General features: G+C 44.9%; 1 protein-coding gene across 2 annotated transcripts; it reads right to left on the minus strand.

Annotated features, from left to right (window-relative positions):
- Positions 1-25663: 25663 nt before the first annotated feature.
- On the minus strand, positions 25664-51260 carry rae1 (ribonucleic acid export 1). Of its 2 annotated transcripts, none has more exons than XM_055652050.1 (13): positions 51114-51260; positions 48946-49037; positions 46812-46916; positions 45535-45627; positions 38837-38923; positions 37606-37692; positions 36239-36310; positions 35130-35237; positions 33300-33406; positions 33136-33214; positions 31598-31792; positions 30730-30815; positions 25664-25859 (listed from the first exon to the last, which is right to left on the minus strand). In XM_055652050.1, the coding sequence occupies exons 1-13, from the start codon at positions 51130-51132 to the stop codon at positions 25853-25855; spliced, it is 1137 nt and encodes a 378-aa protein (XP_055508025.1). In that variant the 5' UTR covers positions 51133-51260; the 3' UTR covers positions 25664-25852. The 2 variants fall into 2 exon arrangements, with proteins under 2 accessions (XP_055508025.1, XP_055508026.1); XM_055652051.1 differs by lacking the exon at positions 51114-51260 and adding an exon at positions 50513-50666.
- Positions 51261-55190: the final 3930 nt, after the last annotated feature.

Here is a 55190-nt window from a genome sequence, read left to right on the forward strand (position 1 = left end):
TCTAGTTTGGGGAGGTTGGTAAGAGTATAACAAAGAAATAACAAAAACAGCCTTTAAGGGAGGAAGAAACTTAAGGAAAAACTTTAATCTCTCAGGCAGAAGACTAGGTACCTAGTGGCGTTGATATTGAGGACTGGTTGCACAACTGGACTACATCTCCCAGCTGCCTTTGCATTATTTAATTGTATCTGAAGTGCTGAGATATTTTGCTGTTAATGCAATCAGAACCGCAATGTGTGATAACATTTCACAAACTCAGATCTCGTAAACTATTTAAGCATTTAAGCATGAATTGGGACTCTGGGAGCAGAAAGCCACTCCTCACAGCAGACAGCCCTGGTGTCAGCTGCCTGCACTGGATCAAGAACATTTAGGAGAAATGTGAGTTCAGGGAGTTCTAGCTGCTGGAAGGTCATCAACTTGGTGAAAGACGCTCTTTGGTCTGCCCAAAACTTGTTGGCCTCCCAGCAGAGCAAGAAGTCCTGGATGGGAGGGAAACTGTTTAAAGTCCTTCTGTTGCTGGACATTGAAGGGCACCCTTCAAACAAAGGGAGGGATATCATCACAGGGTGCCACTTGAGTAGCAAGGTGTTTTGTTTAAAGATTGGTGCAAGCACTACCGAGAATGACACAAATGAATGTGTGGACTCTGAGAATGTTTAGTTTAGTTTAAAGATATAGAGCCTGCAGCCCACCAAGTCCTCGCCCCCATCATCGACCCCGCACCATCCCACACACTAGGGACAACTTACAATTTTTACCGAAGCCAATTAACCTACAAACCTGTACGTCTTTGGAGTGTGGGAGGAATCCGGTGCACCCAGAGAAATCCCACGTGGTCACAGGGAGAGCGTACAAACTCTGTACAGACAGCTCCCGTAGTCAGGATCGAACTCGGGTCTCCGGTGCTGTAGGGCAGCAATTCTATCGCTGTGCTACCGTGCCCCAATGTCTAAAGGGTTTTTGCAGTTTTTATTTTGTATAAATTCTGAATAAAGTTTATTTTTCCCCAGGACACAGAACAGGCTCATATATATGTGCTCTTCACACGCAGCGGGGTGGATGTGGAGGGTTCAAGGGAATCTGGATAAACTGAGTGGATGAGTACAGAGGTGGAATACAATATAGGTAATGTGTTCATCCACATTGGTGCAGACAAAGAAAAGAGGAGTACTGTGAATTGGTGAGAGATTGTGTAGTGTTGATGTCCAATGGAGCCGTGGGTGTGCTTGTAAACACATTGTTGAAGTCCAGCATACAGATGACACAAGTGATCAAGAGGGCAAGTGAAATGCTGGCCTTTATGTAGAGACAGTTTGAAGAAAGGAAGTCTTACTGCAATGGTATGCGGCCTTGCTGAGACGTACCTGGAGTACAGTGTCCACTTTTAGTCTCCTGGCCTGAGAAACAATTCCTTGCAGCAGAGGAAGGGCAGCCAACATGCACCAGACTGAGGAGAGTGAGTAGATTGTGATTGGGATCCATAAATCGAATCTCTAATCCAAAAGAATTCTTAAAAGGCCCCAAATCCTGTGTGTAGGGAGGATGTTTCCTCGGTCCCAGGGGGCACAGATTTGGAACGGGGCGAGGAGTGAAAGGGGCTTAGGGTCTTTGCTGATGGTATCTCTTCACATTGTGAATACTCTACCCCACGATCTCCCGAAAACAATTCGAATTACAGACGGACATGGGTGCAGTGTAGGGAAATGTGTAGGAGGTTGAAGGTCATCCGTGACCTTGTTGTATGTAGGAGCATGTTCGAGGAGCGGGATGACTGACAATAGACCATAGGTGCAGGAGTAGGCCATTCGGCCCTTCGAGCCAGCACCGCCATTCAATATGATCATGATTGATCATCCACGATCAGTACCCCGTTCCTGCCTTCTTGCCATATCCCCTGACTCCGCTACCCTTAAGAGCTCTATTTAACTCTATCTTGAAAGCATCCAGAGAACTGACCTCCACTGCCTTCTGAGGCAGAGAATTCCACAGATTCACAACCCTCTGTGTGAATGTTTTTTTCCTTATCTCCGTTCTAAATGACCCACCCCTTATTCTTAAACTGTGGCCCCAGATTCTGGACTCCCCCAACATCGGGAGCATGTTTCCTGCCTCTAACGTGCCTTAATAATCTTATGTTTCAATAAAATCACCTCTCATCCTTCTAAATTCCAGAGTATATAAGCCCAGCCGCTCCATTCTATCAACATATGACAATCCCGTCATCCCAGGAATTAACATCGTGAACCTACGCTGCACTCCCTCAATAGCAAGAATGTCCTTCCTCAAATTTGGAGACCAAAACTGCACACTGAGACCAGCACCTGCTTCCAATGTGCTTATGGGTTGCAGTGACAGCGGGCTCACCCCACGCCCTCCACCCTGTGACCGTGGTCCCAACAGAGGTTTGCAACGCGGAGTTCCAGGTCGACGGTGATGTAGCTGGCTCGGGATCACTTGCCGGTGAACCCGGCGGTGTAGGGGCTGAACCGGGTGGTGTAGGGGCCGACCCGGGATGAGGGTGCCACAACCTCCAGCCCAGCCCTGAGGAGTTGGGCAGGTGGGAGGGAGCAGAGCTGGTGCTGGTGTGTGCAGATACCGGGGGTCTGGGTGCATCTGGTTCAGGAGGACTAGACACCTCCCGCCCTCCATGATGCTCAGAACACAAACTGGATTTTCCAACTAAAGAAGTACACTCCACTAACAACACGAGGATAATGTGCTGACATGCACTCCACTGTCACCAACCAGCACCAATGGCACCCCTCCCTCCAGCCTTGGGTCGGGGTAATGGGGGCAGTGATTGGTGGGGTGATGAAGGTGCAGGGCGTAGGGGGTGTGGTGGATGGGGAGAAGGGTAAGGGGGGGGGGTGGTGGTTGGGGAGACGGGTGGTGCAGGGAGTGGTTGGGGTGTGTTGATGTGTGGTCGATAGGGAAGTGGTGATCAGGTGCACAGTGGTTGGGAAAATGGTAGCGGTGGCTTAAGAGTGTGTGATTGGGATGATTAGAGGAGGGGGGGTAGGGTAGTGATTGTTGGGGAGGTGGGTGATTTGGGGGGGGGTGTAATGGGGCAGTGAGTGGTGGTATGAGTCAGGGATGGTTGGGGTGGGGGTGGTGTTAGTTAGGGAGGTGGGTGTTAGTTGGGGGGGGGGGGGTGATGGCGAGGTAGTAGTGGGAGCAGTGATTGGTGGGGTGGTGCAGGTAGTTGGGGAGGTGGAGATGGGGCGCATAGTGGTTGGGAAGATGGCAGAGTGGTGATTTTGGGGGGGTGGTTGGATTATTTGGAGAGGGGGTGTTTGGGGTCAAGGTGGTGATTGTTGTGATGGGGGTGCATGGTGGTTGGGGAGGTGAGTGGTTGGGGGTGGGGAGGGGGGTGGTGGGAGAGTGATGGCGGTGGGGAAGGGTGGTGTAGGTGGGTGATTTGGGGTTTGGTCAGGGAGGTAATGGGGCAGTGACTGGGGGGGGGGTGCGCGGTGATAGAGGAGGTGAGGGGGGGGGGGGGGGGGGGGGGGGGGGATAGTGAGCCAGGGATAGTGTCTCAGGGTTGAAGCACCTTGGACTACGGCGGGGTTTGCGCTGCAGCCTCCACCTCCCGTCAGCCGTTGGTTACCGCCCGGTAACTCCCGGCTCCGCTCCGCTCCTTCGGCGGGAGTTCGCGCCCTGGACTTTGTATCTGAGGGAACTAATGGGCCCCACCCTTGATGTGACCGGTCAGGGCAGCGTCTGGAGGGAGCGCCGGGCTGGCGGTGCCGGATAGCGGGCTGGGAACCGGAGCCGGAGCCCACCCGCCCGCCGGGCGACAGACGGAGGTCTACCCGACCAGCAGCCACATTTTCCCGGGGGTTCACATCAGCCTCGCCGCCGCCACCCACCCCGGGAACGGGCTGAGGGAGGTCACACTGTCGGGGGCGGCACCTCGCGGATCCTGGATCCGGACTGAGCTGTCTGCTTGTTGAATGAAACTGTCCCGACACACACACACACACACGTACAGGAGATTGACTCAAAATGCTGCATCTCTGGAGAAAATGAACAAGGTGACGCTTCGGGTCGAGACCCTTCTTCACCCGAGACGTCACCTGCTGTCTGACCTGCTGAGTTACTCCAGCACTTTGTGTCTATCTCCGGTTTAAACCATTTCTGCAGTTCCTTCTTCCACAAGTACGTGTGTTGTGTTTGTGGGATCTTACAGTGCGGGGCCTCCACCATTACAACAGGAACCCCCCCCCCCCCCCCCCCCCCCCCGAGGCAGTCTCGACGTTGTAAAAGGCCCGAAGTCATGGAGTCAGACAGCAGAGACACTGTGAAGATTCGACCTGCTAGTCTTCACACAGCCCCACGGTGCTTTTTTCTTCCAGATACACATCCTGCTCCCCTTTTGAACTGAATGGCAGATGGGATTTAATTCAGAGATGAGTTTGAGGTTACGCACTTGCGAGGGGAACCAATAAAGATAGAAAATAGACGTTGAATGAAATTGCCTCAGGGGAAAAAAACCCAGAGGGGCCTCAGATTGGGAACAGGTAGATAAGGTGGTGAAGAAGGCATGCAAGATATTTGCCTTCATTACCCGGGCACACAATATAAGAGCAGGGAGGTGATGGTACGAATTAATAAAGCATTGGTTAGGCCACAGCTAGAGTGTTGTATATAGTCTGATCACACGTGGTTTCTATATCCACGAGAGACAGGATGTGTGACGGTGCACAGGAGATTCACCTGGATGGTGCCTGGGCTGGAGTTTCATATGAAAATAGACTCCATCGGCTGAGTTTGTTTTCCTTGGAGCAAAGTAAGCTGAGGATTGACCTGATACAACTATAAAGTTGTGAGGGAATAGACAGGTTGTAGAAGACTTTCCCTATTGCATAGGCATCTAAAACTAGTGGGCATAGGTTCAAGATAAGGGGTAAGAGGTTCAGAGGGGGATCTGAGGAAGAATGTTTTCACCCAGAGGGTCGATGCAAAATGGAATGCGCTGCCTGAGAGGATGCTGAGGCAGAGACTCTCACATCATTGAAGTGGCCACATGAGTAAAGGCACTGTCAAAGGTTGGTCTAAGTGCTGGTGAATGGTGTTGGTAAAGGTAGGTCCTGGATGTTCATCGTGGACCAAAAGACCTGTTTCTGTACTGGGTGACAGCGAGTAATCATCATCAGCAACATCTCCAGCCTCGAGGGCAAAGTAACATTTATTCCATGGGGCACATCACATCATTCACATAGCCAACAGCAACTCCATGACCAAACAATATGCTGACCTCTATTACAGAGGGAGAGAGATGACCAGGCACACAGTTCCAAAGATGTTCTTGAAGCCTCCTTGAAGCAAAATCCCCGGATTGATTCCCCTGAATCTCAGTCCATTTTGACTACTCATAATGGAGAAGGAGCATTTGGGATGGTATTACAAACCTCGAGTCCTTGCATCAGAGATCCTGTGTTAATGGTGGAAGCAGCGCGTCCTTGATCCTGGGGAACAGCCTGAAGAAGAATCTGCTCTGTGGAGAGGCTGTGATATTTGCATGTAGTGCCCCACGGAGGGGGCAAAGAGCAATTTGGCAGGGTGATGACCTGCAGTGGGCCATAGACCATAACATATACAGTACAGCACTGGAACAAGCTCTTGGGTTCACATGGCTGAACATGATACTAATTTAAACTAATCTCCTCTGCCTGCACGTGATCCATAATCCCTCCATACCCTGCATATCCTTGTGTCTATATAAAAGTTTCTTAAATGTCATTATCGTATCTGCCTCCTCCAGGAATTTGTCACTCTTTGTTTATAAAAAACTTGCCCTGCACATCTTCTTTGCCTGAAGCCTAGTCAGTATTCACAAGAGGACAGTGTCGTCTCTAATCTGCACTCAGATCAAGAGATGGAGCTGTCTTATCTGTAGTCTCCTTAATGCAGGCTGCATTTTCTACAGCAGTTTCCTATTCTCTTGTGGGATTGAATTATCCGTTTCATTGAATAGATTCATAGGCCTGAGACACAGGCCCTTCAGCCCATTGTATCTGTGTTTGCCATCAAACATAATCACATTTTTTCTTGTGTATTCCCACCGACACTATTCCCTTGATGATTTAGGTTTCACTTTATTACTGTCAGTATAGTGAAAAAGCTTTGTTTTGCATGCTATCCAATCAGATCAGATAATGTTACACTTAAATACATCAGGTCAAACTCAAGTACAATAGGCAGAGCAAAGGGGAAGATAGGAGTGCAGAATATAGTTCTCAGCATTGTAACGCCTCAATTACATATACAAAGTCAAATGTCTGAAATGGGGTAGAGGTGAATCAGACAGTACCCTGGCTATGGAAGGGCTGTTCAGAAGCCTAATAACAAACAGGAGTCTGGTGATGTGCTTTCAAGCTTCTGTGTCTTTTGCCTGATCGGAGCGGGAAGAAATAGGATTTTCCAGGACGGAATTTATTTGATTATGTTCATAAGTTATAGGAGCAAAATTAGGCCATTTGACCCATCAAGGTAACTTAACCATTTAATCATGGCTGATCTTTCCCTCTCAACTCCATTCTCCTGCCTTCTCCCCTTAACTCCTGACACCCGTGCTAATCAAGAATTTATCAATCTCCGCCTTACAAAAATCTATTGACGGCCTCCATAACCTTCTGTGGCAATGAATTCCACAGTTTCATCACCCTCTGACTAAATAAATTCCTGCTCATCTCCTTTCTAAAGGTACATCCTTTTATTCTAAGGCTGTGGCTTCTGGTCCTAATAATAATAATAATATATGTTATTGTCATTGCACGTCAGTGCAACGAGATTTAGTATGCAGCTCCAACCGATGAAAAAGAAAAGTAAAATAAATAAATAAACTGTGTGTTGTGACCATCCGAGGGAGACAGTCCAGGAGGGATGGGGGGCACTCAGCAGGGCCGGTTCAGAGCCGCTATAGCTCTGGGAATAAAGCTGTTTCTGAGTCTGGAGGTTTGGGCGTAGAATGCCTTGTAACGTCTGCCGGAGGGAAGTAGTTCAAACAGTCCGTTACAGGGGTGTGATGAGTCTTTATGGATGCTGACGGCCTTCCTGAGGCACCAGTGTGTGGTAGATGCCCTCCAAGGCTGGTAGCTCTGTCCCAATGATCCTCTGCGCTCTGTGGACGACGCGCTGAAGAGCTCTCCTCTCCGCCTCCGTGAAGCTGAAATACCACACAGAGATGCCATACGTTAATATGCTCTCTGTGGTGCAGCGGTAGAACGTTGTTAGCAGCTGTTGGGGCAGACCAGTCTTTTTTAATGTCCTCAGGAAGAACAGTCGTTGCTGTGCCTTCTTGACCAGCGCAGCGGTGTTGGTGGACCATGTGAGGTCCTCTGAAATGTGAGTGCCCAGAAACTCCCAATAGTGGAAACATCTTCTCTATGTCCATTCTATCCAGGGTTTTCACTATTTGGTAAGTTTCAATGAGGTCCCCCTCATCCTTCTAAACACCAGCGCAAGCAGGCCCAGTGCCTCAAACACTCATGTTGGCTGCTTTACTGAGGCAGTGTGAAGTGCAGAGGGAGTTAATGGTGGGGTCTGCTCTGTTTGATGGACGGCTACATTTATAACTCACTGTAATTGCTTGCGATGTTCCCAAACCACACCAGCCACTCGTCTTTGACATTGGGAGGAAACCAGAAGACCCAGCGGAAACCCACGTCATCAAAGAGACAACATGCAAGCTCCACACAGACAGCACCCAAGGTCTGGATTGAACCTGTGTCTCTGATGTTGTGTGGCATTCTTGCCAACCACTGCAGCATATGTTTTCCGCAGCTTACTTGTTGCGCTACAGAGCTGTAGCCCGGCGCTGCTCTGTAAAAGGTCTCTGTGGTAGCTGCTGTGATGTTCTACAGAAGAGCTCTATTATCTAAAAAGGCAACCAGCATAATCAGAGGCCCACACCACCCTGGCCACACTCTCATTTCACCCCTGCCATCGGGAAGAAAGTACAGGAGCCTGAAAACTGTAACCAGGTTCAGGAATAGCTACTTCCCAACACCATTCGGCTATTAAACACTACAACCTCAAATAAGTTCTGAACCACGTAGACTATTACTGTTTTTTTTGCACCATTATTGTTTTTTTTGTGTGTACATATGTGTCCGTATGTGTGCATGTAAACATAGTACACAGTAAACAATATAATAAACGAGAAAGAAAAAAGTATATACATATACTCATGAATACACGTATATTATATATATGTGATATATATGTGTATTTGTGAACATGCGCATATATATGATCTATAGATATGTGTATTTGTGAGTATGTGTATATACTTTTTTCTCTGTCGTTTATTATATTGTTTACAGAGTACTATGTTTACATATTCTTTTGTGCTGCTGAAAGTAAGAATGTCATTGTTCCATCTGGGACATATGACAATAAAACACTCTTGACTTGCTGTTCTCTCACAGAGCTACCTGTAGCCTTGGAGTTGTTCTGGGCCCTGTGCTGCTTACAGTCTGTGCTGCACAGTGGGACTGCTTTTAGTCACCAGTGCAGTTCCAGATCGCACCTGTTCGGATGAAACGTTGGAGCGTGACCTCACTCAGCAGATATGCAGATCGATGGCCAGAGTCGGATGCTGTTCCCGCCATTCCCACAGGTGAGGGTGGGCAAAGTGGCGGCAAGACAAACACACCTGTACTTCCCTGGGAACCCAGCCAGCTGACGAAGGAGGGAATTAAGTGCTTGGCTCTGTTTCACCAGCCATTCATCTTAACTAAGCACCTGCCCACTTTGCACACTATTACATTCATTTACTGACGACGAGAGTATTTGTGGGAGTGCCAGATTAATCTCAGTGCCTGTCGGACTGTTAGTGACACTGCAAAGTCCCTGATGGTCTTAATGTTGCTACTAAACTCAGAGTTAGCATCACTGCCAAATTCACGGTCTCTGCTCTTGAAAGTAATTACTGACAATGCTTGCGATGTTCACACAAGCTAACCTGTTTGTTGTGTATTATTCAGTGTTAATTCTGACCACTGTATTACAAAGGGGCGTGTTCTGAAAAAAATATTTGTGTTATATATATATATACATAAGTGATTTTCCCGTGACAAAAAAAATCTTCTAAAACGTTATTTCTTTTGGATTTGATATTTAGTTGTTATTTTTTCTCACAAAAAAATCCTTAGTAGCGATTTTTTAATTCCATATCTCAAATGTTTGTGTTGTGATTTGAAAATTCTGTTAAGGATGAAATTCTATTACTCGGTCTCATAGTGCAGATTTTCTAATTTAGTTAGTGATTGTGTTACATATTTCTTTAAATAGTTTAATAATTATTTTATAACATAGCAGTCTATTCAACCCATTGAGTCAATGCCACCTCTCAGAGCATTCCCATTCCCCCACTCATTTCCCAGTAACCTATTCTCCCTCATGTGCCTAACCCTTGCCACCTGCTTCAAAAACAAGAACAATTATTGATGTGTAGGAAAGAACTGCAGATGCTGGTTTAAATCGAAGGTAGACACAAAATGCTGGAGTAACTCAGCGTGACAGGCAGCGTCTAAGCAATGTTTAAGAGGGAACTGCAGATGCTGGAGAATCGAAGGTTACACAGAAAAGCTGGAGAAACTCAGCGGGTGCAGCAGCATCTATGGAGCGAAGGAAATAGGCAACGTTTCGGGCCGAAACCCTTCTTCAGACGGGACATGTCTAAGCAATGTCTTGTTCACTTGTTTGTTACCTTTATTTCCATTTTACTGCTATGTTTTAAACAAAGTGTAAGCACAATGGAGCAGCTGGTGAAGCTGCTGCCTTACAGTACCAGAGACCCGGGTTTGATCCTGACCTCGAGTGTTGTCTATGTGGAGTTTGCATATTCTCTCTGCGATCCTCTAGGTGCTCTGGTTTCCTCCCACATTCCAAAGACATGCAAGTTGGTAGATTCATTGGCCTCTATAAATTGCCCGTACAAAGTGTTAGGAAGTGGATGAGAAACTAAGATAACAGAGTACGAGTGTGAACAGGTGATCGATGGTCAACATGGACTCAGTGGGCTGAAGGGCCATGCTTTAAGAGGGAGTTAGATGTGGCCCTTGTGGCTAAGGGGATCAGGGGGTATGGAGAGAAGGCAGGTACGGGATACTGAGTTGGATGATCAGCCATGATCATATTGAATGACGGTGCAGGCTCGAAGGGCCGAATGGCCTACTCCTGCACCTAATTTCTATGTTTCTATGTATCTCTATCTTATGATAGTGGTGCGGTAGAGGCTTTTAGCTAGGCACGTGGATAGGCATGGTATGGAAGGATATAGATCACGTGCAAGCAGTAGGGATTTGTTTAATTTGGCATCATGTTCAACACAAACATTGTGGGCTCTGGGGCTTGCTCCTTTGCTGAATTGTTAATCCCTTATCATGGTTGTTATTGGATACCTTGTGGAAGTCCAAACATACATTTAGTGTTTTTCCTCACCCACTCCACACCATAAACATCCAGTAAATTTGTCAAGCACGATCCCCCTTTCACAAATCCATGCTAACTTTAACCGATCCTGGCATTGTTTTCCAAAAGTTAAACCTTTAATAGCGGACACTTTCCCCACAATTGCTATTTATGCTAAACATGATGCAAAATTAAACTAACCTCTTCTGCCTGCCCAAGATCCATATCCCTCCCTACCCTGCATGTCAAGCTCACTGGTCAGTAATTCCTGTTTTCACTACCTCCTTTTTTATACAGTCGTGTTACGTTGGCTACCCTCCAATCCATTGGAACTGTTCCAGAGTCTACAGAACTTTGGAAAATGATCAGTAATGCATCTATTATATCTAGGGCCACTTCCTTAAGTACTCTGCGAAGTAGATTATCAAACCCCAGGGGGTTAATCAGCCTTCAGTCCTGGTGCAGATAGCATGCAACAACACTGTACCTCGGCACACGTGACAATAAACTAAACTGAGCTTCAATTACCCAAACACCATTTCCCAGCTAATAGTTGATTTACTTTTGTTCCTCTTCACCCTGGACCGCATGTTTTCCAACATCTCTATGAGCTTATTTATTTATGTCCTCTTTTGTGAAGATGCAACGTGTGTATCTTGCCCATTCTAAATTCTTTCAGTTCTGACTGTGAGGAACTCACATTTGCTTTCATTGATATTTTTCGCTTCACAAATATACAGAAGCTTTTACGGTCAGTTTTTGTTTTTCTCTGCAAGGTCAAGAAGGGTCTCGACCCGAAACGTCACCCATTCCTTCTCTCCAGAGATGCTGTCTGTCCTGCTGAGTTACTCCAGCATTTTGTGCCTATCTTCCCTCTAAAGCTTTCCTATCCATGTACCTGTCCAAATGACTTTTAAATGTTCTTACAATACCTGCCTCAACTACCTCTGGCATCTTGGTCCATATACCCTCCATCCCTCTGTATCAAAGGTTGCCCCCCGGGTTACAATCCTATATCATTCTAGACATTAGTTCATGCTCCTTGTCAGTGAGTTGACACTTGTGATTCCAGCCGTGTAAGGACAGCCATATGTCCAAAGCACTTTGCTGGGGTAAAGCACATTTGATATCCTGAGATAGCAAGATGACCTTTATAAAGAAACATTCTTTCTTTATTATTCATAGGTGTGCATCTTCTACAGATGCACCCTAGAAATCATCCTATCGAGATGCATTGCTGCTGGCAACAGCTCTGTCCAAGACTGCAAGAAATTGCAAAGAGTTATGGATTGTCCCCCAGCCCAACAAATAAAGCAGCTAATCCACACTTCACGCTGCCTTGAGAAAGCAGCCAACATAACTTAGGGCCTTTTTCACCCCAGTCATTCCCCTTTCTCCTCTCTCCCGTCAAGCAGAATATACAAAAACGTGAAAGCACATACAGTGCCCTCCATAATGTTTGGGACAAAGACCCATCATTTCTTTATTTGCCTCTGTACTCCACAATTTGAGATTTGTAATAGAAGTAAATCACATGTAGTTAAAGTGCATATTATTAGATTTTAATAAAGGCCATTTTTATACATTTTGGTTTTACCATGTGGAAATTAGAGCTGTGTTTATACAAGTCCTCCTATTTCAGGGCACCATAATGTTTGGCACACAGCAATGTCATGTAAATAAAAGTAGTCATGCTTAGTATTTTGTTGCATATCCTTTGCATGCAATGACTGCTTGAAGTCTGCAATTCATGGACATCACCAGTTGCTGGGTGTCTTCTCTGGTGATGCTCTGCCAGGCCTGTATTGCATCCATTTTTAGCTTATGCTTGTTTTGGGGGCTAGTCCCCTTCAGTTTTCTCTTCAGCATATAAAAGGCATGCTCAATTGGGTTCAGATCGGGTGATTGATTTGGCCACTCAAGAATTGACCATTTTTTAGCTTTGAAAAACTCCTTTGTTGCTTTAGCAGTATGTTTGGGATCATTGTCTTGCTGTAGAATGAACCGCTGGCCAATGAGTTTTGAGGCATTTGTTGCTCTTTTAAGTACTTAGCAAACTGTAACCCAGCCATCCTATTTATGCAGCTAATCAGTGGTTTGCATCTTGCAGTGTAGCCTCTGTATTTCTGTTCATGAAGTTTTCCGTGGACAGTGGTCATTAGCAAATCTACACCCGACTCCTGAAGAGTGTTTCTGATCTGTCAGACAGATGTTTGGGGATTTTTCTTTATTATAGAGAGAATTCTTCTGTCATTAGCTGTGGGGGTCTTCCTTGGCCTGCCAGTCCCTTTGTGATTAATAAGCTCACCAATACCTGTACAAAAGCGACATTCTGGCAGGCAGGTTTGCTATTGCTACACTGATGGGTTTAAACTAAACAGTGGGGGTGTGGAGCAAACAACATAGAAGCATATCCATGCAGCTAACTGGAAAGAGAGTGTAGGAAGGTGACAGGGTCACATTTAAACTAACAGGGCAGGGGGATGGGATGGGAACCAATGCAAGGAGACAGAGGACCATAAAAGGAGGACAGAAGCAAAAGGTAGAAGGGAGGTAAGAAAAACTAACCTGAAAGCTTTGTGCCTTTTAATGCGAGGAGCATTCGTAATAAGGTGGATGAATTGAATGTGCAGTTAGTTAAGGAATATGATATAGTTTGAATTACAGAGACATGGCTCCAGGTTGACCAAGACTGGGAGCTAAACCTGCAGGGGTATTCGATATTCAGGAAAGATAGACAGAAAGAAAGAGGAGGTGGGGTGGCATTGCTGGTTAAAGAGGAGATGAATGCAATATCGAGGAGAGACGTTAGCTTGGATGATGTATAATCAGTATGGGTAGAACTGTGAAATAGCCAAGGGAAGAAAACGCTTGGTGGAGTTGTATACAGGCTACCAAACAACAGTGGGGAGGTTGGGGACAGCATCAAGCAGGAAATTAGGGATGTGTGTAGCAAAGGTACAGCAGTTATCATGGGTGACTTTAATCTACATATAGATTGGCCAACCAAATTGGTAGCAGCGCTGAGGAGGATTTCCAGGAATGTTTTTTTTAAACCAATATGTAGAATAGCCGACTAGAGGGCAGGCCATCCTAGACTGGGTATTGTGTAATGAGGAAGGATTAGTTAGCAATCTTGGTGTGTAAGGCCCCTTGGGCAACAGTGACCATAATATGGTGGAATTCTGCATTAGGATGGAAAGTGACATAGTTAATTCAGAGTCGAGGGTCCTGAACTTGAATAAAGGAGACTCTGAAGGTACGAGATGGGAATTGGCTAGTATAGGCTGGCAAATTATACTTAAAGGGTTGAGAGTGGAGATGTAATGGCAAAGATTTAAAGTCCGCATGGATGAACTACAAAAACTATTCATTCCTGTCTGGCGAAGAAATTAAATGGGGAAGGCGGCTCAACCGTGGCTAATGAGGGAAATCAAGGATAGTGTTAAATCCAAGGAAAAGGCATATAAATTGGCCAGAGGAAGCAGCAGACCGGAGGACTGGGAGAAATTTAGAACTCAACAGAGGAGGACAAAGGGGTTTAATTAAGAGGGGGGTAAAAAGAGCATGAAAGAAAGCTTGCAGGGAATATTAAAACTGACTCTAAAAGCTTCTTTAGATATGTAAAAAGGAAAAGATTAATGAAGATAAATGTAGGTCCCTTACAATCAGAGAGGTGAATTTATAATGGAAAACTAAGAAAAATGGTGTTAATGCACAGCACGGAGTCAGCATTGCTAAGGGTTTTTAACGATATCCTCCTGGCTAATGATTCTGGGGATTGTGTGGTTCTTGTCCTGCTGGACTTGTCTGCCGCCTTTGATACGGTGGACCATAATATCTTATTATCTCGGCTACAGCAGTTAGTGGGCATCTGCGACAGTGCCCTGGGATGGTTCAGGTCCTATCTGGCGGGCAGAACCATGTGTGTTAGCCTTGCTGGGTTTGAATCCTCTTCCGCTCCCCTGTCATATGGGGTTCCACAGGGTTCGATTCTGGGGCCCCTGCTTTTCTCGCTGTACATACTTCCTCTGGGTTCCATCCTTAGAAAGCATGGCATCTCCTTCCACTGTTATGCAGATGATACCCAGCTTTATTTGCCGCTGAGGGGGGAAGATGCCTTTTCTGTAAAATCGCTTCTGTCTTGTTTTGATGACATTAAGTCCTGGTTGGCCCTAAACTTTCTTGGATTTAATGAAAAGAAGACAGAGGTGATTTTATTTGATCCCAATGGCTGCCATGAACCTCCATTTGTTGATTTAGGTCCATTGTCAAGGTACGTGAAGCCAACAGTTGTGAACCTGGGTTTTAGGATGGACAGTGACTTTAAATTAGATCGCCAAATATGCGCGGTGGTTAATTCCAGCTTCTTTCACCTAAGGAAGCTGGCGAAGGTGAAGCCCATTCTCGAGCGGCAGCATTTTGAGACAGTAATCCATGCCTTTATTACATCTAGGCTGGATTACTGTAACGCGCTCTATTTTGGTGTTGCTCGTTCTTCACTGGCTCGTCTCCAGTTGGTTCAGAATGCTGCTGCTCGCCTTTTAACAGGGACTCGAAAGAGGGAGCACATATCGCCAATTCTGGCCTCCCTACACTGGCTCCCAGTGCACTTTCGGGTTCATTTTAAGTTACTGTTATTTGTTTTTAAATCTCTGAATGGGCTCGCCCCGCCTTACCTCTCTGAGCTGCTCCACCCATACACTCCTGCCCGGTCCCTCAGGTCAGCTGGTCAGCTGCTCCTGGAGGTACCGAGGTCTAGTCGGAGGCTCAGAGGGGATAGAGCCTTCTCTGTTGCTGCTCCGGCACTCTGGAACACCCTGCCGCTGCACATCAGACAGGCCCCCTCACTGTCCATCTTCAAATCCAGTGTTAAAACGCATTTGTACTCCCTGGCTTTTGACCATGCCTGAGGCTTTGCTTCTGTTTGTGGTGTTTTTGATGTTTCTTTATTTTACATGTCTTTTCCTACTATTTCTTTTGATTGTTATTTTTGGTGTGTATTAACTTTTTTGTCATTGATTAGTGATGTACAGCACTTTGTTGCAGCTATGTTTGTTTTTAAAGTGCTCTATAAATAAAATTATTATTATTATTATTATTATTATTAAACAGTTAAACGAGTACTTTGGTTCTGTCTTCTCTAAGGAAGACACAAATAATTTCCCAGAAATACTAGGGGACTGAGGATCCAGTAGGAGGGAGGTACTGAAGGGAATCCACATCAGTCAGGAAATGGTGTTAGGTAAACTATTGGGACTGAAGGCGGATACATCCTCAGGGCCTGATGCGCTGCATCCCAGAGTACTCAAGGAGGTGGCCCTAAAAATCGTGGATGCATTGGTGATCATTTTCCAACGTTCTCTCGACTCCAAATCAGTTCTTGTGGACTGGAGGGTAGTCAATGTAACCCCACTTTTTAAGAAAGGAGAGAGAGAGAAAAAGGGGAATTATAGGCCAGTTAGCCTAACATCGGTAGAGGGGAAGATGCTTGAGTTGAATGTTAAAGATGTTATAGCAGCACATTTGGAAAGCAGTGATTGGATCGGTCAAAGTCAGCATGGATTTATGAAGGGGAAATCATGCTTGACTAATCTTCTGGAGTTTGAGGATGTAACAAGTAGAAAGGATAAGGGATAACCAGTGGATGTGGTGTATCTGGACTTTCAAAAAGCCTTTGACAAGGTCCCACACAAGAGATTAGTGTGCACAATTAGAGCACATAGTATTGAGGGTAGGGTATTGACATGGATAGAGAACTGGTTGGCAGACTGGAAACAAAGAGTAGGAATTAACGGGTCCTTTTCAGAATGACAGGCAGTGACTAGTGGGGTGCCACAAGGCTCGGTGCTGGGACCCCAGTTATTTACAATTTATATTAACGATTTAGTCGAGGGAATTAAATATGACATTTCCAAGTTTGCGAATGACACGAAGCTGGGTGGCAGTGTGAGCTGTGAGGAGGATGCTATGAGGTTGCAGGGTGACTTGGATTGGTTGAATGAGTGGGAAGATGCATGGCAGATCCAGTATAATGTGGATAAATGTGAGGTTATCCACTTTGATGGCAAGAACAGGAAGACATATTATTGTCTGAATGGTGTCAGGTTAGAAAAAGGGGAGGTGCAATGAGACCTGGGTGTGCTTGTACATTAGTAACTGAAAGTAAGCATGCAGCTACAACAAGCAGTGAAGAAAGCTAACGACATGTTGGCCTTCATTGTGAGAGGATTTGAGTTTAGGAGCAAGGAGATCCTACTGCAGTTGTACATGGTTCTGGTGAGACTGCAGGAGTATTGTGTGCAATTTTGGTCTCCTAATTTGAGGAAGGACATTATTGCTATTGAGGGAGTGCAGCGTAGGTTTACCGGGTTAATTCCCGGGATGGCGGGACTGTCATCGTATATGATGAAAGAATGGGTCGACTGGGCTTGTATTCACTGGAATTTAAAAGGATGAGAGGGGATCTTATGGAAACATAAAATTCTTAAAGGATTGGACAGGCGAGATGCAGGAAAAACTGTTCCTGATGTTGGGGAGTCCAGAACCAAGGGTCACAGTTTAAGAATAAGGGGTAAGCAATTTAGGACGAGGAGATGAGGAAAAACATCCTCACCCATAGATTTGAGGGCCGGGCGTGGCACATCAATTACCAAATGGGTTTATAGAGCTCGGTTACAGTCCATACAAGAGGACCAAGATTAGACACGGGCGGGCACACAAATACTCATGTACATGCACGCAATACCCAGCCTCCCCGTGCCGTGTGGCGCTGCTTATTCTAGAAGACCTCTATCCCAGGCTATCTACACCAGTCTGAAGAAGGGTCTCGACCCGAAACGTCACCCAACCATTCCCTCTCTCCAGGGGTGCTGCCCAAAGATCCTAGAGGAGCCTCCTCTATAATCTTTGGTATCCAAGGTCAGGATCGAACCGGGGTCCATGGAGCGGAGCATGATCTTTGCACACAACCGTGCCGGAAATGCGCCCCATTGGAAGAGGTCAGAGAGGGGATCATTTCAAGACTTAAACGCCAATCCAACCTGTTAAAACATAGATTTGTGCAGGTATTGCCACCATGCTGTTTGTGGTATCCAGCTGTGTAGAGAATGGGTCCAATCCCGCCTACAATATTGCAGGGATTCCACATAATGTGTGTTGTTAATATGCTTTTCGTTCATGAAAAGGCGTTATATAAATGTACACATTTTCTGCAGCAAGCATCCAGAGAGAGGACGTTTCGTCTGCCGTGTTGTCCCTGTAAACCCAGCCACAAAACGCTGGCTTCGCTCACGCCGCGGTCCAGGCACGGCAGTGTCAGAAGCAAAGACACAAGCTGCTCGCATCGACTTCCTCGCCAATGCTCTGTGAACTGGAACTAAAGTGCACGCCTCACACATTGTGTGCGCTGATTAAAGTGTCTGTTTACTAAAAGAAAACAAGGTAATTACATGGCGAAAAGGTCACGGAGCAACCGTCAATTGTCAGGTACTGGAATTACAGACCCTGGATAGTATTTATCTCAGTTCAGCTTCCTTGTGCTGGAGCGGCTCTATAACAAAGGCTGGCGTGAAATCCCGGCCTGGATTATCCTCTAGGAATCCCTGGGTGGTGCCAGAGCCAGAATGGTAACAATACAGAGTTAGACCAGATACTGGGTGGGGCGAGTTCCTGGTGTGCGAATGGGAAATCTACCTCGTCCCAAAGACATGTGGGTTTGTAGGTTAATTAGCCTAGTAAATAGCCCACAGTGTATAGTGAGTTGATGCGGAAATGGGATAACAGAACTCGTGTGAAAGGGTGATGTAAGGTTAGTGTGGACCCGGTGGGCCAAACGGCCTACTTCCATGCTGTACCTTTGAATCAATCATTCAATATGGGATGGGGATGGGGATGGGATGGATGGGGGGGATTGGGGGGGGGGGTCTCAAACTGTGCCATTAGGATCCATTTTAAAGATGCATTTTTGTGTGAGTCGGCATTTGTTGCCAATTCTCTATGAATTCTGCCTCATGTACATTCTTCTTCATTGCTATAAAATACTTACCTTGGTCAACATTACCACTCATTTGTTTAATTCCTGCCACAACCTCACAATGATCAGGAATAGTGGATAGCCTCATCTTTCCCTTTTGGCTGACAACCTACACCAGTCCTGCACTTTACCCATCATTAAAAGGCCCTGGTTGACTAGTTTTCCACCATTTCTACATACAATGAGCTTCACACCATCACCACCCTCCAAAGAAGAGTTTTTCCTCACTCTCCTTCGATGGACTTTCAATCCAGACTTTACAACCCAGACTTTCCACAGTTCCCTCTGCCAGACTTCTGCCCCTCAAACCCGAGACCTTCTCTTCACAGATCTGTCACCCTTGCCCAAACTGCTGCCAAAGGGTTGTAAATAATGAGCAGGGGAATGGGGTTGATGGGATTGCTCTGTGGCAAATTGGTGTAGAATTTATGGGCTCAACATAACTATTCTGATTCAACTACACAACAAGACCAGATGTCCTGCCTAGACTCCCGTCAAGGCTCTCCCTCACACCCACTCTCCCTGTGTCCAGACTCCCACTCCTGTCCAGTATTGTTTAATTCAGCCTCCCCATGCCCAGACCCCTGCTCACTGACAGCCCACCTGTACAGATTCCACATCTAGACACACCTCTGTGCAGATCTGTCCATCCAGACATCCTCCACAGACTCCTCCTGTCCAGACACAGCACAAAATTCTTCCTGTCTAGACATCAAGCTAAATCTCCCTACCCATTCCAAGACCTGTTACTGCACTTGCAGTCTTGATTTAGTTTTTTGTCACAAGCATCGAGGTACTGTGAAACGTTTTTTTGTTGTGCGCTATCCAGTCAGTGGAAAGACTATACATGATTACAATCAAGCCGTCCACAGTGTACAGGTACAGGGCAAAGGCAATAATGTTTAGTGCCAGTATGTTTAGTCCAGTATAATCTGATTAAATATAGTCCCAAGGTTTCCAATGAGGTACACAAAAATGCTGGAGAAACTCAGCAGGTGCAGCAGCATCTATGGAGCGAAGGAAATGGGCAACGTTTCGGGCCAAAACCCTTCTTCAGACTGATGTGGGGTGGGGTGGGGGAGGAGAAGAAAGGAAAAAGGAGGAGGAGGAGCCTGAAGGCTGGGGGATGGGAGGAGACAACAGGAGGGCTGAGGAAGGGGAGGAGACAGCAAGGGCTAACAACATTGGGAGAATTTAATGTTCAAGCCCCCAGGATGCAGACTCCCCAAGCGGAATATGAGGTGTTGTTCCTCCAATTTCCGGTGTTGCTCACTCTGGCCATGGAAGAGACCCAGGACAGAGAGGTCGGATATGGAGTGGGAGGGGGAGTTGAAGTGCTGAGCCACCGGGAGGTCAGGTTGGTTATTGCAGACCGAGCGAAGGTGTTCGGCGAAAGGATCGCCAAACAACCAATTTCCAATGAGGTAGATGGACATTCAAGGATGTTCTCCGGTTGGTGATAGGATGGTTCAGTTGGAAAGAAACTATCCCTGAATCTGTGTTTATATATATTCACACTTCTGTACCTCTTGCCTGATGGGAGAGGGGGGAAGAGGGAATGTCTGGGGTGTGACATGTCCCTGATTATGCTGCTGGCCTTGCCGAGGCAGCGTGAAGTGTAGATGGCATCAATGGAAGGGATGTTGGTTTACGTAATGGTCTGGATTGCATCCACAATCCTCTGTAATTTCTTGTGGTCTTGGACGGAGCTGTTCCCAAACCACGCTGTGATGCATCCTGATACAATGGTTTCTATGGCGCATCTGTAGAAGTTAGTGAGAGTTGTTGGGGACATGCTGTACTTACTACGCCATCTGAGGAATATTTTAACCTTCTCAGAACTTAGCGAATTGGTGGGGCTAAGTGATGTCTAGCAATACTAGTGCGTCTACTTCCAAACTGGCAGCAAACTTCAATAATCAGCAGTGACCATCTGCCAGTCTCACAGCTCTTTAATTCAAGAAGGTTGTATGTGTCTTGGCCTCAGCCAGTTTCATTGAACAGGCTCAGGTCGTGGAAGGATGCTTGACCACAACACTCCAGCACAGACACACTCAGAGGGAACAGAGACCCATGTCCTTCGTGTTAGCAAAATCAAATGGCAATTTCCAATAGGATCAGTAGTGTAGTGGTGCAGCTGGTAGAGATACTGCCCCACAGCACTAGAGACCAAGGGTTTGATCCTGACCTCGGGTGCTGGCTGTGTGGAGATTGTCCATCCCAAAGATGTGGGATTTGTAGGTTAATTGGCCTAGTGTGGTGGGATTACATAGAACTACTGTAAACAGTTATTGATGGTCAGCGTGGATTCAGTCGGCTGAAGGGCCAGTTTCCATACTGTATCGTTTAATTATTGAACATGCTTCAGCATGTTGATAATGTACGCTGGAATAGTATGTCTAGGGACATGTGGTCAGACCGTTTAACTGAACAATCGGGGCAGAACGAAGCAATGTGCTGGAGTTTATCAGTAACCAGTCAACCAGTAGCAGAGAAACAGTTCAGGGGTGGCAGCAAATTGTCAGCTCCAGGCAATCCTACAAGATGGTGCAGCAGCATCTATGGAGCGAAGAAAATAGGCGACGTTTCGGGCCGAAACCCTTCTTCAGACTACAATCCTACAAGATGTACTCTTCATGATCAAGCAATTAACAATAGAATGGAATCACATTATTCCAGAGACTCAGTTACAAGTGTGGGAATTCTTTTGAGGAAAAAGATTGGGTGGATGCACGGAGCCTCTAGCCCAGAGTAGGTGAATCGGGGACCCGAGGACATAGGTTTAAGGTGAAGGGGAAAATATTTAATAGGAATCTGAGGGGTAACTTTTTCACACAAAGGGTGGTGGGATGTACGGAACAAGTTGCCAGAGTTGAGGCAGGGACTATCCCAATGTTTAAGAAACAGTTAGACAGGTACATGGATAGGACAGGTTTGGGGGGATATAATCCAAACACTGGCAGGTGAGAATAGTGCAGCTGGGACATGTTGGCCGGTGTGGGCAAGTTGAGCCGAAGGGTCTGTTCTACACTGTATCACTCTGACTGAACTTACTGCCTTCACAGATTTAACGGTGTTACTTTGCCACCTAGTGGTACATTCCCAAATGACAAGAGGTTAAAATTAGAGTGATATACGACATAGAGCAACCCCCCCTGCCTCCGCGATGCACACTGTTCTCACCCTGACGCGCTACCACAGCTGCTTGTTCCACCTCAATGTTTTCACTGCTATCTGGTCAAGGGTGGCTTCCAGCACTCTTGTTCCTCTACGCTAGCTGCGAGTTCTGTCCCGTCGAGTGCCAGCTTACTTGTCCAGAGAATAATTGGATTATTCCAATTTAACTGATCTATCCCATATTCATGCAATGTTTTTCTTCCGATTCTCATTTGAAGACTACCATGAATGAGTTATATCCACACCACCCATCAAGTCGTGGACTCTAAATACATAACAGGCAAAGACACAAAGTGCTGGAGTAACTGGGTGGGTCAGACAGCTTCCCTGGAGAATATGGAGAGATGAGACCCCTGTTCAGGCATAATAGTTGCTTGCAGTCATTGGAAGTGAAGAATCCCAGTCACAGGACATCGCCAGTTCCTCAGGGCAGTGAGATGACGAAGACATCTCAGAGGCAGTCTCATTATTGGAACAAATACGGTATAATGGGGGTGGAGTGCATGGGAGGTACCTGTTGTCTTGGAATGGATGGTTGTAGCTAAGCTTTTCCCCGTGATGGTGGCAGAGAGACCCAGGAAGGGAAGTGTTCAGGCAGGGATGGGCTACGTGAAGGTAAGAGCAGAGTAGAAACCGGCAGGCATAAGAACATGGCCAGTGGTCTTTGTGCAGGTTGACACATACGGTGCCCTCCATAATGTTTGGGACAAAGACCCATCATTTATGTATTTGTCTCTGTACTCCACAATTTGAGATTTGTAATAGAAAAAAATCTAATGTGGTTAAATTGCAGATTTTATTAAAGGGCACATTTTGGTTTCGCCATGTAGAAATTACAGCTGTGTTTATACAGTCCCCCCCCCCCCCCCCCCCCCCCGACCCCCCCGATTTCAGGGCACCATAATGTTCGAGACACATGGCTTCACAGGTGTTTGTAATTGCTCAGGTGTGTTTAAATGCCTCCTTAATGCAGGTATAAGAGAGCTCTCAGCACCTAGTCTCTCCTCCAGTCTTTCCATCACCTTTGGAAACTTTTATTGTTCTTCATCAACACAAGGACCATAGTTGTGCCAATGAAAGTCAAAGAAGCCATTATGAGACTGAGAAACACTTACCAAAATCAACTGTTTGGAACATCATTGAGAAGAAAGAGAGCACTGGTGAGCGTATTAATCTCAAAGGGACTGGCAGGCCAAGGAAGACCTCCACAGCTGATGACGGAATTCTCTCTATAATAAAGAAAAATCCGCAAACACCTGTCCGACAGATCAGAAACACTTTTCAGGAGTCGGGTGTGGATTTGTCAATGACCACTCTCCACAGAAGACTTCATGAACAGAAATAGAGGCTACACTGCAAGATGCAAACCACTGGTTAGCCGCAAAAAAATAGGATGGCCAGGTTAGTTGTAAACACTGCTGTAATTTCTACATGGTGAAACCAAAATGTAAAAAAATAGCCTTTATTAAAATCTGACAATGTGCACTTTAACCACATGTGATTTTTTTTCTATTACAAATCTCAAATTGTGGAGTACAGAGGCAAATAAATAAATGATGGGTTTTTGTCCCAAACATTATGGAGAGAACTGTATTTGACAGGTTATCTGGTAACACTGATCCTGAAAACTGTGCACTGGAGAGGCCCAGGTTCATTCATAGAAACATAGAAATTAGGTGCAGGAGTAGGCCATTCGGCCCTTCGAGCCTGCACCGCCATTCGATATGATCATGGCTGATCATCCAACTCAGTATCCCGTACCTGCCTTCTCTCCATACCCCCTGATCCCCCTAGCCACAACTAACTCCCTCTTAAATATAGCCAATGAACTGGCCTCAACTACCCTCTGTGGCAGAGAGTTCCAGAGATTCACCACTCTCTGTGTGAAAAAAGTTCTTCTCATCTCGGTTTTAAAGGATTTGCCCCTTATCCTTAAGCTGTGACCCCTTGTCCTGGACTTCCCTAACATCGGGAACAATCTTCCTGAATCTAGCCTGTCCAACCCCTTAAAGATTGTGTACATTTATATAAGATCCCCCCTCAATCTTCTAAATTCTAGCGAGTACAAGCCAAGTCTATCCAGTCTTTCTTCATATGAAAGTCCTGGCATCCCAGGAATCAGTCTGGTGAATCTTCTCTGCACTCCCTCTATGGCAATAATGTCCTTCCTCAGATTTGGAGACCAAAACTGTACGCAATACTCCAGATGTGGTCTCACCAAGACCCTGTACAACTGCAGTAGAACCTCCCTGTTCCTATACTCAAATCCTTTTGCAATGAAAGCTAACATACCATTCGCTTTCTTTACTACCTGCTGCACCTGCATGCCTACCTTCAATGACTAGTGTACCATGACACCCAGGTCTCGCTGCATCTCCCCCTTTCCCAATCGGCCACCATTTAGATAATAGTCTGCTTTCCCGTTTTTGCCACCAAAATGGATAACCTCACATTTATCCACATTATACTGCATCTGCCAAACATTTGCCCACTCACCCAGCCTATCCAAGTCACCTTGCTATTCCTAGATTCTTTGCTACCTGGCTGCAGATTATTGCTCCACGAAGTGGCCTGCCAGACACAACAAAGCCTAGAGATGATTTCAGTAGCACCACCAAAATCTCCTCCGACTGAACCAGGTTTCTAACTGAAGGCTGGAGAAATTTGAAGGTGAAGGGGTAAGATATAATAGGAATCTGAGGGGTACATTTTTCACACAAAGGGTGGTGGATGTATGGAACATGCAGCCGGAGGAGATATTTAAGGCAGGGACTATTGCAACATTTAAGAAACAATTAGACATGTACATGGGTAGGACAGGTTTGGAAGAATATGGACCAAACACAGGCAGGTGGGACTAGGGTGGATGAGACATGTTGGTCGGTGTTAGCAAGTTGGGCCAAAGGGCCTCTTTCCGTGCTGTATGACTCTTTTAAACCCACCTGCCTGGTGCACCCCTGCGGACCTAAAGGCGTTTGAGGCATTCAGTTACATCTGAAACAGCCCAGTTATGTCTCCAGGTGACAGGAGTTTGTTCCTTTAAATAGCAATGCAAGCAGCAAATTAGCACACTGCTCCAATTACAGACACAAATCACAGAGATTGTGCAGATCTTTCATCTACAATTTATGTTGCTATGTAGCATCAAGATAAGGTCAGATCTGTTAACATGGACTGTGTGATCTAATGTTCTGAGTTTGAGTTGGGGACATTTACAATACAGAAGCCATCTGGTCCACAGACCAGTCCACACTGACACAGTCATTATCTTCAGCTGCTGTGTGTACGTAAATCACAATCAAGCTGTGGTGATCTCAGGGTTACTCTCATTGAAACATAGAAAATAGGTGCAGGTGGAAGCCATTTGGCCCTTCCAGCCTGCACCGCCGTTCATTGTGATCATCCACAATCAGTAACCCGTGTGTGCCTTCTCCCCATATCCCTTGATTCCACTAGCCCCTGGAGCTCTATCTAACACACTTAGTGAATGCAGTGAATTGTTCTGGATCGGAGCATTCCACAAATTCACAACTCTCTGGGTAACCAGGCCAGCCAGAAAACTGAATTTCTTTCTGACATAAATTAACCCAAAAGGTCAGGGGAGAAGATTTAGACTAATCCTCCACATTGAAGACGTCATCTGCACACGCTCGTCAGTTTAAAATGGAGTGAATATTTCAATCTGAAGAACAAGAATATCCTACGGAGACCAGAGGTTTGCAGAATACTCAGTTTGCCAACAGCGTTTTGTTTTAATTTCCATCCTGGGCTTTGGCCTCATTCAGATGAACATATTTTGCTGTACGTGAACAAGAGATGATTCGCTAAACTGATGGTCAACTGATGATTGGTGGCAAAAGTCAAATGGGCAGAGTTGCCAATGTTACAATGCCTGACATTTTCTTGCAATAACATAGATTTCCTGAACAGCAGCCAAGATAACCAGGCAATTTATGCCGTGTTGCACAACTGAGTGCAAGGTGTAGTTGAATTACCACGTTCTTTGCCATCTTTACATTTTAAATGAAAAATAATTAAATGAAAACTTTATTACAGGAAAATATACGAAACAAGAAAATCTAATACAAGACATGCTGTGGAATCCAGCAAAAGCGACAGAAATCATACACCAGCTGTAGTTATGGATCTTCGTTTTCAAATATCCTCCTTCGATCACTTGCCTCCAAGGCTGTTTGGGAAATCACCAGCAGTTGCCACTCAAATCCTGAGCAGAGAAAGAAAGGCGGATTGTTACATAAAGCTGTCAACAATATACTTTCCTGATTCTTTGGAAATGAGTCTGCCTGGCAAAGAAAGATTATTACCTGAACACTTTGCTCTCCTGAATTCCTCAAACTTTCCCAGAGGAACATTGTTGCAAGTTTGGAAGGGACTTCGATTAGGCTCATACATGGTTAGTGTCAGCAGAGTGAGACAAGTGAGATTGGCCACACTGATTTGGCAAAGGCCAAATTTCACTGTCCCCCTCACCCCCTCCCCGAGTTGTCTCCATTTGTCCAGTTCTTCATTTTGCCCTTAAACTCATTTGTTGGTCTCCCTCCCAGTTCTGAGGAAAAGTCATTTACTTGAAACGTACACAACGACCTGCTTCTCGCCATCAACTCTGGTGACTGTGCAATCCTGCTCCTTCTCGACCTCAGCGCAGAGTTTGATACAGTGGTCCACACCATCCTAATTAACCGTCTCCGGTACGGAGTTGGTGTTGATGGCACTGCCTTGAGCAGGTTCGTTTCCTACCTCAAAGATAGGAGTTTCTCTACCAACATAGGCAATTCTTTCTCTTCCCCAGCTACCCTTTGCTGCGGGGTTCCACAAGGCTCCATCCTTGGCCCCATTCTCTTCTCTCTGTATATGCTCCCCCTCGGCCAAGTCATTCAAAGGCATGGCATTTCTTTCCACTGTTATGCTGATGACACACAGCTCTATCTCCCCCTGAAGCCCAACAACCGGCCAAATCTAATCAGCCTCATGCACTGCCTAGAGGACATAAAATGTTGGATGGCCCAGAACTTCCTCCAACTAAACGAGAGCAAGTCTGAGATCATCCTACTCGGCCCCTCCGACTCCATCAAAACGATAACAGGCAACCTTGGAAGCCTAACCTCCTAACTCAAACCGCACGTCTAAAACCTTGCCGTGATATTTGACTCCGCGGGTTTCTTCCAGCTTTGTACCATAGCTAAAATCAAACCATTCCTCCAATTCGACGACCTTGAAAAAAACCATCCACACTTTCATTTCCTCCCTCCTGGACTACTGCAACTCCCTATACACTGGCATCCGCCAATCATTCCTGTCCCGCTTGCAATTGGTGAAAATGCCGCAGCGAGACTTCTGAAGGGTACCCGTAAAAGGGACCACATCACCACGATCCTGGCCACTCTCCACTGGCCACCAGTACGGTACAGAATCAACTTCAAGCTCCTTATTAATTTACAAAGCCCTTAACGGGCTTGTCCCCCACCCCCCCCCCATATCAAAAATCTTCTAACCCACCATTCTACCTCCAGGTCACTCAGGTCGGCCGACTTGGGGCTACTGATTATCCCGCGGTCTAGGTTTAAGCTCAGAGGTGACCGCACTTTTGGGGTTGCAGCACCTAGACTGTGGAACAGCATCCCTCTCCTCATCAGAACTGCCCCCTCCATCGACTCCTTTAAATCGAGGCTCAAAACCTATTTCTACTCCCTAGCGTTTTTGAGGCCCTACAGTTTATGTATTGTTAGGTCTGTGTATCATTGTATGTAGCACATTAGTACAGGTATCTGCACTGATGTACAGCACTTTGGTCAACGTGAGTTGTTTTTAAATGTGCTATACAAATAAAATTGACTGACTGACTGACGTGAACTCTTTCCAGAGCTGCTGTCCGGCCGCATGAGTATTTCCAACATTTTGTGGATTTTTATTTGAATCACGAATAAAGACACAACAAAGCTTTTAGAAATGATAAACACTGACTAGGATGCAAACAATTAAAAACAAACCCAATGAGTACCAGTAGATCCACCAAGGTGACAAGTGCAATCTGTGTGGAATACACCAGAAAAAGGATTTGACAAATTTCAGATCATAAATAGAACGGGTGCAGGTGGAAAAGTGGCATGAATTTTAATCCTAACCCCTTAACAAGTGCTTGGTGCATTTGGCTGCCTTAAGTAAACGTGACACCTGGAGAGATTTCCAACACCGTGAAAGATAGGCAACTAATTAGTCCCTGGAAGAGAGGTCCCACAACTGGCACAGGTCCCAGGTTGCTCGGTTGGGTGGGTATTAGAGCAGGGTCTGGTTCTTCACCAAGAGGAGTGGTACAGCGTACTTACTGTGCAGTCTTCAACTCAAGAACGGATATCACCAACTGTACGTCTTTTGAAAAGAAAAACACTATTACAATGGCAAGTGACCGTACCAGCCATGTGCTTTAGTTTGAAGACCTTAAGCATTTATTTTTGGGGGGGTGTTGTGGCCGGGAGGGGAGCTGGCCAGGTGGAGATAACTAATCCACTATCTTGGGTGGGAGTTTCTCAAGACATGTTTCTCTCATCGTCTTCTGAAGGTTCTAACTCTTGTAGAGATATGGGTCCACTTGCACATTCTAACACAACACCCAAGCACTCATTGTTGTGTTAACCTGATCGATCAGTTGGCAAAGATCTAGCCAATGCCTTGTCCACAAATGCACTGCACTATACATGTTAAAAGACAACAGCGGAGGCGGGTACTCTTTGTCTAATCGTAAACTCTCAAATTGTCCCTCCTTATCTTATCCATTGCCAATCTGCCTTTCCCCTCCACCCACACCCCCACCCAACTCGCCTTCAGTGCCCAACACAGATAATCCAAACATCAAAGGCAAGTCATATGCGTGCACAGGTCTTTGCAGTAAGCATGGGGGTGAGGTGCCAGTGCAATCACCAAGAGAGATTTATTTGCATCTTTAGTTCCTGTGCCAGGTTAAACTTAGCAACATTGTCCAACTATCCTCCTCTGATGAAGTGACATCGAGACTGCGGTTAAAATGCTTTAAAATTTAAATAGGCAATTATTTCACACGGGGAACTCAATTACTTGGACACATCTCCCATCGCCCTCAATGCTGTTGCCTGGGTCCAATTTGAAGTGGAAAAGTGAGTAAAAGTTAGGAAGCCCCTCAGAATTAGGGCTCTCAATCAACTGCAGTTACACATTTAATAGTGTAATTCCTTTCAAAATCACACATTAATTTAATGCTTCTGAAAGATCAGATACTTGTCTTGCACAGAATGACTATGGGACTGATCTTCCCCAGAGTGCCTTGGTCTATCTCAGACCAACTCTTATTTTCCTGCACATAACCTCCACTACCTGCATATCCACGTGCCTATCTATAGGTATGTTACAAAACCTACCTGAATTGTCGTTGAGAATCTGCCCCACCCCGTGTGCGCGATTTTGGCGCTGTTTAGAGGGGGCGGGTTAAAACGCGATTTTTTACTAGGCTGTTGCAATCGAAAATGTTCAGCCTAGTAAATCATTAACGGAAAATCGCTGAAAGACCCCGTCGCAAAAGGTATTATTAGTTTTTATGGCCTTGTATAATAGTTATAGTAGTTTAAAAATCACTCTCTAAACCCGCGACCTCTCGCAGCCCCAGGGTTTTATAAAGCAAACAATTAAAGGTATGTACCTTATTTTTTACATTAAAAGGGGCTTCTTAAGAACCCTGTATATAAAGTTTTCTATAGCGAGTAGTTCATTTTGGGCTCTTTATATCCCGCAGTATTTCTCTGGGCATTTGGGGCACAAATCCAGCGCAATGTGAACGTTCTAAACCAGCACGTTCACAGGAACCCACTAGAAAGCCGATTTAAAATGGACTTTAATTTACAGCAATTGGACACTAAATTCCTTCCATTCAAAATGTTAATCATTTATTAAGAAATGGATAGATGTTTAGATCTAGTAATTGAAGTTTGAAATTAGCTACAATTGGGTAACTAACTAATTATATGCTTTAATTTCAGGTCATCCAAGTAAGATTATTTTATATTTGTTTCAGAATGGTTCAATCTATGATAACTGAAAATTTCATTCAGTTCTCTTAATTTTTAAGAAGGTTATGGGCTTTTGACTGTCCACGATCACAGCTTTTTTGTTATGTCCATAGAAAATCAATAGGGAACAAGATGCTAATTTCCGAGTATGAAAATGGCCACAACTTTTTCATTACTTGAGATATGAAAGTGAATTAGGTGTCAAATTAAACTTATTGTTATGCTTTATCTGATGGGATAAATTGCAGACTTGATTTTTTAAATCTCAAAATTTTGTAACATTGCTAATATCTAAAGACCTCTTAAATGCCACTGTTGTATCTGCCTCTACTACCACCTTCCGGGGTCAAGGAAAGAGCGTTCATGTCGCGGCCCTGATTCGACCAATCTTTCTCTCACCGCTCACAAGAGCAACAAGACAGACACCATTGTTTGCAGATGCCGAGAAGTATGTTCTGCTCTGGCTGAACAACTTCTAATCTTGTGTGTGGACTCGATAAGAAGACCACCTTCCAAGTACGCATTCCAGGCACTCACCACCCTCTGTATAAAATACTTCTCCCGCACACCTCCTTTAAACTTTACCCCTCTCACTTTAAGGCTATACCCTTTAGTATTTGTTATTGTCATCCACTGAAAAAGGTCTGACTCTACCCTATCTATGCCTTATTTACTTCTATAAGGTCTCCCCTGAAACTCTGGCGTTCGGGGGGGGGGGGGTCTAACCTTTCCCTGTAGCTAATACTTCCTAATCCAGGCATCATTCTGGTAAACTTCTGCACCTTCTCCACAGCCTCCAATTCTTCCTCCAAACATGGTCCTAAAGATTCTCCAATAACTCCCACGACAAATATTGTCAATGTTAAGGACAGTCAATCATGTACATCAAGAACCCTTGGGAGCCAAATAAAAAATTAAAACCTCAGCAGCCACTAAAGAGAACAGCTCACATCTTGAGAAGACACTGGGGGGGGGGGGGGGGGGGGGGGGGGGGGGGGGGGGGGGGTTGGTGCATGCAGGAAGCCAGGCTGGTGTACTCACCCTTTCTTGTTCCTGGGTTTCAGCTCCTCTGCAGCATTACGTAGGAAGATATAATTTTTCTTCTGTGGGTTAAAATATTCATGACCCTATAAAAAAAGTCATTTTTTAAAACGTATTAGTCATGTAAAATAGTGACAGCACAGCCTCCAAGAGTGAAGGCAAATAGTGCATTGGAACTGATCTATTAGGGCAGCACATACCCATCATAAACAATTTCATAGTTGTTGATCATTTTCCTTATATAAGATAATGGTGACCCCTGTGGCTTGTTGCACAGAATACCAAAGTAGGAATATTAAGGTCAATTAGGTGGGCATAGGACAAGCATATCTCTAGTCTTTCAGAACATGCTACTCTCAGCACAAAACATGACAATCCCATTGCTCCAAAACAGTACGAACCAGGGCTTGAAACGGAATGCAACGGATGTTAATCGTTACAGTACAATTTTCACAGAATGAAAATTCTATTAAGCTTCTCTGATAGATTGGCCAGCTTACTTGCCAACAACTGTTCTCTGGATTTGATCCCTAATTTGTGGCATTAAGGAATACTAGATTTTAAAAGTTTGACAAAAGTCAACAAGCAATCCCACTCCTGGTTCCTGTACAACAACTTCTGTCATGGATATAGAGCAAGAGATGGTTCTTGGCACTGACTGTTCCCAACTAGTCGTGCAAATTTGACATGTAATGTGCAATGAGTAAGATCCAGATGTCAATTCCCCTTCACCGCACCAGAAGCTGCTCTTTGCAGAGCTGCCCCAGAAGTATTTCAGGTGCACAATGTTATTTGGTGAATCAGTCTATCTTCCTCATCTGTTGCCTCTTTCCCAAATATCTTCAGAGTACAGGAGAGTTATACTTACTTTTGACCAATCATAACTTGACGAATATGCAAAGATGTTCCCATTATTGTTGAAGCAGCAGGCAGCAATCTGCTGGTCAAGCTGCTCCGACGTTTTCAGTTTTGTCCGAGCATCTTTGTCCCAAAAGCTGAACCTGCCGTCAGATCCTACAGTGGCAAGAGTGCCATGCATTGGATGGAATGCAATTCCATTCACCTGGGAGAGAAACAGGGGCGTTATATGGTAACTTAGCATACTCAGCATCAAATTAAGAGCACATTGATAACAACCTGCTAGTTCCTGGGATTTTGTTATGCAAGTTGAAAAATTCAAAGGCCTGATTGGTCTTGGGATGTCCAGCCTATTATTTGCAGGGCAAAAAAATTATGAATCCAGATATGGTTAATTTCTGAACAGTAAGTAAAAATTGACAAACACTTTCATTAGTCACGTGCATGCGCACAATAAATTTAATCAATGCATTTGATCAGTACATTTTTAGATAAACCAGTTACAACAACTTGCATGCAACCTATGAATCCAATGTAAGGAAATGTTCGAGGAAACTCAAGAATATTTGTCTTGGAGCTGCAAGATGACATGAAGAATACACAAAGTGCTGGAGAAATTCAGCGGATCAGCAAGCATCCGTGGATGGAATGGACGGGTATGGTAGATTAATTGGCTACTGAAAATTATGTCAGTATAGATTGAGTGACAAAAAGGATAAAAAGACTATTGATGGGCATGCGAGTTTAAAAATTGCAGGGTTACACCTGAATGAGTAGAGGGAATAGGATTGCATGACTGGAAAGGCCTGATCGGGCGAATGGGCCATTCTGTGTCATAACAAGCAAGTGTCTAAGATACATTCCAGCGAGAACAGCAGGTTCAACAATTAAATGCAGCTAACATTTCCAATATAATTTTCTATTAAATTTGAGCATCCAGAATCTCAATGACACCTTCTTTTGCTGAGACTTTCGCAACATCCTTGCTCAAGACTGATGTAAAGTACACATTTAGTATCTCAGCCATATCCTGAGCCTTGATGAACAGGTTTTCTTACTGGGCTCTGATCAGTTCCACCATTCCTCTTTCTACCCCTTTCCAGATCACATGCCAATAGAATGCTTTTAGATTTTCTTTTATATTGGCGGTTGTTATTTTCTCAGCCTCTTGTTCCCGTTATTTTTTTCTTTATTTCTCCTCTGAACTTTCAGTAATCAGCTTAGCTCTCACACACTAACATACACTCTTTTGATGCTCGACTTTAATCAATCATTGATCTCTTGCCTCTCTTGGGAGTGTACCGTAACACCTTAAAAGGCCTCTGCTGTTCAACTACAGTTTTACTTTTAAAATCTCCCACTTTCTTGATCTCGTCGCAAATATATCAAAAATAAGCAAATAATTGTGTATCCAATTAGTGGGAGCACTGATAACTATGGTCAGACTGTCAGGTGCCTGTCTTCATGTTAGACTAGGCTTTTTACCCTCAGCTGATGACCTCAATGAACAGAACCACAAGGGAAAAAAATGAACATTACATTACTCACAGCGTAAATGTCTTGAGGTCCAGATGTGTTGGTTGTTCCATTAGACCGATGGCACTTGAAAGTGAAGTTGTCTTTTGCACTAATTTGTAATGAAGAAGCAAGAGTTATAAAACAAGTAGCACACACCAAGCAAGAGGAAATGGTGAAAAAGTGGGGTTACTTACGGATTGGGAGGATTTATATAATGAATGGCTACTCGTCCTTCAATGCTACCAAGTGCAAATCCTGTCGGCTTGTTCTGTTTGTCTTTGAAGATGGCAACGCAACGATGCTGAAAATGATTAGCGAGTAGATATACTTAAAATGAAGAGCTGAGAGCATAGGAGAGAAGCACACAGGGATCCTATAGATAACCTTACTCCCTTTAATATCCTTTCTCAAGCTGACTCATGGAAATGTTCAGACCCAATGACAACTAAATTTGTCTTTTGCCTGTCCAAAACAGCGCAAATCAAAATATTTAACGTATAATATTGCCAGACAGTTTAATTTACACCTAACTAATTAATAAATCATAAGAACATGACATTTTACAGGCTACACATGTACATTTACATAGAGATGTTACATAGTTATGTTGCAACAACTTCAACCAAATCACGATCATGTTAAAAGTTTTCCTGATAAACGGACTGATTTTCTTGCTAGAATTCCAGATTTTGGGACAAGGGACAAAGAAATAGGAAGGTCAGACAGAGGAGGGAATCCTTGTATTCTTATAGTTCATTTCATCTTTTTTGTGTCACGGTTGTGTCAGAGCATTAGGGCCAATTAAGTACTTTCTCAAATATAGTGGCTGTTGTGATACTGGAAATATAGCAAATACATTTTTGCTAATTGTGGAAGCTTGCTATGTCATTAAGAATAACCAGATACTTGGTCAGACAACACCCGTGCATTCCTCAAGAACATCATGCAATTGTTCTCATTCTTTTGACTGGACAGTCTGTTTAACAGCTCAACTGAAAGAAAGTACAATCCACCCTCGTTATTATGGACCTGGTTACAATGGATTTTGGATATAGTGGACGGAGTGCTCCACAGTAATCATGCACTACTGTCTCCAAGGACACAGGCTGCTAGTTACACTTTGGGAGGGCATGACATCGACAAGCAATTGCTTCGATTGACACTTCTGTAAAGATAGTCTATTAAACAATGTAACAAACAGCCTTCAGTATTTTTAGCTTGCAGTAATAAAAATATATTTCTATTAAAAAGAACGGTATTTGAAAATAACTTATTACATGGAGTGACCGCTAGGTGGCTGATGCAAATCCCTACGTACAATCGGCAATAACGGACACCACTCCCCTTCCACTCATGGTCCGTTATAACAATGATTATCTGTAACTTCAGTAGTGTCATTCCGTCTATTTCGTCCACTATAACCAAAATCCATTATAAAGAGGTCCATAATAATGTACTTTATTTCAGTTGAGCTGTTAAATCTCAAACGACAGTTGAAATTTCTGACTCAAGATGCAATACAATGGCTAAATGCTCCAAATTGTTTAAAACATGTAGAAAGAAAATAAATCACAAACCCTACTTGTAAACCTAACAGGTTCCATACAGCAAGTGCACAAGGTGAGTGGGCACCTGGGCATGTCTATAAAATGGCCCTGTCCCACGGTACAAGTTCATTCCAAGAGCTCTCCCGAGTTTGCTCTGATTCGAATTCGGAGATTTACGGTAATGGCCGCTTGTCGGTACTCGGGGCTCTCGTGGACATTTTTCAATGTTGAAAAATCTTCACTAGTCTTCCCGTGCTTACCTGCCGTTAGCGAGTCTTCCCGAGTACCTGCCGTTAGCGTTACGAGCCGCTAAGAGACGTCCCCGAGCTCCGACGTACCCGCTACGTTCATTCTCCGTGCTTACCACGTGTTTGATTTTTTTTAAACTCGGGAGAGCTCTTGGAATGAACTTGTACTGTGGGACAGGGCTTTTAGTATCTGCAAGACCATGATTTTTTCTGTGTTGCTGCGCTGTACCTGGTGCTTGAGGGGAGAGTCTATCCTCTTGAATTCGGATGGCTGGTTCTCGAGCTGGTAGACTATTAGACCTCTTTCTGCTGTGGCAACAACAGCCATGGGATACAACTGTCAAAAAAGAACAAGTCAGGGATCATGCATGTTCAGCTGTTTACCACAGCACTATTGCAAAACCTTAAATGCTCTGACACTACCCCAGAAAGAATGCCTGTAACAAAAATGATGCAGTATCACATCAAGTGGTAGCATCAAGATCACATTTCTTTCCTTCTCTACCATCATAACTTGTAAATGAAAGATGTTTGGGGTTGCTGGAAATTAACTCCACTAAAGTACGATCAAAGATAGTCTGAAGGCCTCCAATGAGGGAGATAGTAGTTCAGGACTGCTCTCTAGTTGATGGTAGGATAATTCAGTTGCCTGATAACAGCTGGGAAGAAAGTGAATCTGGAGGTGTATGCTTTCACACTTCTATACCTCTTGCCTGATGGGAGAGGGGAGAAGAGGGAGTGGCTGGGGAGCGACTGGTCCTTGATTATGCTGGTGGCCTTGCCAAGGCAGCGTTAGGTTTACATTGAGTCAATGGAAGGTAGGTTGGATTGTGTGATGATCTGGGCTGCGTTCACAATTTCCAATTTCTTGTCGGGCAATGTCTTGACCAGATTCCTGCTTAAATCTGAATGTCCAAGGTTCAAAATCCACTTGAACATTGGGTGGAAATCCATTTGGGATTCTTGTAAAGGGTGCATAATTAGAATTTAATTTCAAAAGAACTCCGGCTGGCATACGCTGGCATTAAGACATTTATGGCTACAGGAGGAGTGTTCACCTCATACCTTGCCTGTTGGCTCTGATCCTTTCAACTATTCAGAGATAATAACACAGACATTTGAGATGAACATTTTTAATCAGCATGTTCTAATTTCATCTACAACTATCCTGACCAACATAAATTACAAAAGGGACAAGGTAAGTGAGGAGGATTAAAGTTTGTTCTTTTCCAAAGACAATGTAGCTGGGCAATAAATGCTGGTGTGTTAACAACACCATATGTCGTGATTAAACATTAAAATGTATTTGGCAGCATGGTTTTAAATTTATCCACCTACCACATCAGCACAGTAACACCTCTCAGGCAACTGCAACGTCAGCATAGGGTTTGGCGAACGTGTGTCCCAGAACTGAAATACAAATGAGAAGAGTTTTAGTATTTCAATCATCAAACCATGAAAAAGAACAAATAATATTGTGACATTCAAACTTGGCTTTTTTCATAAAACCTTTTAAATGAACGGTTGTGCTAAGGAGAAGAGTCTGCAGCTCAGCAAAGGCAAGGATAAAGGTCTGGCAAGTGGACTCAGTCCCACGCAGTCAGGTCTGCAGTGGCAAAAAGCAGGCTCGCTACAACTGGCACAGGCAGTTGCAAGAGGACAAGGTTACCAGGTACTTGAGAACACCATTATCTCAAGCTTCCCTACAACTCACAGCAATCTGACTTGAAATCATGGTATCTTCATCATCACTCTGCCCAAATCCCAGAAATACAAGTGAAGTGACCGCATCTCATGGACTGCAGAGATTCAAGGCCACCACCTATTCCAGGGTAATTTGTATAATTGTCACAACAGATAATCCTCCGACATTTTTGCCACCTCCAACGGGATCCCACCACTGGCCACATCTTCCCATCTCCTCCCCTTTCGGCTTTCTGCAGAGACCGCTCCCTCCGTAACCCCCTGGTCAATTTATCCCTTCCCACCCAAACCACCCCTTCCTCTGGTACTTTCCCTTGAAACCGCAAGAAATGCTACACTTGTTGCTTTACCTCCCTCCTTGACACCATCCAAGGACCTAAACAGTCTTTCCAGGTGCGGCAGAGGTTTACCTGCACCTCCTCCAACCTCATCTATTGCATCTGCTGCTCTAGGTGTCAGCTGCTCTACATCGGTGAGACCAAGCGTAGGCTGGGCAATCGCTTCGCCCAACACCTCCGCTCAGTTCGCAATAACCAACCTGATCTCCCGGTGGCTCAACACTTCAACTCCCCCTCCCATTTCAAATCCAACCTTTCTGTCCTGGGCCTCCTCCATGGACAGAGTGAGTCCCACCGTAAATTGGAAGAGCAGTACCTCATATTTCTCTTGGGTAGTCTACACCCCAGCAGTATGAACATTGACTTCTCCAATTTCAGGTAGTCCTTGCTTTCTCCTTCTTTCCCCACCCCTTCCCAGCTCTCCCACAGCCCATGGCCTCCCCCTCTTCCTTTCTTCTTCCCGCCCTTCCCCACACCCACACCAGTCTGAAGAAAGGTCTCGACCCGAAACGTCACCTATTCCTTCGCTCCATAGATGCTGCCTCACCTGCTGAGTCTCCAGCATTTGTATCTGCCAGTGTAACTTGAGATGGCCAGTGAACGCTTAATTTGCCAGTGAAACCGTGCTACAGGAACCGAATGTCATCAAAAGTTAATTCATACCTTTAACGTCTTGTCCCAGCTTCCTGTCATTATACAACTGTAGTTAGGTGCTTTGATCCAGTGGATGGTTTTAATAGGAGCGTCGTGCTGTGGTTCAAACACATATTATATGACTTGTGCTGCAATCAGACTCAGGCAATTGCACGCTGCCTATGTAACGCAGCCACCTTAAATTCTTGCGCCTCCATTTGTAAACAAGAGAAAGTTGCAGTCTAATTCCATGCAGTTTTTACATGTCTACAGTGATGTGAGCTCCTAGAGGTCTGCCACTATAATAATGATCTTGTTAATAATAATGAACATGAAGTCATCCCGACTCCACTGGAAGCTGGAGACTATTCAGCTCCCCGAGTCTCTTTCACTACATAACTGGATCATGTTTGATCTATAATCACAATTTTCAGTTTCTGCCTTATCCTCAGATTCTTTGATACAACAACCAACAAAGTTATTGATCAACTTTTTAAATTCTCCCAGCATCAACTGATTTTGCTTGCAAGAAGGGGTGGTATTTCACTACCACATGTGTTTTCTCATTTCATTCCTGAATGTTACACCTTAACTTTTCAAGACCGAGTTCTATTGTGCTGTGTTTTAAAAAATGTTTTAAATATGTCGATCAGATCAAACCGTACCCCCCTAAACTCAAGGGATAAAGCCAACAATGCAATTTCTGGAAACTGCTCCTCAATAAGCCCAGGTATCATATATAGAATTCGCTGTAAGACCAATATCATTAGTTACTACTCAAACACAGTGAGTGTGCAAATGTTACCAATATGACTTCCAGGTGACATTTACTTTTGCCCAAAGAAGCAAATGCATTTTTGACACTTTTGCACATTGTGAAATTGCACAGGACACTCTGGATACATCGCCTGGATGTGTCATTTCTTTAGAAGAAACTCGCTTCCAGAAGGATACGAGAAAATAGCTTGGAGATTTTTCTTCACATTTTTCCTTTTGTGGGATTAGTTCCTTATCCTGCTTCACCATTGCCAGAGATCCCATGCTGTCCTGATAACCCAGGCATTGCAGCATGCTTCAGTTACACTGATGGCAGTCTAACTCATAACCAAATAGGATTTCGATCATGGTGCTTTTAGATTTACATAGTTTGAAAAGAAATACATACGATCCAAACTCAAGAGGTTGTTCATTCTGCTTCTTATGGATTTGGTTCTGAACACATTGATTTGAACTGGTGTTGAATACTGTATTTCTCACTTACTTGAGCAATTTGTATCGCCTGGTTGCTGTTGAGGTCCCACATCTTTGCAGTTTTATCACATGATGCTGTGATCACTTTGCTGCCGTCCTTATAAGGTAGAATATATTAAGATTAAAGAATGACATGTTAAGGATGTGAACAGTTCGTAACACACCACTCTACAGAGCAAATACATTGACACACAGTTTACAGAAAAGCGATTCCACTGTCAACATACACTTTATACACAAAGGCAACGGGTGTTTGATGAAGCACTACCTTGGTGCTGTTTAATAAAAGTTTCTGTAGACAACCCAATCCTCCACCATTAACACTGGATCAAAGCCTGAATAGAGTGGATGTGGAGAGGATGTTTCCACTAATGGGAGAGTCTAGGATCAGAGATCATAACTTCAGAATAAAAGGATGTTCCTTTGGAAGGAGACAAGGAATTTCTTTAGTCAGAGGATAGTGAATCTGTGGAATTCTTTGCCATAGAAGGCTGAGGAGGCCAAGTCAATGGATATTTTTAAACAGAGATAGATAGATTCTTGATTAGTGCCGCTGTCAGGGTTATGGGGAGAAGGCAGGATAGGGTTAAGGGAAAGATAGATCAGCCATGATTGAATGGCAGAGTGGACTTGGTGGGCTGAATGGTCTAATTCTGCTCCTATCACTTACGAACTTGATGGCTGCACAAAAAAACAAACAAATACTTTGTTTCTAATGGTGAGCAACCGTTCTGATCTTATTTGGTACTCGGGTAGGTTTTCAGATTTAAAAAGAAATCTTGGGATTAGTGGGATGGTCTGCATTTTAAATACTGGTATTTGGTGCATTCTTGGTTCAGAGAAGCTGCACCGAAAAACAAAGGACTTAAAAAGAACAGTAAAATAAATCCAAGTCAAGATGGTGCAGGACTTTAAAGGAATTAGATGACAATGTTCCCTTGCACTGTGTGTCTTTGAGGTGGTGGGAGATTGTGGTGTTAGGAAATGTTGCCTATTAATTAAGCATAGAGTAGCTTAATTGGGAAAATTGATGCATAGAGTTTGGCAATCCATTGGTGTGAACTGGGCTGAGGTGCTTCTCAATCTGTAACTGTAACCATTGGGATATTCAATTAATATTCCATTATACACTGAGCTCTACGACATATATTTTCAAGTTTCAGATCATCTTTGAAATCATAGCCGATATTACATGTATCCAAGACCATTGTGCCCAGTGGCACAACAAGTATCACTCTATACTTCCCACTAATCTGCAGACAAAATGTCAATTTTTTCTACCCATCTCCTATCATTTTCATGCATGGTCGTTGTTATCATGCAGATTTAACTATAAAACTAAATTGGTGGAAATAGACACAAATGGCTGGAGCAACTTAGCGGATCAGGCAGCATTTCTGAAACATAGAAATACTGAGTAGGTCATTCGGCCCTTCGGTGCATTCAATATGATGATCATCCAACTCAGTATCCCGTACCTGCCTTCTGCATACCCCCGAATCCCCTTAGCCACAAGGGCCACATCTAACTCCTTCTTAAATATAGCCAATGAACTGGCCTCAACTACCCTCTGTGGCAGAGAGTTCCAGAGACTCACCACTCTCTGTGTGAAAAAAGGATTTCCCCCTTATCCTTAAGCTGTGACCCCTTGTCCTGGACTTAAATCGGGAATCCTATCTAGCCTGTCCAACCCCTTAAGAATTTTGTAAGTTTCCCTTGCAAGTCTATGTCTTTCTTCATGTCCTGACATGTCAGTCTGGTGAAGGTCTCTGGTGGGGTACGCAATATTGTGGTCTGTTAGTAAATGCTCCTTGCCTTTTGCAATGAAAGCTAACATACCATTCGCTTTCTTTACTGCCTGCTGCACCTGCATGCCTACCTTCAATGACTGGTGTACCATGACACCCAGGTCTCGCTGCATCTCCCCCTTTCCCAATCGGCCACCATTTAGATAATACTCCCGTTTTTTGCCACCAAAATGGATAACCTCACATTTATCCACAATGGGCATCTATGCCCACTCACCCAGCCTATCCAAGTCACCTTGCAGTCTCCTAGCATCCTCCTCACAGCTGACACTGCCCCCCAGCTTAGTGTCATCCGCAAACTTGGAGATATTGCCTTCAATTCCCTCATCCAGATCATTAATATATATTGTAAATAGCTGGGGTCCCAGCACTGAGCCTTGCGGTTCCATGTATCTGCCAACCGTTTACTCATTGTGCCAGCCAGTCTCTATCCACACATCAATACTGAACCCCCAATGCCATGTGCTTTAAGTTTGTATACTAATCTCTTATGTGGGACCTTGTCAAAAGCCTTCTGGAAGTCCAGATACACCACATCCACTGGTTCTCCCCTATCCACGCTACTAGTTACATCCTCAAAAAATTCTATAAGATTCGTCAGACATGATTTACCTTTCGTAAATCCCTGCTGACTTTGTCCATTGATTTCACCACTTTCCAAATTTGCTATCCCCTTTAATAACTCTCTAGCATTTTCGATGTTAGCACTGGTCGTTCCCCGTTTTCTCTCTCCTCCCTTCTTAAAAAGTGGGGTTACGTTTGCTACCCGCAATTAACTTGAATCTAAAGTGTTTGGAAATAGGCATCCACTAAGTAAGTACCTGGGAGCAGCCTATTAGCTGGGGATTTATCAGGCAACACTACTTCCCGGCTAACGAAGAAAAGGAACCAGTGACGTTTCGGGTTGGAACCCTTCTTCAGCCTATTATGTGCTTCTTTTATCGGATTTTTAAAGGACACAACACCATTTCCATCAAGCCTCACGGTCACGAGTTCAAATGTTACTCAAGTGCTCTTTTTGGTAGCAATCCCATGCTTTCCTGCATTGATTACATCCCTAGATTTGTCCTAGATTCTATCACCAAGACTCTCCTGTTAGAGGAAAGAACCTTTAAGCAGGGTATAAGATTTATATTCTTCAGGCCTCTGACACCATTCCCATGTCCAAAGAGGGTTTCTAGCCTCACCTAACAAGATGAAGTCAATAAAACCAAAATAATGTTTCAATCCACTGAAGTATTCCCAGGCATTAGACATTAACTCTTACTTCCTTTCTCAGTTCCCTGCATCTTCTCTCCTCGGATCGCAATGGCACATAAACTGGACTTAACATAACCGCATTCTGCTTATATTTCTAGTTTCTATCTGCCACAGGCAATGATGGTCCAATCTACACGGCTATCATAGAGTCTGTTCTCATCTTCTCCATCATGGTCTGGTTTGGCTCAGCCACCAAGTACGACATCCGGAGGCTGCAGCGAATAGTCCGAGCAGCAGAGAAGGTTATTAGCTGCATCCTTCCCTCCATTGATGAACTGTACACTGCAAGGGTCAGGAAGCGAGTGGGCAAGATCATCTCTGACCCTGCTCACCCTGGCCACAAACTCTTTGAATCACTTCTCTCTGGAAGGCGACTCCGGACTGTCAAAGCTGCCACAGCCAGACATAAAAACAGTTCTTATCCACGAGTAGTTGCTCTACTCAACAGCCAAAAATCTGTAGCCTCCCTTTGATCTGGTATTTTGTTGGTTCACATAACCATATAACAATTACAGCACGGAAACAGGCCATCTCGACCCTTCTAGTCCGTGCCGAACACATAATCTCCCCTAGTCCCATATACCTGCGCTCAGACCATAACCCTCCATTCCCTTCCCGTCCATATAACTATCCAGTTTATTTTTAAATGATAAAAACGAACCTGCCTCCACCACCTTCACTGGAAGCTCATTCCACACAGCTACCACATGCTTGATCAATGGTGTTTTATCATTAATGTTTTATTATTATTATGAATGTTTAGTGTTTTCTGAGACATTCGTGACTGTCACTGTATGTCATGTTGTTAGTTGTGGGCGGAGCACCAAGGCAAATTCCTTGTATGTGAATACTTGGCCAATAAACTTACTTACTTATAACTCTGCGCCAGGGACCTTCAGCTTTGCTATTTGTGGAACGTGTCTACCTTTTATCTGAACCAGCACCTCTGAAAACCGCCATATGTTAATGTACAGCTATGCCAGTCCACCTTCGATTGATCCAAGCCACTTTTAAACTCAGTGAAGTAGTCCTGAAACAAGTACATTCATTGACTCTTGCTGCAGATGGTGGTCAATAAAAGTTTAATGGGAATGATGATTGTCAATAGGTCTGGCTGCATAAGGGCATAAACTGCATTATTGCCTGGATGCATAGCCAATAAAGCCGATTACTGTGCTATCATCAGGAAATAAAAGTACAAACATATGAAAGGAAGGCTAATGACAAAGTTACTGAGCCTGGGCCAATGAACCCTGTGAGGGGCAAGGGGAGAGAACTCCACTGATCTCAAGCAGCTACTTCTTCATATGCTTGTTGGAGATAATTACAGTTGGGTTTGGGATGACGTACATTGTGTGCACTAGCTTGTCAACTATCACATTCACATGATGTACACACTTATACTTAGTATTATTGGGGTTAATGTACAGTAGGATTGTCACTGAACTGTATGCAATAAGAAAACTTCACTGTAAATATGTTCACATGATAATAAAGTACCATTTCATCATTATAGAGGGTATCTAAGATCCAAATGTGTTCCCGATAGTAATCGGAAAAAATTGTTGTTTTTGACCAGGAATGCGTGGGAAGCAAGCAAGAATATTATACCATTCTGATGGGCCCTTCTGCTAACTGACATTGTGATCACAGGTGTAGGCAGACTTGCGACCAGGCCTCTAATGGCCACCACCAGTTCCTCCCTGCTTATTCCAAGTTATACAGAGTTATACAGTTATCAATAACTGGGGGCTTGGAGTACAGCAGGGAGATCTCGTCATGCAAAGACTCAGCTTGTTAAAAGATGGCAGCTTTAAAAAGATTAAGCGCATCAGTAGCCAAGGGTGCAACATGAAATTGACAGGAAATTTAACAGGAAATTGGGCATCCGGAAACAGAGATGCACATAACATGCGATACAAATGTAATACAGGTGCACAACCTTTCATCCGACAATCCAAATAACGAAAACCTCCGAATAGCGACATTTTTTCGGTCCTTGAAGAAAGGTCCTTGAAAACGTTCACCGAGGGCGGCCCGCAGAGGTGACAGCAGAACCTCCGGTCGGTCCTCGAAGAAAGGGGAACTAAATCCCCATTCATAAAAGAGAAGGTGAGGGTATACTGCGCGGGAGGGTTCATAATTGACAATCTGCTGCTGCCTGCCCGCTGAGTTAAAAAGTTCACAAAAGTTCAAGATACACAGTGTATCGTGAGTCTTGCGTGGGAACTTTTTAAGTCAGCGTGCAGGCAGCAGCAGATTGTCGCTCCCTTCAGTTTCACCCCACCTACACCCCTCTGCTTCCCGGCCATGTGTGTGTGACCCCATCCCTCCCCTCTCCAGCTCCCCGCTCATTGCACCGGCGTGGGGGCTTTGCACCGTCTTTACGTCGGCGATGGCAGCCAGCAGGTCAGTGCAGTCACCGGAGACGTCAGGACCAATTGGACATCGACCACCAGGCCCACCGCAAGCACGGAGAACCCAGAGACCCACAGCCAACAGCAGCCCAGCCCAGCCCCGCTCCAACTACAGAGGAACATGGGTTGCGGATGACGGGGCGCAGCTCGGGGCGTCGTAGGGGCCCATCGGGGAGCGGGTTCCTGTTGGTCCTGACGTCTCCGGCCACCTGCTATCCTCCGGGAACTGTACCGCCCTTGCAGGAGAGTGGGGTTGTTTGCAGTTGCAGAGGGAGGGGGCAAGGGCGGTACAGTTCCCAGTCTCAGCTCCAGTCCAGGGGGGTGGCCGGAGACGTCAGGACCAACGGGACAGCGGCCCCCAGGCCCACTGCAAGCACGGAGATCCCAGAGACCCACAGCCAGCAGCAACTCCAGCCCAGCCCCGCTCCAACTCCAGAGGAACACGTAGGGGCAGACGCTGATGGTGTGCAAGGTACGAATTGTTCATGGGGTGGCGCAACTCGGGCTGTGGGCAAACTGCCACTTGTCGCCGTAGCGGCCCATCGGGGAGAGGATTCCTCTGGAGTTGGAGGGGGAGGGGGGTATTGTGCTGTTTGATCGCCCCCTGCTATCCCAGGGACAGGGAGACACAGCGGCTTTTTAGACTGGTGGGCAATCACTTCCAAAGTTCTGCCCACACAGTCAGTACACCTCTCCTACACTGCATTTCATACAAACAATTATTCTGCAAGAAAAAACTACATTGAAGACTCAAACGCGCGACCGAGTAACTGCCGGGATCAAGGCGCAAACTCGAGCCGATATGAGCCGAGCACTCTACCACTGAGCCAGCCATTAAAATCTACGCTAAAAAATTTCCATTCCGAAGACCAACAAATTCTGAATTACGAAAAGTGTCAGGTCCCAAGGCTGTCGGATAAAAGGTTGTGCACCTGTACCAACATAACAGAGCAACTTAAAAAAAACGATTGTGCTAATTGGCCTACTCAAAGTTAGTCTGGCATCCATCCTGTTGCAGTAACTGTAAATAAGCATCCCCCCCCTCTCTGAAACCTCCATATTTGCCTTCACTCTCTCCAAAACACAATAGTGAGTGCCATGGGAAGTATAGTATAGGAAAACATATAGGAGACTTCCTAATCATTTTCCTAATTAGAACTTGGAACTAATTGGAACTCCGTTCAACAATTGAGAACAAATGTAAAGTTAATAAATAGACCTACATCACTCCAACAGACGTCCAACACTGGACCCGTGTGCATTTGTTGGGCTTTTGGTACAGTTTGTCCATTGTCCTGAATCTCCCAGCAACGCACCTTCAAGATTAAAAACACAGTTCAATAACATTGCACAAATGCAACAATCATGATACTCCAACAGCTAAATGTGGCATAGAACAAACAGAACACACAGATCATTGAAGAACTGCTTTGGTAGGAGATTTCTGCTTGTAATAAACAGCCAATGAAAAACAAATGAAGGGGAAATCAAATATAAAGACTAGAAAAGTTGTTCCAAAAAAACAAACAGGGTCACAGAGATGACAAATCTGCACACCCCAACTTCTATCATGACTGTTTCCAGTCTACACACAGGATTCTTTTCCAAACAGACTAGCTAACTGATGTATCCTCAAACACACTGAGCATCAAAAGCTACGACTTCCAAAGAAAATAGAGGAATCCACTGAATATAATTTCTGATGCAACTGAAATTGGGAAGTAGCACAAAATAGTTGGTCAGCAGATATCAGTGGTAGGCAGATGAAATCATGCAGATTAATTTCCCAGTCAACACTGTATTAGCCTGTAACACTTAATCATTCATGAGAGCAAAGCGAATGGAAGACAGGACATATGTCAATGGCCACACATAGCAGGATGGTGGTCCTCCATGTAACAGGATGCAGCTGGCACCTATCCCTGTTTATTATAGAATAAATTTGTCTTAGATTGTTCCATCTGCATTAGCGGCCGAAGCGGCCACACAGTTATGCCTCTCCTTGCTTCATATTGATGAGTGGTGTTTAATAAATGCAAAATAAGACTCAAAACTCGATGAATTATAAAGCAGCTGATGAGTAGGCATAACCTGTCACGATCTTTGAAGAAACACGTCATAGAATGATAAAATAATTGGAAATACACACTTCACTTGTTAGTCTGTCTACGAAGAAGAAACACAATCAAGTCACTTAGCTGTGATGGAGAAAGGGAATGTTTGTACTATGGTGCAGGATGATCAAATAACAAAACAGAAGATGGCACAAGTGAAAAGGGAAATGAGATAGAACAAGAAACAAAAGTTTGAAATCAGCAAGTGCTGAACAGTAACCAGCACCTAGTTTCCCCCAAACCTGGTTACAAATGAAAGCCATCAGAATACAGAACACAGCAACTAATAAAGTGGAGCTTCAGTGGAAAAACTAGTGTAGGCAGGACACTTGTTAAGACATGTAGGATTGCAAATTAGGGGCATCACAAACAGATTTGTTACTCACATCATTGGCCCAGGATCCAGCGATTAGGAAGTTTCCCGGTAATGTAGGGGGGCTAAACTCTAGGCAGCTGATGCTATCGTCGGGAGGGGATGCTACTTCAATATCCTGTGGAAATAATTTGATTAATATTAGTCCGACAATTCAAATGCTATCACTAAACATAGTCCGCTCCAACGCAGCCACAATTAATGCCAGTCCTAAAAAGTAAAATAGCATTTTTGTTTCTGCAATAATTCCTCAGAAATGTAATCCTCTATCTTTCCTCACCTAACTAAATGACATTGAAATTAAATGCTCCATTAACAATTGTTCACACCACACAGGGTCCTTTTCTCCAGAAACAAGCTTTTGAAATCAAAGCCAGGCATCAACAATCACTTTTGATTCATCTTCTTATTTTTATACTTGCGTGAATAGTAAAATCAAATAATGAATTCCATGCACGTTTACATACAATGCTTGAAAACCATCACCAAATTAGATGAATTATTCCAAAAGGAGTGAACTCCAAAAGTTATAAAGGAACACATCATAATTATTTATGGCACCTTCTCCCTGACATCTGAGTTTCTCATTCCACCTGCTCTTCCTCAGATTTGCCACTACATTAGTCCGAGTTCCTTCTCCAATTTGCACGTTTCTTGCAACAATGGGGCATCTTCAACCTCACCTTCCATCCTTCTAGCTTCCACTTTACCAGACCATAATTAGCCATAAAAAACTCTGCATTTCCCAACTTCGCATTCAGCTGCCTATTTATTGGCACCATGCGGCCATAGGGGGATAAAACATCCCCATTTATCATCTCATCAATCACTTCCAGCATTTGAAATGCACAACTGCCGGCAGAGGTGGAGGAACAAATAGGTCATAGTTGGAGAACAGAAGGTATCTTAGTGGTTTGCACAGTTTGACGAGAAGGTTTGGACTGGAAGGGGGGATTCCAAATGGGTACAAGGACAAGAACAAGAATTTTGGAACTGACATGTCAATGGAGCGGGATCCAACGAGGGGCATGGATCGAAGGGGGAGAAGGTGCAGTTTGTGGGAGGCGAGCCAGAGTACTGTGGAATGGTCAAATGTAACAAAGACTAGTATAAATCTTAAACAAAAGTTGATCTGAGGCAAGGTCAATGTAAACCCATGGAATCTGATGTTATTTTAAACTGTGTCACGTTTAGGCAAATGAGACACATAGGTGTCGTGGATAAATCCTTGAAAGAAACCTTTGCAGCTGGCTACAACTCTTAAGAATGAAACTAGGTAAGTCTAGTTCCAGATGGATGGTGGAAGAGATCCTCTGCAAAGGAATGGCATAGTCCATCGGGGCTACAGCCAAGCTGAGAAAGTTAAGGAGGAGTCGTTTAGTATGGCCATAGAGTAAGATGTCATTACTTTACATTGATATAGTCACTGCAGTACTGTGAGATTTAGAAATCTGAAAAGGGAGAGTCACGCGGTGGTAGTGCTGACGGGGAGAAGGGCAGAAAATGAAGAGTATGGAAAATTGGAAAATATTTTTCAAAAATGAGTTATTTGAAGATTGGAACAGTGCACAAAAAGAATCATTCACACAAACTGGCTTGGAAGGAAACTCTGAAAAAGTGTCCCGACCCAAAACGTCATCTGTCCATTTCCCACCACAGATGCTGCCTGGCACGCTGAGTTACTCCGCCACTTTGCTTTTAGGTACGAAGGTAAGCTGGACAAGTCAGTGGTTTAATGTGAATAGGACTTACAGAATAGGAAGTTTGTGGCATGCAAAGGTGAGCTCAGGGATGGCAAGTTGCAAGGAAAGAGAAAATCTAGAGTAAAATGAAAATTCAATGCAAAGGCACTAGGAAAAGATAGCGGAGGTCTAGCATGAAGCCCAAGAAACAGCAACTGTTCAAAAAGGGGTTCATCTTTTTGCTTAGTTTTTAATTTGCAAGCTTTTTATACTTGCTTTCAAAGAGATGAAGGAGACAGGGGCTTAAGACATGCCCTGGAAATATGGAGAAATATGCTTGTAATACTCAGCAAACCAGACAGCAGCTGAGGAAGAGAAACAGTTATATAGGTCAACATCCTCTCAACAGATGACGTGATGTGTATTTCCAGCACTTTTGACTCTAGCTCCTACTGATGTACTTACCTTCATTGGATTGTGGTTGTCTGTAGCTGTCCCTCCAAACATGCCCCCCGTTCCAAACCCTCCAGTTGTTCCAAATAGGCTCATGTTAGACTCTGTTAATAATTACATTTTGACGTCAGATGGCGATCATAGCAGCACACTTTAAAATAGCCGAGAACCTATTGACCACTGCCATTTATGACCAGAAGCATTTGGTAGTAAGCAGCAATCCCCAACCTCTTTAAATAAAAGCTCCACTTGGTATTACTCTGTAAATTGTGTGCATGCTCAACTCCTCCATCCCATTATTGCCTGGTGGTATTACAGACCGCTCTTTTTAGACCAGCATGTCAAGCAATTTTTAACATTTCATTTGTGAACTTTCCAGGAACCTACCATAACATCGTCATGGTGCACCTTCCCACTACACTGGTCTGCTCCGTTCCCCAAGTACACCAAGGTTGGAACCACTTGTTCAGAGTTAGGGTGGGAGAATACTGCAATAGGACAGACACCCACAGAAGCCTGTTGGGCTGAATGGCCTGGTGTCTGTGTTATGGAAGGTATTCTAACCTATATTGCCAAGCACATTTTAATAACCAACTAATTAGCAGGATCAATAAAATTAACGTTGTAGTGGATGCACAATAAAATTAGGTGATATTTTTATTTTAAAGAAAAGTCAATATTTGGAAACACATTGATCCATGTCAACTAACAATAATTAAAAAAAAACATGCACGAGTTGTTCTCATCGTGATTAATTCTTGAGCCTGATATAACTACACTGGCCGGTCATGGATTAATTACTGAACATCAGGAACAGCGTGTTACAATAGCAGGATGGAAGACAAACTGATAGAATCCAAAGCGATAAGCAACAGTAGTGGGAGTCATCACAGTGTAGAAACCTTGGCATGTGTTGGCAACCCAGCCAAGGTAAGTGGGAGATAGACACAAAAAGCTGGAGTAACTCAGCGGGACAGGCAGCATCTCTGGAGAGAAGGAATGGGTGAGACCCTTCAATGTAAGTGGGGTTGGGGAAAGAGATAGTAAATGAGGGAGCGAGGGAAGATTCCATCTGAGAACACAGCGGTTCAGATGGGAGTGATGGAAGCCCCATCTGATGGCATGGAGATTGGAGGGGAAAGAAAAGGTAATAATGAGATTGGGGGGGTCTGTGAGTGATTGGGGAAGGGGGAAGGTACAGCAAGTACAGGGAGGGAGAGAGACAGGCATCAAGGACTTGTGAAGGGATGCAGTGACTGAGGGTCGGGGAGGTAAGTACAATGATGACCTGCGGGAGGGGCAGGTAGCAAGTGCCTGGGGATTGTGGAGGCTGTGAGTTTCAGGATGGGGAGTGGGGGAGGCAGTGAGATCCTGTGGTTGAGGAATGGGGCAGGCAGCGAGTTTGAGCATGGGGATTGGGGCAGGCTGCCAGACCCTGGGGATGGGGAGGCGTGAGGGAGATGCCAGCTGAGGACATGCGGCAGCAACGATCCGGTTTATCCGCGCCCTAGGCTAGTGTCGCTCCCCGGCCCCGACCCGCTCCCAACCGCACGCCGGGCCGCCGAGTCCCGCTCGCTACCTGGGGCTTGATGCACGCACGGTGCCGCCTCACACGGCTCCACGGGCCTGAGCTCTCACTGGGACCCGGGCTCCCGGCTCCCGCTCTCCACGGCCCGATGCTCAGCGGCGAGGAGCAGGCGGGCGGGCGGACGGGAGCCGCGCAGGTCGATCTAAATGCGAACGTACTTCCGGGCTCGAAACCATGCGCCGCGACCAACCTCGAGTGAGCGACCCCCGACTGGCCTCGCCTTATTGGCAAGAAGAGAGGGGGTCGGGGCGCTCGGCGCGGAACGGTTTGAAGATTCCCCGGTACCAAGCGTGTCCTTGACAGGGTGTTCAACCCAATGGCGGGGAGTGGGGCCGTTGCAGTACGCCTCAAGGGTCCCATTGTGGGTGATCGTACACCAGTCACAGGCAGCCCTCACGTACACACACACACACACACAATCTCTGGGATGGTGGAGGTCTGGAAAACACTGCTTGAAAAGGCATTAGGGACAGAAAATTCGAAATTATTGTACAGGGATCTGCGCCCTCTCCAAAGCCTTGTAATGGCTGACCAGGACGCCACACAATACTCCAAATGCACCCTAACCAAAGTGTTAAAACTGAAATCCTACCCATCACATTTTGGTCCATCCAGAAACTCAGATACCTTCCATATTTTAAAAAAAATCTTAAATCGCTGTTCTCATAACGCTCCGAGATCCTGACTTAATGCCACACATCTGCAAACGCATGCTTTCTACTTCTCTCCAGCAGGACTGACTCACTCTGATCTCTCTTTGGTTCTACTTCATCCTCCGTTGCATTTCAGTGCTTTAACAAATCAGCTTTTTTCCTTTCTGGCACCATGGATCACAAAGTTAAATTCGAACCCTCTGTATCCTCCTTCCCCTTCTCTTCACTTACCCCACGGAGTGATATGCTGTACGTGTTTTTTTATTATTTCTTCTGCTTCTCTAATTTATTCCCCCAAATAATCGGTCTAGCAGAGATTTTGGCTCCACCCCTCCAAGCCCCAAGTTCTAAGCCCTTCGTGATGTTGTGTTTTTTCTGCTGCTTCTTTCTGCCAATTTTTTTGACCAAGTCTCTTCATGCCAGACTGTGGACCCTTTCTCCCATTTTCAGAATCCCTGATCCAACTGAACCTGTCTCCCTCCCGATGTTTTCATTCACAAAATTCAATCTCAATTTATTCACTGCACTTACTCTACCCTAATCCACCTGACCTTGGAGCACACTGCTCAAATAAGAACCAATCTGAATATTGCCATTAAAACTGCTGAATGGTGGTTTGTCAAACCGTTCTCTGCCTCGTAGAGATTAATGCTGCCTCTCTCCCATCTCCACAAAATTCCGTTTGCAACTTGACCCCTTCACTAAACATGAGGTCATTGTTGATGTGTTCAAGAAGGAACTGCAGATGCTGGAAGATCGAAGATACACAAAATTGCTGGAGAAACTCAGCGGGTGCAGCAGCATCTATGGTGCGAAGAAAATAGGCGACGTTTCGGGCCGAAACCCTTCTTCTGATGGGGGAGGGGGGGGTTGGGAGGGGAGAAGGAAGGAAAAATGGGAGGAGGAGGAGCCCGAGGGCGGGGGATGGGAGGAGACAGCTCGAGGGTTAAGGAAGGGGAGGAGACAGCAAGAGCTAGCAAAATTGGGAGAATTCAACATTCATGCCATCAGGATGCAAGCTGCCCAGGTGGAATGTGAGGTGCTGTTCCTCCAATTTCCGGTGTTGCCCACTCTGGCAATGGAGGAGACCCAGGACAGAGAGGTCGGATTGGGATTGGGAGGGGGAGTTGAAGTGCTGAGCCACCGGAAGTTCAGGTAGGTTATTGCGGACTGAGTGGAGGTGTTCGGCGAAACGATCGCCCAACCGCCGCTTAGTCTCCCCGATGTAAATCAGCTGACAACTAGAGCAGCGGATGCAGTAGATGAGGTTGGAGGAGATACTGGTGAACCTTTGTCGCACCTGGAACGACTGCTTGGGACCTTGAATGGAGTCGAGAGGGGAGGTGAAGGGACAGGTGTTGCATTTCTTGCGGTTGCAACGGAAAGTGCCTGGGGAGGGGGTGGTACGGGAGGGAAGGGAAGAATTGACAAGGGAGTTGCGGAGGGAGCGGTCTTTGCGGAAGGCAGACATGGGGGGAGATGGGAAGATGTGGCGAGTGGTGGGGTCACGTTGGAGGTGGCGGAAATGGCGGAGGATTATGTGTTGTATTTGCCGGCTGGTGGGGTGAAAGGTGAGGACCAGGGGGACTCTGCCCTCGTTGCGAGTGCGGGGATGGGGAGAGAGAGCAGTGTTGCAGGGTATGGATGAGACCCTGGTGCGAGCCTCATCTATGGTGGCGGAGGGGAATCCCCGTTCCCTGAAGAACGAGGACATTTCCGATGCCCTGGTATGGAATGTCTCATCCTGGGAACAGATGCGGCATAGGCGGAGGAATTGGGAGTAGGGGATGGAGTCTTTACAGGGGGCAGGGTGGGAAGACGTGTAGTCCAGATAGCCATGTGAGTCAGTTGGTTTGTAGTGTATGTCGGACAGAAGTCTGTCCCCTGCGATGGAGATGGTGAGGTCAAGGAATGGTAGGGAAGTGTCGGAAATGGTCCAGGTGTATTGGAGTGCCGGATGGAAGTTGGTGGTGAAGTGGATGAAGTACCACCACCAACTTGCTCTGAGCGTAGGCATGATCTTCTGAATGACCTTTGTACATTGTGAGGAAGTAATATGAAATAACCTGTATAATGACAACCCACATTGTAATTCTCAGGAATTAATCTTGAATTAAATTGTCTTAGATAAGCAGCCTTTCCAATTTTGTGTTCCATATTTCCTGCCGCCCCTTGTGGTCTTTCAGATTGAATTCATCTCCTTCATTTTATCCTTCTTCCCAACACAACTTTAACATTCTCAGCCATCACTGTCACCACTTGTGTCATTCAGCTTCTCTTGGTCTCTACCATATCACACTTTCTCATTTGCTCCTTCCCCACTTCTCTGGAAACAGAAAACCATCTTTTTTCACCAACTCTTCTGTTTTGATGAGAAGACATTGACGTTTCTCGGCGTACGTCCAGTATTTTCTATTATGTCATCTGCTGACCAGCATGCTACTCGAGCCTCCTGGTTACCTGCCCTCAAAACCCTCTTTCCCTAATAGTCTTCCTACAGGAAAGCAGCTCCTGGCCTATCAGCAAACTTCAAAAGCACCTTTCTAATTGAAACTGGCAGGCCAAGTCCTGAGAATTTGACTTAGGCTTATTCAATGTCTACGCTACCAGTCAAAGAGATTGAATGCTTATGAATCTATGTGCAGAACTGAACTTGCAGAGACTAATTTCAGCACTCAGGACATGGTGAGAGATCCATGTCAAGAGCAAGACTCAATTACACTCCATGGAAACTGACATTCAACCTCACTGACGCATTATATCTCAAGATGAGCATTGGGTCCACATTACCACTTCTACAGTGGCCTCCATAATGTTTGGGACAAAGACCCATTATTTATTTATTTATTTGCCTCTATATTCCACAATTTGAGATTTGTAATAGACAAAAATCACATTTGGTTAAAGTACACATTGTCAGATTTTAATAAAGGCCAGTTTTATACATTTTGGTTTCACCATGTAGAAATGACAGCAGTGTTTATATATAGTCCCCCCATTTCAGGGCACGATAATGTTTGGGACACAGCAATATCATGTAAATTAAAGTAGTCATGTTTAGTACTTCGTTGCATATCATTTGCATGCAATGACTGCTTGAAGTCTGTGATTCATGGACATCACCAGTTGCTGGATGTCTTCTCTGGTGATGCTCTGCCAGGCCTGTAGTGCAGCCATCTTTAGCTTATGCTTGTTTTGGGGGCTAGTCCCCTTCAGTTTTCTCTCCAGCATATAAAAGGCATGTTCAATTAGGTTCAGATCAGGTGATTGTCTTGGGCACTCAAGAATTGACAATTTTTTAGCTTTGAAAAACTCTTTTTTTTCTTTAGCAGTATGTTTGGGATCATTGTCTTGCTGTAGAAAGAACCGCCGGCCAATGAGTTTTGAGGCATTTGTTTGAACTTGAGCAAATAGGATGTCTATACACTTCAGAATTCATTATGCTACTGCCATCAGCAGTTGTATCATCAATGAAGATAAGTGAGCCAGTACCTTCAGCAACCATACATGCCCAGGCCATAACACCCCCACCACCGTGTTTCACAGATGTGGTATGCTTTGGATCTTGGGCAGTTCCTTTTCTCCTCCATACTTTGCTCTTGCCATCACTCTGATATGTTAATCTTCGTCTCATCTGTCCACAAGACCTTTTTCCAGAACTGGGATTGCTCTTTTAAGTACTTCTTGGCAAATTGTAACCTGGCCATTCTATTTTGCAGTTAACCAGTGCAGTGTAGCCTCTATTTCTGTTCATGAAGTCTTCTGTGGACAGTGGTCATTGAAAAATCCACACCTGACTCCTGAAAAGTGTTTCCGATCTGTCAGACAGGTGTTTGGGGATTTTTCTTTATTATAGAGAGAATTCTTCTGTCATCAGTTGTGGGGGTCTTCCTTGGCCTGCCAGTCTCTTTGCGATTAGTAAGCTCACCAGTGCTCTCTTTCTTCTTAAAGATGTTCCAAACAGTTTGGTAAGCCTAAGGTTTGGCTGATCTCTCTAACAGCTTTATTCTTGTTTC

This window comes from Leucoraja erinacea, chromosome 21 (assembly GCF_028641065.1).
Source record: "Leucoraja erinacea ecotype New England chromosome 21, Leri_hhj_1, whole genome shotgun sequence".
In the NCBI taxonomy this organism is placed as follows: domain Eukaryota; kingdom Metazoa; phylum Chordata; class Chondrichthyes; order Rajiformes; family Rajidae; genus Leucoraja; species Leucoraja erinaceus.

Bases quoted from the DNA above. Each gene is read 5' to 3' on its own strand.
- rae1 (XM_055652050.1), bottom strand. The intron at 37,693-38,836 runs GTAAGTGAGAAA...TTTGAACCACAG, and splicing joins AGGCGATACAAATTGCTCAA to CACGACGCTCCTATTAAAAC. The intron at 33,407-35,129 runs GTACAGCGCAGC...AATCATTTTCAG, and splicing joins ACTCTCCCCTCAAGCACCAG to CATCGTTGCGTTGCCATCTT.